At 42.9% G+C, this 72,089-nt stretch overlaps 1 protein-coding gene across 1 annotated transcript; it reads right to left on the bottom strand.

Moving 5' to 3' along the window:
- Nucleotides 1-49,363: 49,363 nt before the first annotated feature.
- Nucleotides 49,364-57,441, bottom strand: mgt5b (Alpha-1,6-mannosylglycoprotein 6-beta-N-acetylglucosaminyltransferase B). The gene is given in 4 exon segments (NM_001146664.1): nucleotides 49,364-49,426; nucleotides 49,493-49,617; nucleotides 55,473-55,585; nucleotides 57,232-57,441. Coding segments are annotated over 3 exon segments (240 nt in total). The 5' UTR covers nucleotides 57,300-57,441; the 3' UTR covers nucleotides 49,364-49,426; nucleotides 49,493-49,558.
- Between the last annotated feature and the right edge of the window lie 14,648 nt (nucleotides 57,442-72,089).

Genomic DNA, 72,089 nt, shown 5'->3' with positions numbered 1-72,089 from the left:
ATAGAACAGAGCATTAGACAGACTGTTGGGTTAGTTAACTAGTGGCCATGGGGATAGAACAGAGCATTAGACAGACTGTTGGGTTAGTTAACTAGTGGTGATGGGGATAGAACAGAGTGTTTGACAGACTGTTGGGTTAGTTAACTAGTGGTCATGGGGATAGAACAGAGTGTTAGACTGTTGGGTTAGTTAACTAGTGGCCATGGGGATAGAACAGAGCATTAGACAGACTGTTGGGTTAGTTAACTAGTGGCCATGGGGATAGAACAGAGTGTTAGACAGACTGTTGGGTTAGTTAACTAGTGGCCATGGGGATAGAACAGAGTGTTAGACAGACTGTTGGGTTAGTTAACTAGTGGCCATGGGGATAGAACAGAATATTAGACAGACTGTTGGGTTAGTTAACTAGTGGTCATGGGGATAGAATCGAGTGTTAGACAGACTATTGGGTTAGTTAACTGGTGGCCATGGGGATAGAACAGAGTGTTAGACAGACGGTTGGGTTAGTTAACTAGTGGTCATGGGGATAGAACAGAGCATTAGACAGACTGTTGGGTTAGTTAACTAGTGGCCATGGGGATAGAACAGAGCATTAGACAGACTGTTGGGTTAGTTAACTAGTGGTGATGGGGATAGAACAGAGTGTTTGACAGACTGTTGGGTTAGTTAACTAGTGGTCATGGGGATAGAACAGAGTGTTAGACTGTTGGGTTAGTTAACTAGTGGTCATGGGGATAGAACAGAGTGTTAGACAGACTGTTGGGTTAGTAAACTAGTGGTCATGGGGATAGAACAGAGTGTTAGACAGACTGTTGGGTTAGTTAACTAGTGGTCATGGGGATAGAACCGAGTGTTGACAGACTGTTGGGTTAGTTAACTAGTGGTTAGTTAACTAGTGGCCATGGGGATAGAACAGAGCATTAGACAGACTGTTGGGTTAGTTAACTAGTGGCCATGGGGATATAACAGAGCATTAGACAGACTGTTGGGTTAGTTAACTAGTGGCCATGGGGATAGAACAGAGTGTTAGACAGACTGTTGGGTTAGTTAACTAGTGGCCATGGGGATAGAACAGAATATTAGACAGACTGTTGGGTTAGTTAACTAGTGGTCATGGGGATAGAATCGAGTGTTAGACAGACTATTGGGTTAGTTAACTGGTGGCCATGGGGATAGAACAGAGTGTTAGACAGACGGTTGGGTTAGTTAACTAGTGGCCATGGGTATAGAACAGAGCATTAGACAGACTGTTGGGTTAGTTAACTAGTGGCCATGGGATAGAACAGAGCGTTAGACAGACTGTTGGGTTAGTTAACTAGTGGCCATGGGGATAGAACAGAGCGTTAGACAGACTGTTGGGTTAGTTAACTAGTGGCCATGGGGATAGAACAGAGCATTAGACAGACTGTTGGGTTAGTTAATTAGTGGCCATGGGGACAGAACAGAGCGTTAGACAGACCGTTGGGTTAGTTAACTAGTGACCATGGGGATAGAACAGAGCATTAGACAGAGTGTTGGGTTAGTTAACTAGTGGCCATGGGGATAGAACAGAGTGTTAGACAGACTGTTGGGTTAGTTAACTAGTGGTCATGGGGATAGAACAGAGTGTTAGACTGTTGGGTTAGTTAACTAGTGGTCATGGGGATAGAACAGAGCATTAGACAGACTGTTGGGTTAGTTAACTAGTGGCCATGGGGATAGAACAGAGCATTAGACAGACTGTTGGGTTAGTTAACTAGTGGTGATGGGGATAGAACAGAGTGTTTGACAGACTGTTGGGTTAGTTAACTAGTGGTCATGGGGATAGAACAGAGCATTAGACAGAGTGTTGGGTTAGTTAACTAGTGGCCATGGGGATAGAACAGAGTGTTAGACAGACTGTTGGGTTAGTTAACTAGTGGTCATGGGGATAGAACAGAGTGTTAGACTGTTGGGTTAGTTAACTAGTGGTCATGGGGATAGAACAGAGCATTAGACAGACTGTTGGGTTAGTTAACTAGTGGCCATGGGGATAGAACAGAGCATTAGACAGACTGTTGGGTTAGTTAACTAGTGGTGATTGGGATAGAACAGAGTGTTTGACAGACTGTTGTGTTAGTTAACTAGTGGTCATGGGGATAGAACAGAGTGTTAGACTGTTGGGTTAGTTAACTAGTGGTCATGGGGATAGAACAGAGTGTTAGACAGACTGTTGGGTTAGTTAACTAGTGGTCATGGGGATAGAACCGAGTGTTAGACAGACTGTTGGGTTAGTTAACTAGTGGCCATGGGGATAGAACAGAGCGTTAGACAGACTGTTGGGTTAGTTGACTAGTGGCCATGGGAATAGAACAGAGCATTAGACAGACTGTTGGGTTAGTTAACTAGTGGTTAGTTAACTAGTGGTCATGGGGATAGAACAGAGCGTTAGACAGACTGTTGGGTTAGTTAACTAGTGGTTAGTTAACTAGTGGCCATGGGGATAGAACAGAGCATTAGACAGACTATTGGGTTAGTTAACTAGTGGTCATGGGGATAGAACAGAGTGTTTGACAGACTGTTGGGTTAGTTAACTAGTGGTCATGGGGATAGAACAGAGTGTTAGACTGTTGGGTTAGTTAACTAGTGGTCATGGGGATAGAACAGAGTGTTAGACTGTTGGGTTAGTTAACTAGTGGTCATGGGGATAGAACAGAGTGTTAGACTGTTGGGTTAGTTAACTAGTGGTTAGTTAACTAGTGGCCATGGGGATAGAACAGAGCATTAGACAGACTGTTGGGTTAGTTAACTAGTGGCAATGGGGATAGAGCAGAGCGTTAGACAGACTGTTGGGTTGGTTAACTAGTGGCCATGGGGATAGAACAGAGCATTAGACAGACTGTTGGGTTAGTTAATTAGTGGTCATGGGGATAGAACAGAGTGTTAGAAAGACTGTTGGGTTAGTTAACTAGTGGTCATGGGGATAGAACAGAGTGTTAGACAGACTGTTGGGTTAGTTAACTAGTGGTCATGGGGATAGAACAGAGCATTAGACAGACTGTTGGGTTAGTTAACTAGTGGTTAGTTAACTAGTGGCCATGGGGATAGAACAGAGCAATAGACAGACTGTTGGGTTAGTTAACTAGTGGCCATGGGGATAGAACAGAGTGTTAGACTGGTGGGTTAGTTAACTAGTGGTCATGGGGATAGAACAGAGCATTAGACAGACTGTTGGGTTAGTTAAATAGTGGTCATGGGGATAGAACAGATTGTTAGACAGACTGTTGGGTTAGTTAACTAGTGGTCATGGGGATAGAACAGAGTGTTAGACTGGTGGGTTAGTTAACTAGTGGTCATGGGGATAGAACAGAGCATTAGACAGACTGTTGGGTTAGTTAACTAGTGGCCATGGGGATAGAACAGAGCATTAGACAGACTGTTGGGTTAGTTAACTAGTGGTGATGGGTATAGAACAGAGTGTTTGACAGACTGTTGGGTTAGTTAACTAGTGGTCATGGGGATAGAACAGAGTGTTAGACTGTTGGGTTAGTTAACTAGTGGTCATGGGGATAGAACAGAGTGTTAGACAGACTGTTGGGTTAGTTAACTAGTGGTCATGGGGATAGAACAGAGTGTTAGACAGACTGTTGGGTTAGTTAACTAGTGGTTATGGGGATAGAACCGAGTGTTAGAAAGACTGTTGGGTTAGTTAACTAGTGGCCATGGGGATAGAACAGAGTGTTAGACTGTTGGGTTAGTTAACTAGTGGTCATGGGGATAGAACAGAGTGTTAGACAGACTGTTGGGTTAGTTAACTAGTGGTCATGGGGATAGAACAGAGTGTTAGACAGACTGTTGGGTTAGTTAACTAGTGGTGATGGGGATAGAACAGAGTGTTTGACAGACTGTTGGGTTAGTTAACTAGTGGTCATGGGGATAGAACAGAGTGTTAGACTGTTGGGTTAGTTAACTAGTGGTCATGGGGATAGAACAGAGTGTTAGACAGACTGTTGGGTTAGTTAACTAGTGGTCATGGGGATAGAACAGAGTGTTAGACAGACTGTTGGGTTAGTTAACTAGTGGCCATGGGGATAGAACAGAGCATTAGACAGACTGTTGGGTTAGTTAATTAGTGGCCATGGGGACAGAACAGAGCGTTAGACAGACCGTTGGGTTAGTTAACTAGTGACCATGGGGATAGAACAGAGCATTAGACAGACTGTTGGGTTAGTTAACTAGTGGCCATGGGGATAGAACAGAGTGTTAGACAGACTGTTGGGTTAGTTAAATAGTGGTCATGGGGATAGAACAGATTGTTAGACAGACTGTTGGGTTAGTTAACTAGTGGTCATGGGGATAGAACAGAGTGTTAGACTGTTGGGTTAGTTAACTAGTGGTCATGGGGATAGAACAGAGCATTAGACAGACTGTTGGGTTAGTTAACTAGTGGCCATGGGGATAGAACAGAGCATTAGACAGACTGTTGGGTTAGTTAACTAGTGGTGATGGGGATAGAACAGAGTGTTTGACAGACTGTTGGGTTAGTTAACTAGTGGTCATGGGGATAGAACAGAGTGTTAGACTGTTGGGTTAGTTAACTAGTGGTCATGGGGATAGAACAGAGTGTTAGACAGACTGTTGGGTTAGTTAACTAGTGGTCATGGGGATAGAACCGAGTGTTAGACAGACTGTTGGGTTAGTTAACTAGTGGTGATGGGGATAGAACAGAGTGTTTGACAGACTGTTGGGTTAGTTAACTAGTGGTCATGGGGATAGAACAGAGTGTTAGACTGTTGGGTTAGTTAACTAGTGGTCATGGGGATAGAACAGAGTGTTAGACAGACTGTTGGGTTAGTTAACTAGTGGTCATGGGGATAGAACAGAGTGTTAGACAGACTGTTGGGTTAGTTAACTAGTGGCCATGGGGATAGAACAGAGTGTTAGACTGTTGGGTTAGTTAACTAGTGGTCATGGGGATGTAACAGAGTGTTAGACAGACTGTTGGGTTAGTTAACTATTGGTCATGGGGATAGAACAGAGTGTTAGACAGACTGTTGGGTTAGTTAACTAGTGGTGATGGGGATAGAACAGAGTGTTTGACAGACTTTTGGGTTAGTTAACTAGTGGTCATGGGGATAGAACAGAGTGTTAGACTGTTGGGTTAGTTAACTAGTGGTCATGGGGATAGAACAGAGTGTTAGACAGACTGTTGGGTTAGTTAACTAGTGGTCATGGGGATAGAACAGAGTGTTAGACAGACTGTTGGGTTAGTTAACTAGTGGTCATGGGGATAGAACCGAGTGTTAGACAGACTGTTGGGTTAGTTAACTAGTGGCCATGGGGATAGAACAGAGCGTTAGACAGACTGTTGGGTTAGTTAACTAGTGGCCATGGGGATAGAACAGAGCGTTAGACAGACTGTTGGGTTAGTTAACTAGTGGCCATGGGGATAGAACAGAATATTAGACAGACTGTTGGGTTAGTTAACTAGTGGTCATGGGGATAGAATCGAGTGTTAGACAGACTATTGGGTTAGTTAACTGGTGGCCATGGGGATAGAACAGAGTGTTAGACAGACTGTTGGGTTAGTTAACTAGTGGCCATGGGGATAGAACAGAGCGTTAGACAGACTGTTGGGTTAGTTAACTAGTGGCCATGGGGATAGAACAGAGCATTAGACAGACTGTTGGGTTAGTTAATTAGTGGCCATGGGGACAGAACAGAGCGTTAGACAGACCGTTGGGTTAGTTAACTAGTGACCATGGGGATAGAACAGAGCATTAGACAGAGTGTTGGGTTAGTTAACTAGTGGCCATGGGGATAGAACAGAGCATTAGACAGACTGTTGGGTTAGTTAACTAGTGGTGATGGGGATAGAACAGAGTGTTTGACAGACTGTTGGGTTAGTTAACTAGTGGTCATGGGGATAGAACAGAGTGTTAGACTGTTGGGTTAGTTAACTAGTGGTCATGGGGATAGAACAGAGTGTTAGACAGACTGTTGGGTTAGTTAACTAGTGGTCATGGGGATAGAACAGAGTGTTAGACTGGTGGGTTAGTTAACTAGTGGTCATGGGGATAGAACAGAGTGTTAGACAGACTGTTGGGTTAGTTAACTAGTGGTCATGGGGATAGAACAGAGCATTAGACAGACTGTTGGGTTAGTTAACTAGTGGTTAGTTAACTAGTGGCCATGGGGATAGAACAGAGCAATAGACAGACTGTTGGGTTAGTTAACTAGTGGCCATGGGGATAGAACAGAGTGTTAGACAGACTGTTGGGTTAGTTAACTAGTGGTCATGGGGATAGAACAGAGTGTTAGACTGGTGGGTTAGTTAACTAGTGGTCATGGGGATAGAACAGAGCATTAGACAGACTGTTGGGTTAGTTAACTAGTGGCCATGGGGATAGTACAGAGCATTAGACAGACTGTTGGGTTAGTTAACTAGTGGTCATGGGGATAGAACAGAGTGTTTGACAGACTGTTGGGTTAGTTAACTAGTGGTCATGGGGATAGAACAGAGTGTTAGACTGTTGGGTTAGTTAACTAGTGGTCATGGGGATAGAACAGAGTGTTAGACAGACTGTTGGGTTAGTTAACTAGTGGCCATGGGGATAGAACAGAGTGTTAGACTGTTGGGTTAGTTAACTAGTGGTCATGGGGATAGAACAGAGTGTTAGACAGACTGTTGGGTTAGTTAACTAGTGGTCATGGGGATAGAACAGAGTGTTAGACAGACTGTTGGGTTAGTTAACTAGTGGTGATGGGGACAGAACAGAGTGTTTGACAGACTGTTGGGTTAGTTAACTAGTGGTCATGGGGATAGAACAGAGTGTTAGACTGTTGGGTTAGTTAACTAGTGGTCATGGGGATAGAACAGAGTGTTAGACAGACTGTTGGGTTAGTTAACTAGTGGTCATGGGGATAGAACAGAGTGTTAGACAGACTGTTGGGTTAGTTAACTAGTGGTCATGGGGATAGAACCGAGTGTTAGACAGACTGTTGGGTTAGTTAACTAGTGGCCATGGGGATAGAACAGAGTGTTAGACAGACTGTTGGGTTAGTTGACTAGTGGCCATGGGAATAGAACAGAGCATTAGACAGACTGTTGGGTTAGTTAACTAGTGGTTAGTTAACTAGTGGCCATGGGGATAGAACAGAGCATTAGACAGACTATTGGGTTAGTTAACTAGTGGTCATGGGGATAGAACAGAGTGTTAGGTTAGTTAACTAGCGGTCATGGGGATAGAACAGAGTGTTAGACAGACTGTTGGGTTAGTTAACTAGTGGTCATGGGGATAGAACAGACTATTAGACAGACTGTTGGGTTAGTTAACTAGTGGTTAGTTAACTAGTGGCAATGGGGATAGAACAGAGCATTAGACAGACTATTGGGTTAGTTAACTAGTGGCCATGGGGATAGAACAGAGCATTAGACAGACTGTTGGGTTAGTTAACTAGTGGTGATGGGGATAGAACAGAGTGTTAGACAGACTGTTGGGTTAGTTAACTTGTGGTCATGGGGATATAACAGAGCATTAGACAGACTGTTGGGTTAGTTAACTAGTGGCCATGGGGATAGAACAGAGTGTTAGACAGACTGTTGGGTTAGTTAACTTGTGGTCATGGGGATAGAACAGAGTGTTAGACAGACTGTTGGGTTAGTTAACTAGTGGCAATGGGGATAGAACAGAATATTAGACAGACTGTTGGGTTAGTTAACTAGTGGTCATGGGGATAGAATCGAGTGTTAGACAGACTATTGGGTTAGTTAACTGGTGGCCATGGGGATAGAACAGAGTGTTAGACAGACGGTTGGGTTAGTTAACTCGTGGTCATGGGGATAGAACAGAGTGTTAGACTGTTGGGTTAGTTAACTAGTGGTTAGTTAACTAGTGGCCATGGGGATAGAACAGAGCATTAGACAGACTGTTGGGTTAGTTAACTAGTGGCCATGGGGATAGAACAGAGTGTTAGACTGTTGGGTTAGTTAACTAGTGGTCATGGGGATAGAACAGAGTGTTAGACAGACTGTTGGGTTAGTTAACTAGTGGTCATGGGGATAGAACAGAGTGTTTGACAGACTGTTGGGTTAGTTAACTAGTGGTCATGGGGATAGAACAGAGTGTTAGACTGTTGGGTTAGTTAACTAGTGGTCATGGGGATAGAACAGAGTGTTAGACAGACTGTTGGGTTAGTTAACTAGTGGTCATGGGGATAGAACCGAGTGTTGACAGACTGTTGGGTTAGTTAACTAGTGGCCATGGGGATAGAACAGAGCGTTAGACAGACTGTTGGGTTAGTTAACTAGTGGCCATGGGGATAGAACAGAGTGTTAGACAGACTGTTGGGTTAGTTAACTAGAGGTCATGGGGATAGAACCGAGTGTTAGACAGACTGTTGGGTTACTTAACTAGTGGCCATGGGGATAGAACAGAGCGTTAGACTGTTGGGTTAGTTAACTAGTGGTTAGTTAACTAGTGGTCATGGGGATAGAACAGAGCATTAGACAGACTATTGGGTTAGTTAACTAGTGGTCATGGGGATAGAACAGAGTGTTAGGTTAGTTAACTAGCGGTCATGGGGATAGAACAGAGTGTTAGACAGACTGTTGGGTTAGTTAACTAGTGGTCATGGGGATAGAACAGACTATTACACAGACTGTTGGGTTAGTTAACTAGTGGTTAGTTAACTAGTGGCAATGGGGATAGAACAGAGCATTAGACAGACTATTGGGTTAGTTAACTAGTGGCCATGGGGATAGAACAGAGCATTAGACAGACTGTTGGGTTAGTTAACTAGTGGTGATGGGGATAGAACAGAGTGTTAGACAGACTGTTGGGTTAGTTAACTAGTGGTCATGGGGATAGAATCGAGTGTTAGACAGACTATTGGGTTAGTTAACTGGTGGCCATGGGGATAGAACAGAGTGTTAGACAGACGGTTGGGTTAGTTAACTCGTGGTCATGGGGATAGAACAGAGTGTTAGACTGTTGGGTTAGTTAACTAGTGGTTAGTTAACTAGTGGCCATGGGGATAGAACAGAGCATTAGACAGACTGTTGGGTTAGTTAACTAGTGGCCATGGGGATAGAAAAGAGTGTTAGACAGACTGTTGGGTTAGTTAACTAGTGGTCATGGGGATAGAACAGAGTGTTAGACTGTTGGGTTAGTTAACTAGTGGTCATGGGGATAGAACAGAGCATTAGACAGACTGTTGGGTTAGTTAACTAGTGGTCATGGGGATAGAACAGAGTGTTAGACAGACTGTTGGGTTAGTTAACAAGTGGTCATGGGGATAGAACCGAGTGTTGACAGACTGTTGGGTTAGTTAACTAGTGGCCATGGGGATAGAACAGAGCGTTAGACAGACTGTTGGGTTAGTTAACTAGTGGCCATGGGGATAGAACAGAGTGTTAGACAGACTGTTGGGTTAGTTAACTAGAGGTCATGGGGATAGAACCGAGTGTTAGACAGACTGTTGGGTTACTTAACTAGTGGCCATGGGGATAGAACAGAGCGTTAGACTGTTGGGTTAGTTAACTAGTGGTTAGTTAACTAGTGGTCATGGGGATAGAACAGAGCATTAGACAGACTATTGGGTTAGTTAACTAGTGGTCATGGGGATAGAACAGAGTGTTAGGTTAGTTAACTAGCGGTCATGGGGATAGAACAGAGTGTTAGACAGACTGTTGGGTTAGTTAACTAGTGGTCATGGGGATAGAACAGACTATTACACAGACTGTTGGGTTAGTTAACTAGTGGTTAGTTAACTAGTGGCAATGGGGATAGAACAGAGCATTAGACAGACTATTGGGTTAGTTAACTAGTGGCCATGGGGATAGAACAGAGCATTAGACAGACTGTTGGGTTAGTTAACTAGTGGTGATGGGGATAGAACAGAGTGTTAGACAGACTGTTGGGTTAGTTAACTTGTGGTCATGGGGATATAACAGAGCATTAGACAGACTGTTGGGTTAGTTAACTAGTGGCCATGGGGATAGAACAGAGTGTTAGACAGACTGTTGGGTTAGTTAACTAGTGGCCATGGGGATAGAACAGAATATTAGACAGACTGTTGGGTTAGTTAACTAGTGGTCATGGGGATAGAATCGAGTGTTAGACAGACTATTGGGTTAGTTAACTGGTGGCCATGGGGATAGAACAGAGTGTTAGACTGTTGGGTTAGTTAACTAGTGGTTAGTTAACTAGTGGCCATGGGGATAGAACAGAGCATTAGACAGACTGTTGGGTTAGTTAACTAGTGGCCATGGGGATAGAACAGAGTGTTAGACAGACTGTTGGGTTAGTTAACTAGTGGTCATGGGGATAGAACAGAGTGTTAGACTGTTGGGTTAGTTAACTAGTGGTCATGGGGATAGAACAGAGCATTAGACAGACTGTTGGGTTAGTTAACTAGTGGCCATGGGGATAGAACAGAGCATTAGACAGACTGTTGGGTTAGTTAACTAGTGGTGATGGGGATAGAACAGAGTGTTTGACAGACTGTTGGCTTAGTTAACTAGTGGTCATGGGGATAGAACAGAGTGTTAGACTGTTGGGTTAGTTAACTAGTGGCCATGGGGATAGAACAGAGCATTAGACAGACTGTTGGGTTAGTTAACTAGTGGCCATGGGGATAGAACAGAGTGTTAGACAGACTGTTGGGTTAGTTAACTAGTGGCCATGGGGATAGAACAGAGTGTTAGACAGACTGTTGGGTTAGTTAACTAGTGGCCATGGGGATAGAACAGAATATTAGACAGACTGTTGGGTTAGTTAACTAGTGGTCATGGGGATAGAATCGAGTGTTAGACAGACTATTGGGTTAGTTAACTGGTGGCCATGGGGATAGAACAGAGTGATAGACAGACGGTTGGGTTAGTTAACTAGTGGTCATGGGGATAGAACAGAGTGTTAGACTGTTGGGTTAGTTAACTAGTGGTCATGGGGATAGAACAGAGCATTAGACAGACTGTTGGGTTAGTTAACTAGTGGCCATGGGGATAGAACAGAGCATTAGACAGACTGTTGGGTTAGTTAACTAGTGGTGATGGGGATAGAACAGAGTGTTTGACAGACTGTTGGGTTAGTTAACTAGTGGTCATGGGGATAGAACAGAGTGTTAGACTGTTGGGTTAGTTAACTAGTGGTCATGGGGATAGAACAGAGTGTTAGACAGACTGTTGGGTTAGTAAACTAGTGGTCATGGGGATAGAACAGAGTGTTAGACAGACTGTTGGGTTAGTTAACTAGTGGTCATGGGGATAGAACCGAGTGTTGACAGACTGTTGGGTTAGTTAACTAGTGGTTAGTTAACTAGTGGCCATGGGGATAGAACAGAGCATTAGACAGACTGTTGGGTTAGTTAACTAGTGGTGATAGAACAGAGTGTTAGACAGACTGTTGGGTTAGTTAACTTGTGGTCATGGGGATATAACAGAGCATTAGACAGACTGTTGGGTTAGTTAACTAGTGGCCATGGGGATAGAACAGAGTGTTAGACAGACTGTTGGGTTAGTTAACTAGTGGCCATGGGGATAGAACAGAATATTAGACAGACTGTTGGGTTAGTTAACTAGTGGTCATGGGGATAGAATCGAGTGTTAGACAGACTATTGGGTTAGTTAACTGGTGGCCATGGGGATAGAACAGAGTGTTAGACAGACGGTTGGGTTAGTTAACTAGTGGCCATGGGTATAGAACAGAGCATTAGACAGACTGTTGGGTTAGTTAACTAGTGGCCATGGGATAGAACAGAGCGTTAGACAGACTGTTGGGTTAGTTAACTAGTGGCCATGGGGATAGAACAGAGCGTTAGACAGACCGTTGGGTTAGTTAACTAGTGACCATGGGGATAGAACAGAGCATTAGACAGAGTGTTGGGTTAGTTAACTAGTGGTGATGGGGATAGAACAGAGTGTTAGACAGACTGTTGGGTTAGTTAACTAGTGGTCATGGGGATAGAACAGAGTGTTAGACTGTTGGGTTAGTTAACTAGTGGTCATGGGGATAGAACAGAGCATTAGACAGACTGTTGGGTTAGTTAACTAGTGGCCATGGGGATAGAACAGAGCATTAGACAGACTGTTGGGTTAGTTAACTAGTGGTGATGGGGATAGAACAGAGTGTTTGACAGACTGTTGGGTTAGTTAACTAGTGGTCATGGGGATAGAACAGAGCATTAGACAGAGTGTTGGGTTAGTTAACTAGTGGCCATGGGGATAGAACAGAGTGTTAGACAGACTGTTGGGTTAGTTAACTAGTGGTCATGGGGATAGAACAGAGTGTTAGACTGTTGGGTTAGTTAACTAGTGGTCATGGGGATAGAACAGAGTGTTAGACAGACTGTTGGGTTAGTTAACTAGTGGTCATGGGGATAGAACCGAGTGTTAGACAGACTGTTGGGTTAGTTAACTAGTGGCCATGGGGATAGAACAGAGCGTTAGACAGACTGTTGGGTTAGTTGACTAGTGGCCATGGGAATAGAACAGAGCATTAGACAGACTGTTGGGTTAGTTAACTAGTGGTCATGGGGATAGAACAGAGTGTTTGACAGACTGTTGGGTTAGTTAACTAGTTGTCATGGGGATAGAACAGAGTGTTAGACTGTTGGGTTAGTTAACTAGTGGTCATGGGGATAGAACAGAGTGTTAGACTGTTGGGTTAGTTAACTAGTGGTCATGGGGATAGAACAGAGTGTTAGACTGTTGGGTTAGTTAACTAGTGGTCATGGGGATAGAACAGAGTGTTAGACTGGTGGGTTAGTTAACTAGTGGTCATGGGGATAGAACAGAGCATTAGACAGACTGTTGGGTTAGTTAACTAGTGGCCATGGGGATAGAACAGAGCATTAGACAGACTGTTGGGTTAGTTAACTAGTGGTGATGGGTATAGAACAGAGTGTTTGACAGACTGTTGGGTTAGTTAACTAGTGGTCATGGGGATAGAACAGAGTGTTAGACTGTTGGGTTAGTTAACTAGTGGTCATGGGGATAGAACAGAGTGTTAGACTGTTGGGTTAGTTAACTAGTGGTCATGGGGATAGAACAGAGTGTTAGACAGACTGTTGGGTTAGTTAACTAGTGGTCATGGGGATAGAACAGAGTGTTAGACAGACTGTTGGGTTAGTTAACTAGTGGTCATGGGGATAGAACAGAGTGTTAGACAGACTGTTGGGTTAGTTAACTAGTGGTGATGGGGATAGAACAGAGTGTTTGACAGACTGTTGGGTTAGTTAACTAGTGGTCATGGGGATAGAACAGAGTGTTAGACTGTTGGGTTAGTTAACTAGTGGTCATGGGGATAGAACAGAGTGTTAGACAGACTGTTGGGTTAGTTAACTAGTGGTCATGGGGATAGAACAGAGTGTTAGACAGACTGTTGGGTTAGTTAACTAGTGGCCATGGGGATAGAACAGAGCATTAGACAGACTGTTGGGTTAGTTAATTAGTGGCCATGGGGACAGAACAGAGCGTTAGACAGACCGTTGGGTTAGTTAACTAGTGACCATGGGGATAGAACAGAGCATTAGACAGACTGTTGGGTTAGTTAACTAGTGGCCATGGAGATAGAACAGAGTGTTAGACAGACTGTTGGGTTAGTTAAATAGTGGTCATGGGGATAGAACAGATTGTTAGACAGACTGTTGGGTTAGTTAACTAGTGGTCATGGGGATAGAACAGAGTGTTAGACTGTTGGGTTAGTTAACTAGTGGTCATGGGGATAGAACAGAGCATTAGACAGACTGTTGGGTTAGTTAACTAGTGGCCATGGGGATAGAACAGAGCATTAGACAGACTGTTGGGTTAGTTAACTAGTGGTGATGGGGATAGAACAGAGTGTTTGACAGACTGTTGGGTTAGTTAACTAGTGGTCATGGGGATAGAACAGAGTGTTAGACTGTTGGGTTAGTTAACTAGTGGTCATGGGGATAGAACAGAGTGTTAGACAGACTGTTGGGTTAGTTAACTAGTGGTCATGGGGATAGAACCGAGTGTTAGACAGACTGTTGGGTTAGTTAACTAGTGGTGATGGGGATAGAACAGAGTGTTTGACAGACTGTTGGGTTAGTTAACTAGTGGTCATGGGGATAGAACAGAGTGTTAGACTGTTGGGTTAGTTAACTAGTGGTCATGGGGATAGAACAGAGTGTTAGACAGACTGTTGGGTTAGTTAACTAGTGGTCATGGGGATAGAACAGAGTGTTAGACAGACTGTTGGGTTAGTTAACTAGTGGCCATGGGGATAGAACAGAGTGTTAGACTGTTGGGTTAGTTAACTAGTGGTCATGGGGATGTAACAGAGTGTTAGACAGACTGTTGGGTTAGTTAACTAGTGGTCATGGGGATAGAACAGAGTGTTAGACAGACTGTTGGGTTAGTTAACTAGTGGTGATGGGGATAGAACAGAGTGTTTGACAGACTTTTGGGTTAGTTAACTAGTGGTCATGGGGATAGAACAGAGTGTTAGACTGTTGGGTTAGTTAACTAGTGGTCATGGGGATAGAACAGAGTGTTAGACAGACTGTTGGGTTAGTTAACTAGTGGTCATGGGGATAGAACAGAGTGTTAGACAGACTGTTGGGTTAGTTAACTAGTGGTCATGGGGATAGAACCGAGTGTTAGACAGACTGTTGGGTTAGTTAACTAGTGGCCATGGGGATAGAACAGAGCGTTAGACAGACTGTTGGGTTAGTTAACTAGTGGCCATGGGGATAGAACAGAGCGTTAGACAGACTGTTGGGTTAGTTAACTAGTGGCCATGGGGATAGAACAGAATATTAGACAGACTGTTGGGTTAGTTAACTAGTGGTCATGGGGATAGAATCGAGTGTTAGACAGACTATTGGGTTAGTTAACTGGTGGCCATGGGGATAGAACAGAGTGTTAGACAGACGGTTGGGTTAGTTAACTAGTGGCCATGGGTATAGAACAAAGCATTAGACAGACTGTTGGGTTAGTTAACTAGTGGCCATGGGATAGAACAGAGCGTTAGACAGACTGTTGGGTTAGTTAACTAGTGGCCATGGGGATAGAACAGAGCATTAGACAGACTGTTGGGTTAGTTAACTAGTGGCCATGGGGATAGAACAGAGCATTAGACAGACTGTTGGGTTAGTTAACTAGTGGTGATGGGGATAGAACAGAGTGTTTGACAGACTGTTGGGTTAGTTAACTAGTGGTCATGGGGATAGAACAGAGTGTTAGACTGTTGGGTTAGTTAACTAGTGGCCATGGGGATAGAACAGAGCATTAGACAGACTGTTGGGTTAGTTAACTAGTGGCCATGGGGATAGAACAGAGTGTTAGACAGACTGTTGGGTTAGTTAACTAGTGGCCATGGGGATAGAACAGAGTGTTAGACAGACTGTTGGGTTAGTTAACTAGTGGCCATGGGGATAGAACAGAATATTAGACAGACTGTTGGGTTAGTTAACTAGTGGTCATGGGGATAGAATCGAGTGTTAGACAGACTATTGGGTTAGTTAACTGGTGGCCATGGGGATAGAACAGAGTGTTAGACAGACGGTTGGGTTAGTTAACTAGTGGTCATGGGGATAGAACAGAGCATTAGACAGACTGTTGGGTTAGTTAACTAGTGGCCATGGGGATAGAACAGAGCATTAGACAGACTGTTGGGTTAGTTAACTAGTGGTGATGGGGATAGAACAGAGTGTTTGACAGACTGTTGGGTTAGTTAACTAGTGGTCATGGGGATAGAACAGAGTGTTAGACTGTTGGGTTAGTTAACTAGTGGTCATGGGGATAGAACAGAGTGTTAGACAGACTGTTGGGTTAGTAAACTAGTGGTCATGGGGATAGAACAGAGTGTTAGACAGACTGTTGGGTTAGTTAACTAGTGGTCATGGGGATAGAACCGAGTGTTGACAGACTGTTGGGTTAGTTAACTAGTGGTTAGTTAACTAGTGGCCATGGGGATAGAACAGAGCATTAGACAGACTGTTGGGTTAGTTAACTAGTGGCCATGGGGATATAACAGAGCATTAGACAGACTGTTGGGTTAGTTAACTAGTGGCCATGGGGATAGAACAGAGTGTTAGACAGACTGTTGGGTTAGTTAACTAGTGGCCATGGGGATAGAACAGAATATTAGACAGACTGTTGGGTTAGTTAACTAGTGGTCATGGGGATAGAATCGAGTGTTAGACAGACTATTGGGTTAGTTAACTGGTGGCCATGGGGATAGAACAGAGTGTTAGACAGACGGTTGGGTTAGTTAACTAGTGGCCATGGGTATAGAACAGAGCATTAGACAGACTGTTGGGTTAGTTAACTAGTGGCCATGGGATAGAACAGAGCGTTAGACAGACTGTTGGGTTAGTTAACTAGTGGCCATGGGGATAGAACAGAGCGTTAGACAGACTGTTGGGTTAGTTAACTAGTGGCCATGGGGATAGAACAGAGCATTAGACAGACTGTTGGGTTAGTTAATTAGTGGCCATGGGGACAGAACAGAGCGTTAGACAGACCGTTGGGTTAGTTAACTAGTGACCATGGGGATAGAACAGAGCATTAGACAGAGTGTTGGGTTAGTTAACTAGTGGCCATGGGGATAGAACAGAGTGTTAGACAGACTGTTGGGTTAGTTAACTAGTGGTCATGGGGATAGAACAGAGTGTTAGACTGTTGGGTTAGTTAACTAGTGGTCATGGGGATAGAACAGAGCATTAGACAGACTGTTGGGTTAGTTAACTAGTGGCCATGGGGATAGAACAGAGCATTAGACAGACTGTTGGGTTAGTTAACTAGTGGTGATGGGGATAGAACAGAGTGTTTGACAGACTGTTGGGTTAGTTAACTAGTGGTCATGGGGATAGAACAGAGCATTAGACAGAGTGTTGGGTTAGTTAACTAGTGGCCATGGGGATAGAACAGAGTGTTAGACAGACTGTTGGGTTAGTTAACTAGTGGTCATGGGGATAGAACAGAGTGTTAGACTGTTGGGTTAGTTAACTAGTGGTCATGGGGATAGAACAGAGCATTAGACAGACTGTTGGGTTAGTTAACTAGTGGCCATGGGGATAGAACAGAGCATTAGACAGACTGTTGGGTTAGTTAACTAGTGGTGATTGGGATAGAACAGAGTGTTTGACAGACTGTTGTGTTAGTTAACTAGTGGTCATGGGGATAGAACAGAGTGTTAGACTGTTGGGTTAGTTAACTAGTGGTCATGGGGATAGAACAGAGTGTTAGACAGACTGTTGGGTTAGTTAACTAGTGGTCATGGGGATAGAACCGAGTGTTAGACAGACTGTTGGGTTAGTTAACTAGTGGCCATGGGGATAGAACAGAGCGTTAGACAGACTGTTGGGTTAGTTGACTAGTGGCCATGGGAATAGAACAGAGCATTAGACAGACTGTTGGGTTAGTTAACTAGTGGTTAGTTAACTAGTGGTCATGGGGATAGAACAGAGCGTTAGACAGACTGTTGGGTTAGTTAACTAGTGGTTAGTTAACTAGTGGCCATGGGGATAGAACAGAGCATTAGACAGACTATTGGGTTAGTTAACTAGTGGTCATGGGGATAGAACAGAGTGTTTGACAGACTGTTGGGTTAGTTAACTAGTGGTCATGGGGATAGAACAGAGTGTTAGACTGTTGGGTTAGTTAACTAGTGGTCATGGGGATAGAACAGAGTGTTAGACTGTTGGGTTAGTTAACTAGTGGTCATGGGGATAGAACAGAGTGTTAGACTGTTGGGTTAGTTAACTAGTGGTTAGTTAACTAGTGGCCATGGGGATAGAACAGAGCATTAGACAGACTGTTGGGTTAGTTAACTAGTGGCAATGGGGATAGAGCAGAGCGTTAGACAGACTGTTGGGTTGGTTAACTAGTGGCCATGGGGATAGAACAGAGCATTAGACAGACTGTTGGGTTAGTTAATTAGTGGTCATGGGGATAGAACAGAGTGTTAGAAAGACTGTTGGGTTAGTTAACTAGTGGTCATGGGGATAGAACAGAGTGTTAGACAGACTGTTGGGTTAGTTAACTAGTGGTCATGGGGATAGAACAGAGCATTAGACAGACTGTTGGGTTAGTTAACTAGTGGTTAGTTAACTAGTGGCCATGGGGATAGAACAGAGCAATAGACAGACTGTTGGGTTAGTTAACTAGTGGCCATGGGGATAGAACAGAGTGTTAGACTGGTGGGTTAGTTAACTAGTGGTCATGGGGATAGAACAGAGCATTAGACAGACTGTTGGGTTAGTTAAATAGTGGTCATGGGGATAGAACAGATTGTTAGACAGACTGTTGGGTTAGTTAACTAGTGGTCATGGGGATAGAACAGAGTGTTAGACTGGTGGGTTAGTTAACTAGTGGTCATGGGGATAGAACAGAGCATTAGACAGACTGTTGGGTTAGTTAACTAGTGGCCATGGGGATAGAACAGAGCATTAGACAGACTGTTGGGTTAGTTAACTAGTGGTGATGGGTATAGAACAGAGTGTTTGACAGACTGTTGGGTTAGTTAACTAGTGGTCATGGGGATAGAACAGAGTGTTAGACTGTTGGGTTAGTTAACTAGTGGTCATGGGGATAGAACAGAGTGTTAGACAGACTGTTGGGTTAGTTAACTAGTGGTCATGGGGATAGAACAGAGTGTTAGACAGACTGTTGGGTTAGTTAACTAGTGGTTATGGGGATAGAACCGAGTGTTAGAAAGACTGTTGGGTTAGTTAACTAGTGGCCATGGGGATAGAACAGAGTGTTAGACTGTTGGGTTAGTTAACTAGTGGTCATGGGGATAGAACAGAGTGTTAGACAGACTGTTGGGTTAGTTAACTAGTGGTCATGGGGATAGAACAGAGTGTTAGACAGACTGTTGGGTTAGTTAACTAGTGGTGATGGGGATAGAACAGAGTGTTTGACAGACTGTTGGGTTAGTTAACTAGTGGTCATGGGGATAGAACAGAGTGTTAGACTGTTGGGTTAGTTAACTAGTGGTCATGGGGATAGAACAGAGTGTTAGACAGACTGTTGGGTTAGTTAACTAGTGGTCATGGGGATAGAACAGAGTGTTAGACAGACTGTTGGGTTAGTTAACTAGTGGCCATGGGGATAGAACAGAGCATTAGACAGACTGTTGGGTTAGTTAATTAGTGGCCATGGGGACAGAACAGAGCGTTAGACAGACCGTTGGGTTAGTTAACTAGTGACCATGGGGATAGAACAGAGCATTAGACAGACTGTTGGGTTAGTTAACTAGTGGCCATGGGGATAGAACAGAGTGTTAGACAGACTGTTGGGTTAGTTAAATAGTGGTCATGGGGATAGAACAGATTGTTAGACAGACTGTTGGGTTAGTTAACTAGTGGTCATGGGGATAGAACAGAGTGTTAGACTGTTGGGTTAGTTAACTAGTGGTCATGGGGATAGAACAGAGCATTAGACAGACTGTTGGGTTAGTTAACTAGTGGCCATGGGGATAGAACAGAGCATTAGACAGACTGTTGGGTTAGTTAACTAGTGGTGATGGGGATAGAACAGAGTGTTTGACAGACTGTTGGGTTAGTTAACTAGTGGTCATGGGGATAGAACAGAGTGTTAGACTGTTGGGTTAGTTAACTAGTGGTCATGGGGATAGAACAGAGTGTTAGACAGACTGTTGGGTTAGTTAACTAGTGGTCATGGGGATAGAACCGAGTGTTAGACAGACTGTTGGGTTAGTTAACTAGTGGTGATGGGGATAGAACAGAGTGTTTGACAGACTGTTGGGTTAGTTAACTAGTGGTCATGGGGATAGAACAGAGTGTTAGACTGTTGGGTTAGTTAACTAGTGGTCATGGGGATAGAACAGAGTGTTAGACAGACTGTTGGGTTAGTTAACTAGTGGTCATGGGGATAGAACAGAGTGTTAGACAGACTGTTGGGTTAGTTAACTAGTGGCCATGGGGATAGAACAGAGTGTTAGACTGTTGGGTTAGTTAACTAGTGGTCATGGGGATGTAACAGAGTGTTAGACAGACTGTTGGGTTAGTTAACTATTGGTCATGGGGATAGAACAGAGTGTTAGACAGACTGTTGGGTTAGTTAACTAGTGGTGATGGGGATAGAACAGAGTGTTTGACAGACTTTTGGGTTAGTTAACTAGTGGTCATGGGGATAGAACAGAGTGTTAGACTGTTGGGTTAGTTAACTAGTGGTCATGGGGATAGAACAGAGTGTTAGACAGACTGTTGGGTTAGTTAACTAGTGGTCATGGGGATAGAACAGAGTGTTAGACAGACTGTTGGGTTAGTTAACTAGTGGTCATGGGGATAGAACCGAGTGTTAGACAGACTGTTGGGTTAGTTAACTAGTGGCCATGGGGATAGAACAGAGCGTTAGACAGACTGTTGGGTTAGTTAACTAGTGGCCATGGGGATAGAACAGAGCGTTAGACAGACTGTTGGGTTAGTTAACTAGTGGCCATGGGGATAGAACAGAATATTAGACAGACTGTTGGGTTAGTTAACTAGTGGTCATGGGGATAGAATCGAGTGTTAGACAGACTATTGGGTTAGTTAACTGGTGGCCATGGGGATAGAACAGAGTGTTAGACAGACTGTTGGGTTAGTTAACTAGTGGCCATGGGGATAGAACAGAGCGTTAGACAGACTGTTGGGTTAGTTAACTAGTGGCCATGGGGATAGAACAGAGCATTAGACAGACTGTTGGGTTAGTTAATTAGTGGCCATGGGGACAGAACAGAGCGTTAGACAGACCGTTGGGTTAGTTAACTAGTGACCATGGGGATAGAACAGAGCATTAGACAGAGTGTTGGGTTAGTTAACTAGTGGCCATGGGGATAGAACAGAGCATTAGACAGACTGTTGGGTTAGTTAACTAGTGGTGATGGGGATAGAACAGAGTGTTTGACAGACTGTTGGGTTAGTTAACTAGTGGTCATGGGGATAGAACAGAGTGTTAGACTGTTGGGTTAGTTAACTAGTGGTCATGGGGATAGAACAGAGTGTTAGACAGACTGTTGGGTTAGTTAACTAGTGGTCATGGGGATAGAACCGAGTGTTAGACAGACTGTTGGGTTAGTTAACTAGTGGCAATGGGGATAGAACAGAGCGTTAGACAGACTGTTGGGTTAGTTGACTAGTGGCCATGGGAATAGAACAGAGCATTAGACAGACTGTTGGGTTAGTTAACTAGTGGTTAGTTAACTAGTGGTCATTGGGATAGAACAGAGCGTTAGACAGACTGTTGGGTTAGTTAACTAGTGGTTAGTTAACTAGTGGCCATGGGGATAGAACAGAGCATTAGACAGACTATTGGGTTAGTTAACTAGTGGTCATGGGGATAGAACAGAGTGTTTGACAGACTGTTGGGTTAGTTAACTAGTGGTCATGGGGATAGAACAGAGTGTTAGACTGTTGGGTTAGTTAACTAGTGGTCATGGGGATAGAACAGAGTGTTAGACTGTTGGGTTAGTTAACTAGTGGTCATGGGGATAGAACAGAGTGTTAGACTGTTGGGTTAGTTAACTAGTGGTTAGTTAACTAGTGGCCATGGGGATAGAACAGAGCATTAGACAGACTGTTGGGTTAGTTAACTAGTGGCAATGGGGATAGAGCAGAGCGTTAGACAGACTGTTGGGTTGGTTAACTAGTGGCCATGGGGATAGAACAGAGCATTAGACAGACTGTTGGGTTAGTTAATTAGTGGTCATGGGGATAGAACAGAGTGTTAGAAAGACTGTTGGGTTAGTTAACTAGTGGTCATGGGGATAGAACAGAGTGTTAGACAGACTGTTGGGTTAGTTAACTAGTGGTCATGGGGATAGAACAGAGCATTAGACAGACTGTTGGGTTAGTTAACTAGTGGTTAGTTAACTAGTGGCCATGGGGATAGAACAGAGCATTAGACAGACTGTTGGGTTAGTTAAATAGTGGTCATGGGGATAGAACAGATTGTTAGACAGACTGTTGGGTTAGTTAACTAGTGGTCATGGGGATAGAACAGAGTGTTAGACTGGTGGGTTAGTTAACTAGTGGTCATGGGGATAGAACAGAGCATTAGACAGACTGTTGGGTTAGTTAACTAGTGGCCATGGGGATAGAACAGAGCATTAGACAGACTGTTGGGTTAGTTAACTAGTGGTGATGGGTATAGAACAGAGTGTTTGACAGACTGTTGGGTTAGTTAACTAGTGGTCATGGGGATAGAACAGAGTGTTAGACTGTTGGGTTAGTTAACTAGTGGTCATGGGGATAGAACAGAGTGTTAGACTGTTGGGTTAGTTAACTAGTGGTCATGGGGATAGAACAGAGTGTTAGACAGACTGTTGGGTTAGTTAACTAGTGGTCATGGGGATAGAACAGAGTGTTAGACAGACTGTTGGGTTAGTTAACTGGTGGTCATGGGGATAGAACCGAGTGTTAGAAAGACTGTTGGGTTAGTTAACTAGTGGCCATGGGGATAGAACAGAGTGTTAGACTGTTGGGTTAGTTAACTAGTGGTCATGGGGATAGAACAGAGTGTTAGACAGACTGTTGGGTTAGTTAACTAGTGGTCATGGGGATAGAACAGAGTGTTAGACAGACTGTTGGGTTAGTTAACTAGTGGTGATGGGGATAGAACAGAGTGTTTGACAGACTGTTGGGTTAGTTAACTAGTGGTCATGGGGATAGAACAGAGTGTTAGACTGTTGGGTTAGTTAACTAGTGGTCATGGGGATAGAACAGAGTGTTAGACAGACTGTTGGGTTAGTTAACTAGTGGTCATGGGGATAGAACAGAGTGTTAGACAGACTGTTGGGTTAGTTAACTAGTGGCCATGGGGATAGAACAGAGCATTAGACAGACTGTTGGGTTAGTTAATTAGTGGCCATGGGGACAGAACAGAGCGTTAGACAGACCGTTGGGTTAGTTAACTAGTGACCATGGGGATAGAACAGAGCATTAGACAGACTGTTGGGTTAGTTAACTAGTGGCCATGGGGATAGAACAGAGTGTTAGACAGACTGTTGGGTTAGTTAAATAGTGGTCATGGGGATAGAACAGATTGTTAGACAGACTGTTGGGTTAGTTAACTAGTGGTCATGGGGATAGAACAGAGTGTTAGACTGTTGGGTTAGTTAACTAGTGGTCATGGGGATAGAACAGAGCATTAGACAGACTGTTGGGTTAGTTAACTAGTGGCCATGGGGATAGAACAGAGCATTAGACAGACTGTTGGGTTAGTTAACTAGTGGTGATGGGGATAGAACAGAGTGTTTGACAGACTGTTGGGTTAGTTAACTAGTGGTCATGGGGATAGAACAGAGTGTTAGACTGTTGGGTTAGTTAACTAGTGGTCATGGGGATAGAACAGAGTGTTAGACAGACTGTTGGGTTAGTTAACTAGTGGTCATGGGGATAGAACCGAGTGTTAGACAGACTGTTGGGTTAGTTAACTAGTGGTGATGGGGATAGAACAGAGTGTTTGACAGACTGTTGGGTTAGTTAACTAGTGGTCATGGGGATAGAACAGAGTGTTAGACAGACTGTTGGGTTAGTTAACTAGTGGTCATGGGGATAGAACCGAGTGTTAGACAGACTGTTGGGTTAGTTAACTAGTGGCCATGGGGATAGAACAGAGCGTTAGACAGACTGTTGGGTTAGTTAACTAGTGGCCATGGGGATAGAACAGAGTGTTAGACAGACTGTTGGGTTAGTTGACTAGTGGCCATGGGAATAGAACAGAGCATTAGACAGACTGTTGGGTTAGTTAACTAGTGGTGATGGGGATAGAACAGAGTGTTTGACAGACTTTTGGGTTAGTTAACTAGTGGTCATGGGGATAGAACAGAGTGTTAGACTGTTGGGTTAGTTAACTAGTGGTCATGGGGATAGAACAGAGTGTTAGACAGACTGTTGGGTTAGTTAACTAGTGGTCATGGGGATAGAACAGAGTGTTAGACAGACTGTTGGGTTAGTTAACTAGTGGTCATGGGGATAGAACCGAGTGTTAGACAGACTGTTGGGTTAGTTAACTAGTGGCCATGGGGATAGAACAGAGCGTTAGACAGACTGTTGGGTTAGTTAACTAGTGGCCATGGGGATAGAACAGAGTGTTAGACAGACTGTTGGGTTAGTTGACTAGTGGCCATGGGAATAGAACAGAGCATTAGACAGACTGTTGGGTTAGTTAACTAGTGGCCATGGGGATAGAGCAGAGCGTTAGACAGACTGTTGGGTTAGTTAACTAGTGGTGATGGGGATAGAACAGAGTGTTTGACAGACTTTTGGGTTAGTTAACTAGTGGTCATGGGGATAGAACAGAGTGTTAGACTGTTGGGTTAGTTAACTAGTGGTCATGGGGATAGAACAGAGTGTTAGACAGACTGTTGGGTTAGTTAACTAGTGGTCATGGGGATAGAACAGAGTGTTAGACAGACTGTTGGGTTAGTTAACTAGTGGTCATGGGGATAGAACCGAGTGTTAGACAGACTGTTGGGTTAGTTAACTAGTGGCCATGGGGATAGAACAGAGCGTTAGACAGACTGTTGGGTTAGTTAACTAGTGGCCATGGGGATAGAACAGAGCGTTAGACAGACTGTTGGGTTAGTTAACTAGTGGCCATGGGGATAGAACAGAATATTAGACAGACTGTTGGGTTAGTTAACTAGTGGTCATGGGGATAGAATCGAGTGTTAGACAGACTATTGGGTTAGTTAACTGGTGGCCATGGGGATAGAACAGAGTGTTAGACAGACTGTTGGGTTAGTTAACTAGTGGCCATGGGGATAGAACAGAGCGTTAGACAGACTGTTGGGTTAGTTAACTAGTGGCCATGGGGATAGAACAGAGCATTAGACAGACTGTTGGGTTAGTTAATTAGTGGCCATGGGGACAGAACAGAGCGTTAGACAGACCGTTGGGTTAGTTAACTAGTGACCATGGGGATAGAACAGAGCATTAGACAGAGTGTTGGGTTAGTTAACTAGTGGCCATGGGGATAGAACAGAGTGTTAGACAGACTGTTGGGTTAGTTAACTAGTGGTCATGGGGATAGAACAGAGTGTTAGACTGTTGGGTTAGTTAACTAGTGGTCATGGGGATAGAACAGAGCATTAGACAGACTGTTGGGTTAGTTAACTAGTGGCCATGGGGATAGAACAGAGCATTAGACAGACTGTTGGGTTAGTTAACTAGTGGTGATGGGGATAGAACAGAGTGTTTGACAGACTGTTGGGTTAGTTAACTAGTGGTCATGGGGATAGAACAGAGTGTTAGACTGTTGGGTTAGTTAACTAGTGGTCATGGGGATAGAACAGAGTGTTAGACAGACTGTTGGGTTAGTTAACTAGTGGTCATGGGGATAGAACCGAGTGTTAGACAGACTGTTGGGTTAGTTAACTAGTGGCCATGGGGATAGAACAGAGCGTTAGACAGACTGTTGGGTTAGTTGACTAGTGGCCATGGGAATAGAACAGAGCATTAGACAGACTGTTGGGTTAGTTAACTAGTGGTTAGTTAACTAGTGGTCATGGGGATAGAACAGAGCGTTAGACAGACTGTTGGGTTAGTTAACTAGTGGTTAGTTAACTAGTGGCCATGGGGATAGAACAGAGCATTAGACAGACTATTGGGTTAGTTAACTAGTGGTCATGGGGATAGAACAGAGTGTTTGACAGACTGTTGGGTTAGTTAACTAGTGGTCATGGGGATAGAACAGAGTGTTAGACTGTTGGGTTAGTTAACTAGTGGTCATGGGGATAGAACAGAGTGTTAGACTGTTGGGTTAGTTAACTAGTGGTCATGGGGATAGAACAGAGTGTTAGACTGTTGGGTTAGTTAACTAGTGGTTAGTTAACTAGTGGCCATGGGGATAGAACAGAGCATTAGACAGACTGTTGGGTTAGTTAACTAGTGGCAATGGGGATAGAGCAGAGCGTTAGACAGACTGTTGGGTTGGTTAACTAGTGGCCATGGGGATAGAACAGAGCATTAGACAGACTGTTGGGTTAGTTAATTAGTGGTCATGGGGATAGAACAGAGTGTTAGAAAGACTGTTGGGTTAGTTAACTAGTGGTCATGGGGATAGAACAGAGTGTTAGACAGACTGTTGGGTTAGTTAACTAGTGGTCATGGGGATAGAACAGAGCATTAGACAGACTGTTGGGTTAGTTAACTAGTGGTTAGTTAACTAGTGGCCATGGGGATAGAACAGAGCATTAGACAGACTGTTGGGTTAGTTAAATAGTGGTCATGGGGATAGAACAGATTGTTAGACAGACTGTTGGGTTAGTTAACTAGTGGTCATGGGGATAGAACAGAGTGTTAGACTGGTGGGTTAGTTAACTAGTGGTCATGGGGATAGAACAGAGCATTAGACAGACTGTTGGGTTAGTTAACTAGTGGCCATGGGGATAGAACAGAGCATTAGACAGACTGTTGGGTTAGTTAACTAGTGGTGATGGGTATAGAACAGAGTGTTTGACAGACTGTTGGGTTAGTTAACTAGTGGTCATGGGGATAGAACAGAGTGTTAGACTGTTGGGTTAGTTAACTAGTGGTCATGGGGATAGAACAGAGTGTTAGACTGTTGGGTTAGTTAACTAGTGGTCATGGGGATAGAACAGAGTGTTAGACAGACTGTTGGGTTAGTTAACTAGTGGTCATGGGGATAGAACAGAGTGTTAGACAGACTGTTGGGTTAGTTAACTAGTGGTCATGGGGATAGAACCGAGTGTTAGAAAGACTGTTGGGTTAGTTAACTAGTGGCCATGGGGATAGAACAGAGTGTTAGACTGTTGGGTTAGTTAACTAGTGGTCATGGGGATAGAACAGAGTGTTAGACAGACTGTTGGGTTAGTTAACTAGTGGTCATGGGGATAGAACAGAGTGTTAGACTGTTGGGTTAGTTAACTAGTGGTCATGGGGATAGAACAGAGTGTTAGACAGACTGTTGGGTTAGTTAACTAGTGGTCATGGGGATAGAACAGAGTGTTAGACAGACTGTTGGGTTAGTTAACTAGTGGCCATGGGGATAGAACAGAGCATTAGACAGACTGTTGGGTTAGTTAATTAGTGGCCATGGGGACAGAACAGAGCGTTAGACAGACCGTTGGGTTAGTTAACTAGTGACCATGGGGATAGAACAGAGCATTAGACAGACTGTTGGGTTAGTTAACTAGTGGCCATGGGGATAGAACAGAGTGTTAGACAGACTGTTGGGTTAGTTAAATAGTGGTCATGGGGATAGAACAGATTGTTAGACAGACTGTTGGGTTAGTTAACTAGTGGTCATGGGGATAGAACAGAGTGTTAGACTGTTGGGTTAGTTAACTAGTGGTCATGGGGATAGAACAGAGCATTAGACAGACTGTTGGGTTAGTTAACTAGTGGCCATGGGGATAGAACAGAGCATTAGACAGACTGTTGGGTTAGTTAACTAGTGGTGATGGGGATAGAACAGAGTGTTTGACAGACTGTTGGGTTAGTTAACTAGTGGTCATGGGGATAGAACAGAGTGTTAGACTGTTGGGTTAGTTAACTAGTGGTCATGGGGATAGAACAGAGTGTTAGACAGACTGTTGGGTTAGTTAACTAGTGGTCATGGGGATAGAACCGAGTGTTAGACAGACTGTTGGGTTAGTTAACTAGTGGTGATGGGGATAGAACAGAGTGTTTGACAGACTGTTGGGTTAGTTAACTAGTGGTCATGGGGATAGAACAGAGTGTTAGACAGACTGTTGGGTTAGTTAACTAGTGGTCATGGGGATAGAACCGAGTGTTAGACAGACTGTTGGGTTAGTTAACTAGTGGCCATGGGGATAGAACAGAGCGTTAGACAGACTGTTGGGTTAGTTAACTAGTGGCCATGGGGATAGAACAGAGTGTTAGACAGACTGTTGGGTTAGTTGACTAGTGGCCATGGGAATAGAACAGAGCATTAGACAGACTGTTGGGTTAGTTAACTAGTGGTGATGGGGATAGAACAGAGTGTTTGACAGACTTTTGGGTTAGTTAACTAGTGGTCATGGGGATAGAACAGAGTGTTAGACTGTTGGGTTAGTTAACTAGTGGTCATGGGGATAGAACAGAGTGTTAGACAGACTGTTGGGTTAGTTAACTAGTGGTCATGGGGATAGAACAGAGTGTTAGACAGACTGTTGGGTTAGTTAACTAGTGGTCATGGGGATAGAACCGAGTGTTAGACAGACTGTTGGGTTAGTTAACTAGTGGCCATGGGGATAGAACAGAGCGTTAGACAGACTGTTGGGTTAGTTAACTAGTGGCCATGGGGATAGAACAGAGTGTTAGACAGACTGTTGGGTTAGTTGACTAGTGGCCATGGGAATAGAACAGAGCATTAGACAGACTGTTGGGTTAGTTAACTAGTGGCCATGGGGATAGAGCAGAGCGTTAGACAGACTGTTGGGTTGGTTAACTAGTGGCCATGGGGATAGAACAGAGCATTAGACCGACTGTTGGGTTAGTTAATTAGTGGTCATGGGGATAGAACAGAGTGTTAGAAAGACTGTTGGGTTAGTTAACTAGTGGTCATGGGGATAGAACAGAGTGTTAGACAGACTGTTGGGTTAGTTAACTAGTGGTCATGGGGATAGAACAGAGCATTAGACAGACTGTTGGGTTAGTTAACTAGTGGTTAGTTAACTAGTGGCCATGGGGATAGAACAGAGCAATAGACAGACTGTTGGGTTAGTTAACTAGTGGCCATGGGGATAGAACAGAGTGTTAGACAGACTGTTGGGTTAGTTAAATAGTGGTCATGGGGATAGAACAGATTGTTAGACAGACTGTTGGGTTAGTTAACTAGTGGTCATGGGGATAGAACAGAGTGTTAGACTGTTGGGTTAGTTAACTAGTGGTCATGGGGATAGAACAGAGCATTAGACAGACTGTTGGGTTAGTTAACTAGTGGCCATGGGGATAGAACAGAGCATTAGACAGACTGTTGGGTTAGTTAACTAGTGGTGATGGGGATAGAACAGAGTGTTTGACAGACTGTTGGGTTAGTTAACTAGTGGTCATGGGGATAGAACAGAGTGTTAGACTGTTGGGTTAGTTAACTAGTGGTCATGGGGATAGAACAGAGTGTTAGACAGACTGTTGGGTTAGTTAACTAGTGGTCATGGGGATAGAACCGAGTGTTGACAGACTGTTGGGTTAGTTAACTAGTGGCCATGGGGATAGAACAGAGCGTTAGACAGACTGTTGGGTTAGTTAACTAGTGGCCATGGGGATAGAACAGAGTGTTAGACAGACTGTTGGGTTAGTTAACTAGTGGTCATGGGGATAGAACAGACTATTAGACAGACTGTTGGGTTAGTTAACTAGTGGTTAGTTAACTAGTGGCAATGGGGATAGAACAGAGCATTAGACAGACTGTTGGGTTAGTTAATTAGTGGCCATGGGGACAGAACAGAGCGTTAGACAGACTGTTGGGTTAGTTAACTAGTGGTCATGGGGATAGAACAGAGTGTTAGACAGACTGTTGGGTTAGTTAGCTAGAGGTCATGGGGATAGAACCGAGTGTTAGACAGACTGTTGGGTTACTTAACTAGTGGCCATGGGGATAGAACAGAGCGTTAGACTGTTGGGTTAGTTAACTAGTGGTTAGTTAACTAGTGGCCATGGGAATAGAACAGAGCATTAGACAGACTGTTGGGTTAGTTAACTAGTGGCCATGGGGATAGAACAGAGCGTTAGACAGACTGTTGGGTTAGTTAACTAGTGGCCATGGGGATAGAACAGAGTGTTAGACAGACTGTTGGGTTAGTTGACTAGTGGCCATGGGAATAGAACAGAGCATTAGACAGACTATTGGGTTAGTTAACTAGTGGTCATGGGGATAGAACAGAGTGTTAATCAGACTGTTGGGTTAGTTAACTAGTGGTGATGGGGATAGAACAGAGTGTTAGACTGTTGGGTTAGTTAACTAGTGGTCATGGGGATAGAACAGAGTGTTAGACAGACTGTTGGGTTAGTTAACTAGTGGTCATGGGGATAGAACCGAGTGTTGACAGACTGTTGGGTTAGTTAACTAGTGGCCATGGGGATAGAACAGAGCGTTAGACAGACTGTTGGGTTAGTTAACTAGTGGCCATGGGGATAGAACAGAGTGTTAGACAGACTGTTGGGTTAGTTAACTAGTGGTTAGTTAACTAGTGGCAATGGGGATAGAACAGAGCATTAGACAGACTGTTGGGTTAGTTAATTAGTGGCCATGGGGACAGAACAGAGCGTTAGACAGACTGTTGGGTTAGTTAACTAGTGGTCATGGGGATAGAACAGAGTGTTAGACAGACTGTTGGGTTAGTTAGCTAGAGGTCATGGGGATAGAACCGAGTGTTAGACAGACTGTTGGGTTACTTAACTAGTGGCCATGGGGATAGAACAGAGCGTTAGACTGTTGGGTTAGTTAACTAGTGGTTAGTTAACTAGTGGTCATGGGGATAGAACAGAGCATTAGACAGACTATTGGGTTAGTTAACTAGTGGTCATGGGGATAGAACAGAGTGTTAATCAGACTGTTGGGTTAGTTAACTAGTGGTCATGGGGAGAGAACAGACTATTAGACAGACTGTTGGGTTAGTTAACTAGTGGTTAGTTAACTAGTGGCAATGGGGATAGAACAGAGCATTAGACAGACTATTGGGTTAGTTAACTAGTGGCCATGGGGATAGAACAGAGCATTAGACAGACTGTTGGGTTAGTTAACTAGTGGTGATGGGGATAGAACAAAGTGTTAGACAGACTGTTGGGTTAGTTAACTTGTGGTCATGGGGATATAACAGAGCATTAGACAGACTGTTGGGTTAGTTAACTAGTGGCCATGGGGATAGAACAGAGTGTTAGACAGACTGTTGGGTTAGTTAACTTGTGGTCATGGGGATATAACAGAGCATTAGACAGACTGTTGGGTTAGTTAACTAGTGGCCATGGGGATAGAACAGAGTGTTAGACAGACTGTTGGGTTAGTTAACTCGTGGTCATGGGGATAGAACAGATTGTGTTAGACTGTTGGGTTAGTTAACTAGTGGTTAGTTAACTAGTGGCCATGGGGATAGAACAGAGCATTAGACAGACTGTTGGGTTAGTTAACTAGTGGCCATGGGGATAGAACAGAGTGTTAGACAGACTGTTGGGTTAGTTAACTAGTGGTCATGGGATAGAACAGAGTGTTAGACTGTTGGGTTAGTTAACTAGTGGTCATGGGGATAGAACAGAGCATTAGACAGACTGTTGGGTTAGTTAACTAGTGGCCATGGGGATAGAACAGAGCATTAGACAGACTGTTGGGTTAGTTAACTAGTGGTGATGGGGATAGAACAGAGTGTTTGACAGACTGTTGGGTTAGTTAACTAGTGGTCATGGGGATAGAACAGAGTGTTAGACTGTTGGGTTAGTTAACTAGTGGTCATGGGGATAGAACAGAGTGTTAGACAGACTGTTGGGTTAGTTAACTAGTGGTCATGGGGATAGAACCGAGTGTTAGACAGACTGTTGGGTTAGTTAACTAGAGGCCATGGGGATAGAACAGAGTGTTAGACAGACTGTTGGGTTAGTTAACTAGTGGCCATGGGAATAGAACAGAGCATTAGACAGACTGTTGGGTTAGTTAACTAGTGGCCATGGGGATAGAACAGAGCGTTAGACAGACTGTTGGGTTAGTTAACTAGTGGCCATGGGGATAGAACAGAGTGTTAGACAGACTGTTGGGTTAGTTGACTAGTGGCCATGGGAATAGAACAGAGCATTAGACAGACTGTTGGGTTAGTTAACTAGTGGTTAGTTAACTAGTGGCCATGGGGATAGAACAGAGCATTAGACAGACTGTTGGGTTAGTTAACTAGTGGCCATGGGGATAGAACAGAGTGTTAGACAGACCGTTGGGTTAGTTAACTAGTGGTCATGGGGATAGAACAGAGTGTTAGACTGTTGGGTTAGTTAACTAGTGGTCATGGGGATAGAACAGAGTGTTAGACTGTTGGGTTAGTTAACTAGTGGTCATGGGGATAGAACAGAGTGTTAAACTGTTGGGTTAGTTAACTAGTGGTTAGTTACCTAGTGGCCATGGGGATAGAACAGAGCATTAGACAGACTGTTGGGTTAGTTAACTAGTGGCCATGGGGATAGAGCAGAGCGTTAGACAGACTGTTGGGTTGGTTAACTAGTGGCCATGGGGATAGAACAGAGCATTAGACAGACTGTTGGGTTAGTTAATTAGTGGTCATGGGGATAGAACAGAGTGTTAGAAAGACTGTTGGGTTAGTTAACTAGTGGTCATGGGGATAGAACAGAGTGTTAGACAGACTGTTGGGTTAGTTAACTAGTGGTCATGGGGATAGAACAGAGCATTAGACAGACTGTTGGGTTAGTTAACTAGTGGTTAGTTAACTAGTGGCCATGGGGATAGAACAGAGCAATAGACAGACTGTTGGGTTAGTTAACTAGTGGCCATGGGGATAGAACAGAGTGTTAGACAGACTGTTGGGTTAGTTAAATAGTGGTCATGGGGATAGAACAGATTGTTAGACAGACTGTTGGGTTAGTTAACTAGTGGTCATGGGGATAGAACAGAGTGTTAGACTGTTGGGTTAGTTAACTAGTGGTCATGGGGATAGAACAGAGCATTAGACAGACTGTTGGGTTAGTTAACTAGTGGCCATGGGGATAGAACAGAGCATTAGACAGACTGTTGGGTTAGTTAACTAGTGGTGATGGGGATAGAGCAGAGTGTTAGACAGACTGTTGGGTTAGTTAACTAGTGGCCATGGGGATAGAACAGAGTGTTAGACAGACTGTTGGGTTAGTTAACTAGTGGTCATGGGGATAGAACAGAGTGTTAGACTGTTGGGTTAGTTAACTAGTGGTCATGGGGATAGAACAGAGTGTTAGACAGACTGTTGGGTTAGTTAACTAGTGGTCATGGGGATAGAACCGAGTGTTAGACAGACTGTTGGGTTAGTTAACTAGTAACCATGGGGATAGAACAGAGCGTTAGACAGACTGTTGGGTTAGTTAACTAGTGGCCATGGGGATAGAACAGAGTGTTAGACAGACTGTTGGGTTAGTTAACTAGTGGCCATGGGGATAGAACAGAGTGTTAGACAGACTGTTGGGTTAGTTAACTAGTGGCCATGGGGATAGAACAGAGTGTTAGACAGACTGTTGGGTTAGTTAACTAGTGGTCATGGGGATAGAACAGAGTGTTAGACAGACTGTTGGGTTAGTTAACTAGTGGTCATGGGGATAGAATCGAGTGTTAGACAGACTGTTGGGTTAGTTAACTAGTGGTTAGTTAACTAGTGGTCATGGGGATAGAACAGAGCATTAGACAGACTATTGGGTTAGTTAACTAGTGGTCATGGGGATAGAATAGAGTGTTAATCAGACTGTTGGGTAAGTGAACTAATGGTCATGGGGATAGAACAGAGTGTTAGACTGTTGGGTTAGTTAACTAGTGGTCATGGGGATAGAACAGAGTGTTAGACTGTTGGGTTAGTTAACTAGTGGTCATGGGGATAGAACAGACTATTAGACAGACTGTTGGGTTAGTTCACTAGTGGTCATGGGGATAGAACAGAGCGTTAGACAGACTGTTGGGTTAGTTAACTAGTGGTCATGGGGATAGAACAGAGCATTAGACAGACTGTTGGGTTAGTTAACTAGTGGTTAGTTAACTAGTGGCCATTGGGATAGAACACAATATTAGACAGACTGTTGGGTTAGTTAACTAGTGGTCATGGGGATAGAATCGAGTGTTAGACAGACTATTGGGTTAGTTAACTGGTGGCCATGGGGATAGAACAGAGTGTTAGACAGACGGTTGTGTTAGTTAACTAGTGGCCATGGGTATAGAACAGAGCATTAGACAGACTGTTGGGTTAGTTAACTCTACTGGCCATGGGGATAGAACAGAGCGTTAGACAGACTGTTGGGTTAGTTAACTCTACTGGCCATGGGGATAGAACAGAGTGTTAGACAGACTGTTGGGTTAGTTAACTAGTGGTCATGGGGATAGAACAGAGCATTAGACAGACTGTTGGGTTAGTTAACTAGTGGCCATGGGGATAGAACAGAGTGTTAGACAGACTGTTGGGTTAGTTAACTAGTGGTCATGGGGATAGAACAGAGTGTTAGACAGACTGTTGGGTTAGTTAACTAGTGGTCATGGGGATAGAACAGAGTGTTAGACAGACTGTTGGGTTAGTTAACTAGTGGTTAGTTAACTAGTGGCCATGGGGATAGAACAGAGCATTAGACATACTGTTGGGTTAGTTAACTAGTGGCCATGGGGATAGAACAGAGTGTTAGACAGACTGTTGGGTTAGTTAACTAGTGGCCATGGGGATAGAACAGAGCATTAGACAGACTGTTGGGTTAGTGCACTAGTGGTCATGGGGATAGAACAGAGTGTTAGACAGACTGTTGGGTTAGTTAACTAGTGGTCATGGGGATAGAACAGAGTGTTAGACAGACTGTTGGGTTAGTTAACTAGTGGTTAGTTAACTAGTGGCCATGGGGATAGAACAGAGCATTAGACATACTGTTGGGTTAGTTAACTAGTGGCCATGGGGATAGAACAGAGTGTTAGACAGACTGTTGGGTTAGTTAACTAGTGGCCATGGGGATAGAACAGAGCATTAGACAGACTGTTGGGTTAGTTAGCTAGTGGTCATGGGGATAGAACAGAGTCTTAGACAGACTGTTGGGTTAGTTATTAACTAGTGGTCATGGGGATAGAACAGAGTGTTAGACAGACTGTTGGGTTAGTTATTAACTAGTGGTCATGGGGATAGAACAGAGTGTTAGACAGACTGTTGGGTTAGTTAACTAGTGGTTAGTTAACTAGTGGCCATGGGGATAGAACAGAGCATTAGACAGACTGTTGGGTTAGTTAATAGCCACTTCTGAAAGCCTGGCTTCCCTTGCTGATCTCTGATGCCTAGTGAGAACAGTGGATAGACAACACTGTGTGGGCTTGATTAATAAAATCCCCTCTCTCCCCCACGTTCCCTCTCTCCCCAGTCTCACTCCTTCATTCCCTCTTTCCCTGGCCTCCCTCCTTGTCGGCAGCCAGCTCCAATTAGCCTAATTAAAGAGAGCGGAAGCTGTTCCTCTACCAGCGTGCTGCCAAGCCTGGGTGAGCGCAATCACAGACAAAGGATTAGCAGCCATTCTGTTTGATTATCATTATAACTACAGCAGTCACAGTGTGGAGCGCTAACACTAGCAGTGTCACTAAATTAGCCAGGGGATTAGGTTCTGGTAGCAAAAACAGTCTCTACAGAATAGGATGTCTGCTTTACTCAATGACAAGGCAAATAATGACAATATGCAAAGTCTATAATTGGCTTTCTAATGTGTCGGCTAGTGGAGTTCGTCTCGCTTTGCATGTAAGTAGCCTACTGTATCTCTTGCTCAAACAGAACAGGAGCACAATGAACTGAGCAGAGGACAACTAATAGAAGAAAGCTGACAGTCTCAGATCTTCTTAACTAGAGGGGAATTCATCAGCATACACTGAACATCATATAGCGTTATTTATAATAATGCTGAGACAGCGCAGCTCTCTTTACAAAGACATGAATGGAGACTCATCATTTGAAGTACTGTCATAAATGCTGCCGGTCATGTTCAATAGGGTCTTACAGTGTGGCAGACATATACAAGTCCCTTTCAAATGCGAAGAGTGGTCAGATGTGTGTGTGTCTCTCGTACCTCTGTTGGTGGCCATGCTGCGCTGTAGGATCTGCTCCACCCTCACAGCCATGTCAGACATGTTCTGGGCGATAGCCTGGATCCTCTCCACCAGACCAATCGGCTGGATCCTGCCAACACACACACACACACACACACACACACACACACACACACACACTGGGAATGACCATCAATAGGGCACATGCAGGCACAGGTGAATTAAGTGTTAGGCATGTCTTCTCTTTCTTATTGATCTGATCATTTCTGCCATGTCTTTCCCCATGACAACCCACCGAGCACACACTGGTTGAATGAATCGTTTGTTTCTAGTCATTTCAATGAAATTACGTTGAACCAACATGGAATAGATGTTGAATTGATGTCTGTGCCCAGTGGGAATGCAAATTCAATCTTTATCCTTTATCTCAATCCTTAATCTCCCTGGAAACATCTAGAAAAAGAAACATAAGGCTACGTCTTTCATCTAAGTCCACCCTCCTACAGTATATGCTTACTTTTTCCTCCCAAAAGAGAAGCGCTTCAACAAGTAGAGGAAATGATAATTGTGTGGAACTTGGTTGGAGCGTGAAATAAACAAAAGCTTTAAAACTGACACAATTTATTTGTTGAGGTGAAAGAGTGACTCAGCACATTAAAGCAGGTCCCTGGGAAACTGAGAACAGAACGCAATTAGGTTGTTAGCAAATGCATTTTATGGCAGCTGACTGCCATGGCTTGTTGTTGCCATGTTAGTGTTGGCAAAACAATCAGAAAAAAAGAGAGTGAGAAAGAAAGAAAGAGAAAAGGAGACAGCAATAGAAAGAGGGAGATAGCTGTGAGTTCAGGGCTATCTCAGGCACTAGCAGTGAAAACTGGAAGGTGCCCAGGGAACTCCAAGCTGAAGCATTATGGCAGTGTGAACATTTTGAACTTGCTTTGGCTCCCTTCCGGTAAAAACAGAAATCTCAGCCCTAGCTGATGTAACAAAGGTCCAAAGAGGCACAGAGATTTCCAGCTGTCTTTATGGAGCCATGATGATTATGTATAATCTCAATGCAGTTAGTCAGCCGCCTGGGCCCCACAGTATAAAAGAACAGTGCTCCTGTGTGTGCTGTAGAGAACTGAGGACTAAATGTTCTCACGGGCATAGCCATGGCTAAGCAAGGCCTCCGAGACAGAATTATCACCAGTCCATTCAGCCTCTATCTGTTACTTCTATACTGGGTCTTCCCAAGGCTGCTGTGACCTGATCAGGGAAGCTGAGGACCCTCTAATAGGATTGATGCTGGCCTTAAGGAGTACTACTGTACTATAGATGGACTCTGCAGAGCTGAAGACACTGTTTATCAGGGAGTATCAACCAGAGCCAAATCAATACCTGGGGTCTAACAGCCTGTCATATCAATGAGAGGCTTACTGTACAGTGTTCAACACTGGCCTTTTGCTTTTGTTGAAACTGTACAGCTGCATTACTTTGCGTAAAATCCCCCTCTAATATCACTTGACCATGTACTGCCCTACGGGCAAGTGTTAGCCATCACTTCCTATTCCCTCCTATGAGGCAGCATGTCAGAACAGATGAGAGCCAGACAGACAGAGCTGTCCTCTACATAGCACCAGACTGCAGCACAGACAGATCAGTATAGGAAACATTCCTGTGGCCAGACAGATAATCCTGTCCTCCCTCTATAGAACACCACTAATACATTTACAATGGGTGTCTGGCCCTGGAGAACCATATACAGCATTAAAGAGAGAGCGAGACGGCTGATTCCTTTTTAAAGACCTAACAGCGAACTCTGAATGGCTCTGGGTTCTTTGTTTGTATCTGTTAAACTGCACCTTGGCTGAATTCTGAGCAGGTCACCAAGCAGACTAGACTTTATTACCAGAGGTAAACTGCTGAAGCCTAGAGATGCTCCCCCTTTTTCATAATCGCTTACAGTTAGGCTGACTTAAACAGCAATGAATGGCCTCTTTCCGGCAACATTTAGGAAGAAAATCCTCATCATTTCTTCAGTACCTCCCAAAGAAGCCAATTAGATGCCTGTACATGATAGAATGTGAAAAGTGGGAGTTATTTATGTTCTAACAATACTGTCTACTCTGGTGGTTAGAATCCATATCAAACATCAACAACTCTGCATCCTGACAGTTAGCTCAACTCTCAGGCATAGTTTGAGCCGGGATTACTTTCCTGGTGTGAGACAGTGAGTGTAGGAGCAGGGATGTCCAGAAGGGAAGGCCAGAGTGTCAGACATGGGCAAACCTCGGCAGGAGGGAGCCTCTCAACCCACTGTATGAGAGAGGTCCGTTGCCATGGAGACGGAAGAGCAAACTCCAGGTTGTTAGCCTCTGCATGTCTGGCAGCGCAGCATCCCTGTCTGACTGTCCATGTCCACCCAATAACAGGGCAAATAGATAGGAAAATGTTGAGACTAACGAGACAACTTCTAGTTTAAATATCCTCCAATTATTTGTTTATATGCAGACAAATACATGCATACACCATACATTATGTAATGGCAGGCCTGCTACCAAACCTGAGAACCCTACCTGTCCAGTGCTGAGCTGAGCTCATCCAGTCTGTGGGAGTCTGTGGTGGTGTTGCCTAGTTTGGACAAAGTGTCCATCCTCTTCATGATGACCTCCAGCATATCACTGATCTTCCTCAGCACCCCACGAGACTCTGGACCTCCCAGCACTGCCAACACACAGACACATACAGTAGATCAGATTATAAGAGCACCAGGGCTGGGGTCAATTCATTTTGAAGGCTGTCAATTCAGGAAGTAACCTTAAATAACAATTTAAAATGTGGAAAAACTGCATCTATTTTTAATGACTTCTCAAACTGAGGACTAGTTCAATAAAAACTGAGGACTAGAAGCTACTTTTTTCAAAAATGTTTCAAAGTTTTTTTGTTAAATTTTTTTTTTTAAACCACTTCCTGAATTGACTGCCTTCAATTCAGCCCTGAGGACCAAATACAGTTAAATCGAGAACAGGCGTAACTGAATGACAGAGACAGAATACAATATGGAATTTTATTGAATATTTTTGGATAGTTTGGGGTAGGCCTCATCTCAGAGGAATGTTCCTCAGAGCCAGATGCTGATGACAGGTTGCCCTATGCTGGGCAGCTGGTATCAAACCCCCCCACCCACTGGGAGAACGGGGATCCAATGACGGGCCTTCAGTTGGTGGTGGTGGGGAGGTCGTTGGAAGACTGTTGCTGCAAAACAGCAAGTGGGAGACGCAAGGTTTGAGATTCATGCCCATAGACCCTTTTCCAGTACACGACACACTGACTTCATGTACAGATGCACGCGTCTCTTGGCTGCAGTAAGAAAGCCATCGCCATCTGCCCCTATTCAACATAGCCTAGATATTTTTTTATTACTTCTGAAAAAAATATATATACATTTTGGGGTTCTCATATGCTTACAATGATGTTTTGATTCTTGCTTGAACAGTCGCTAAGATTATATTTGGTTGTGATCTTTGCAAAATATCTATTTTCGATGCAGCACTTGTTAGCTAGAATGCTAACGCTCATTGATATAGTCTGTAGCAAAAGCTAACCAATTGTACTGCTTAAGGTTGAAGTGTTTTTTAAGTATAATGCAGTTGATTTGCAATGATGACACAAACATTATATTAAACAGGACATTCATACAAGCCTTAAAATCCAATTATAATCCAAAAGTAGTGTGAAATGCACTCATAAGCAACATGTAAATAGAGGCTTTTTTTTGCTGGCATTCCATAAGAACCCCGTGTTCTGCAACCAACTTGCGCACATCGCCCTCGTGCGGCAACGTTTGCAAACACAGAAAGGGGTCTACTGGTTGAAAGAGATGAAAGTAATTATTGCACAAGTGAGTCCATAGGTTAATCAGCAACCGTGGTGGAATTTACATTTACATTTTAGTCATTTAGCAGACGCTCTTATCCAGAGCGACTTACAGTAGTGAATGCATACATTTTTTTGTACTGGCCCCCCGTAGGAATTGAACCCACAACCCTGGCGTTGCACACACCATGCTGGCGTTGCAAACACCATCATAGGGTGAAGTTAATAGGTGAATGACATTCCACATGCTTGGTAATAGTAAAGGAGGAGGAGAGACCTGACGCTATGCTGATGAGGTAAAATTATGACACTACCCTATAAATACCGGCTATACTGATGAGGTAACATTATGACACTACCCTAAAAATACCGGTTATACTGATGAGGTAACATTATGACACTACCCTATAAATACCGGTTATACTGATGAGGTAACATTATGACACTACCCTATAAATACCGGTTATACTGATGAGGTAACATTATGACACTACCCTATAAATACCGGTTATACTGGTGAGGTAACATTATGACGCTACCCTATAAATACCGGTTATACTGATAAGGTAATGTTATAGGCACTACCCTATAAATACCGGCTATCCAGTCCTCGGGGCCTGATTGGTGTCACAGTTCCCCCCCCAGCAAACACAACTGATTTAAACTAATTGCATTTTTAACTGAAGATCATGATTAGTTGATTATTGGAGTCAGGTGTGTTAGCTGGGACTGGGGCAAAAGTGTGACACCAATCAGGCCCCTGAGGACTGGATTTGCCCTGGGCTATGCTGATGAGTGAGATAGTGATGTGAATTATGAGTTTACTAGATGAATGAAAAGTGACAATCCATTCAGTCTTGCCTTACTGATTGAGTGTTCGTAAACTACATTACTTCACACACACAGAGACAGAGAGACAGAGAGATAAGTGATAGATAGTGATAGAGATCTGTTGTGTGGTTAACTGCTATATTGACAAAGAAAACTGACAGTTAAATCAGACATGTTGGAAGTACAAGCACCATTGCCTCTCTGATCCATACTGTCAGCATATCAGCATCATCCAAAATGAGTTAATATAACTAAACAATCAATCCCTGGGCTAAGTACAACACAGAACCTAGGGGACAATCCTCCTGCTTCCCCACTCCCACGGCCTATCCATTATCCAATATGAAAATTAAATTACATCTAGAATCTGCTTCCTATTTCGCAAAACAAAGCATCCTTCACTCATGCTGCCAAACATACCCTCGTAAAACTGACCATCCTACCGATCCTTGACTTCGGCAATGTCATTTACAAAATAGCCTCCAACACTCTACTCAACAAATTGGATGCAGTCTATCACAATGCCATCCGTTTTGTCACCAAAGCCCCATATACCCACCACTGCGACCTGTGCGCTCTCGTTGGCTGGCCCTCGCTTCATACTCGTAGCCAAACCCACTGGCTCCAGGTCATCTACAAGTCTTTGCTAGGTGAAGCCCCGCCTTATCTCAGCTCACTGGTCACCATAGCAGCACCCACCCGTAGCACACGCTCCAGCAGGTATATTTCACTGGTCACCCCCAAAGCCAATTCCTCCTTTGGCCGCCTTTCCTTCCAGTTCTCTGCTGCCAATGACTGGAACGAACTGCAAAAATCACTGAAGCTGGAGACTCATATCTCCCTCACTAACTTTAAGCACCAGCTGTCAGAGCAGCTCACAGATCACGGCACCTGTACATAGCCCATCTGTAAATAGCCCATCCATCTACCTCATCCCCATACTGTATTTATTTTGCTCCTTTGCACCCCAGTATCTCTACTTGCACATTCATCTTCTGCACATCTATCACTCCAGTGTTTAATTGCTATATTGTAATTACTTCGCAAGTATGGCCTATTTATTGCCTTACCTCCCTTATCTTACCTCATTTGCACACACTGTATATAGACTTTTTCTACTGTATTATTGACTGTATGTTTGTTTATTCCATGTGTAACTCTGTGTTGTTGTATGTGTCAAACTGCTTTGCTTTATCTTGGCCAGGTCGCAGTTGTAAATGAGAAATTGTTCTCAACTAGCCTACCTGGTTAAATAAGGTGACATAAAAAAAAAAGAAAAAAAAAAAAGAAGCTGAACGCCTTTTCAAAGGCTGCGTCACAATACAGATTCACTCAAGATTGCATTATGAGTGCAATGCATTGCAGACAGATGTTCCATGAATATCTCAGCCAGGCCCTGTGGTATTTTCGGTGCACCTTGACAAAACAACACAACATCCAGGAGTTTCTCTATTTTATTTATTTAACCTTTACTTAACTAGGCAAGTCAGTTAAGAACAAATCCTTATTTGCGATGACGGCCTACCAAAAGGCCTCCTGCGGGGACGGGGGCTGGGATTAAACATTTTTTTAAAACACCTTCATTTGACCTTCATTACTGAGGCAGAGAACACAGGGACAAACAGGAAGGGAACAAATTAGGCTGACATTTTTGTTTTTCCCCTTCTCTCTCGGCTCCAATTACCCATGACCCAAAGAGAGCAAGGGAACCAGAATGATGCTGTTAGCCCTCACCTGGTCAATGAATGAGCCCGTAGCTATTATACCAGGGTCAACTCAGTTCTCCACCACACCACACTCACGTCACGGCCATGCTCTCCCTTATGTTTACCTAATTACTCTGCTCTAACTCCACAATGGAGATTTTATTAACTAAAGAGCACACCCAAGTCAAACAGAATGTTGAATCAATATAACCAGCTCTGCAGTTAAATGAGAATAGTACAGCTTCTGGTTAACAAGTTGTTAAAAAGAGGAGTGTTCCTTTTAGGTCATTGTACCAAAAGTCTAGATACAAAACTAAATAATAGCCTTATCCTTACCCATGTCTGACAGTCTGAGTTGTTGAGAACAGTGACACTGACCGACAACAGCCCCAAAATGTTGTGATTGTGGTGTGAATGAAATAGAGCTTAACCTTTATGTGGTCATTCATCAAGCGTATTAGGCTTTTAACCTGTTAGGGCTAGGGGGCAGTATTGACACGGCTGGATAAAAAAACATACCCGATTTAATCTGGTTACCACTCCTACCCAGTAACTAGAATATGCATATACTTATTACATATGGATAGAAAACACCCTAAAGTTTCTAAAACTGTTTGAATGGTGTCTGAGTATAACAGAACTCAAATGGCAGGTCAAAACCTGAGAGATTACTTTACAGGAAGTGGCCTGTCTGACCATTTCTTGAACTTCTTTTCCATCTCTATCTTTTACTAAGGATCTCTGCTCTAACGTGACACTTCCCACGTCGTCCATAGGCGCTCAGAGCCCGGGAAAAAACAGAATGTCGTCATTCCAGCCCCAGGCTGAAACACATTATCGCCTTTCTCAAGTGGCCGATCAAGGGACTCTGGGCTTATGCGCATGACCCGACCGCCCCCGCCTTTGTGATTTTTTTCCTCTGTTTGCCGAAAAGGAGATTCCCTGTCGGAATATTATCGCTTTTCTACGAGAAAAATGGCGTAAAAATTGATTTTAAACAGCGGTTGACATGCTTCGAAGTACGGTAATGGAATATTTAGAATTTTATTGTCACGAATTGCGCCATGCGCGCGACACTTCTTTACCATTTCGGATAGTGTCTGGAACGCACGAACAAAACGCCGCTATTCGGATATAACGATGGATTATTTTGGACCAAACCAACATTTGTTATTGAAGTAGCAGTCCTGGGTGTGCATTCTGACAAAGACAACAAAAGGTAATGAAACTTTTATAATAGTAAATATGATTATGGTGAGTGCTAAACTTGCCGGGTGTCTAAATAGCGAGCCCGTGATGCCTGGGCTATGTACTTAGAATATTGCAAAATGTGCTTTCACCAAAAAGCTATTTTAAAATCGGACATATCGAGTGCATAGAGGAGGTCTGTATCTATAATTCTTAAAATAATTGTTATGCTTTTTGTGAACGTTTATCGTGAGTAATTTAGTAAAATGTTAGCGAATTCCCCGGAAGTTTGCGGGGGGTATGCTAGTTCTGAACGTCACATGCTAATGTAAAAGGCTGGTTTTTTATATAAATATGAACTTGATTGAACAAAACATGCATGTATTGTATAACATAATGTCCTAGGGTTGTCATCTGATGAAGATCATCAAAGGTGAGTGCTGCATTTAGCTGTCTTCTGGGTTTTGGTGACATTATATGCTGGCTTGAAAAATGGGTGTCTGATTATTTCTGGCTTGGTACTCTGCTGACATAATCTAATGTTTTGCTTTCGTTGTAAAGCCTTTTTGAAATCGGACAGTGTGGTTAGATTAACGAGAGTCTTGTCTTTAAATAGCTGTAAAATAGTCATATGTTTGAGAAATTGAAGTAATAGGATTTTTAAGGTTTTGAAAATCGCGCCACAGGCTGCAAGTGGCTGTTACGTAGGTGTGACGCAAGCGTTCACTGTCAGACTTCCTTTGTCACCGTCTAAGAGAAAGTCACCTTTGTCATAAAAAACTAAACTGACCATAAATTAAACCACACAACAAAACAAACTCAGGAGTAAGTACTTAATCAGGGGGAAAAAACTGATTAGAATGGAATTGATGTGGTGTGTGCACAAGTGTGCCCGTGTGACGTGTGTAAATAGACACGCTTTTGTCTAAAATGTCTTCCTTCATCCTGTCATGGTTACATCTTCCATACCTCTCTAGAGATAATAAATAAAACAGGCTAGATAGGCTTCTCTTCATTCACTAAGGCCGGCAGCAAGGGCTGTTCATACAGTTGAAGTCGGACGTTTACATACACATTAGCCAAATACATTTAAACTCAGTTTTTCACAATTCCTGACATTTAATCCTAGTAACAATTCCCTGTCTTAGGTCAGTTAGGATCACCACTTTATTTTAAGAATGTGAAATGTCAGAATAATGGTAGAGAGAATGATTTATTTCAGCTTTTATTTCTTTCATCACATTCCCAGTGGGTCAGACGTTTACATACACTCAATTAGTATTTGGTAGCATTGCCTTTAAATTGTTTAACTTGGGTCAAACGTTTTGGGTAGCCTTCCACAAGCTTCCCACAATAAGTTGGATGAATTTTGGCCCATTCCTCCTGATAGAGCTGGTGTAACTGAGTCAGGTTTGTAGGCCTCCTTGCCACACACTTTTTGAATTCTGCCCACACATTTTCTATAGGATTGAGGTCAGGGCTTTGTGATGGCCACTCCAATACCTTGACTTTGTTGTCCTTAAGCCATTTTGCCACAACTTTGGAAGCATGCTTGGGGTCATTGTCTATTTGGAAGACCCATTTGCGACCAAGCTTTGACTTCCTGACTGACGTCTTGAAATGTTGCCTCAATATATCCACATAATTTTCCTTCCACATGATGCCATCTATTTTGTGAAGTGCACCAGTCCCTCCTACAGCAAAGCACCCCCACAACATGATGCTGCCACTCCCGTGCTTCACGATTGGGATGGTGTTCTTTGGCTTGCAAGCCTCCCCCTTTTTCCTCCAAACATAACGATGGTCTTTATGACCATATCGTTATATTTTTGTTTCATCAGACCAGGGGACATTTCTCCATAAAGTACGATCTTTGTCCCCATGTGCAGTTGCAAACCATAGTCTGGCTTTTAATGGCGGTTTTGGAGCAGTGGCTTCTTCCTTGCTGAGCGGCCTTTCAGGTTATGTCGATATAGGACTCGTTTTTACTGTGGATATAGATACTTTTGTACCTGTTTCCTCCAGCACCTTCACAAGGTCCTTTGCTGTTGTTCTGGGATTGATTTGCACTTTTCGCACCAAAGTACGTTCATCTCTAGGAGACAGAACGCATCTCCTTCCTGAGCGGTATGACGGCTGCGTGGTCCCATGGTGTTTATACTTGCGTACTATTGTTTGTACAGATGAATGTGGTACCTTCAGGCGTTTGGAAATTGCTCCCAAGGATGAACCAGACTTGTGGAGGTCTACAATTGTTTGAGGTCTTGGCTGATTTCTTTTGATTTTCCCTTGATGTCAAGTAAAAAGGCACTGAGTTTGAAGGTAGGCCTTGAAATACATCCACACCTCCAATTGACTCAAATGATGTCAATTGGCTTTAGAAGCTTCTGATAGGCTATGACATCATTTTCTGGAATTTTCCAAGCTGTTTAAAAGGCACAGTCAACTTAGTGTATGTAAACTTCTGACCCACTGGAATTGTGATAGAGTGAATTATTAGTGAAATAATCTGTCTGTAAACAATTGTTTGTTAAAATTACTTGTCATGCACAAAGTAGATGTCCTAAACGACTTGCCAAAACTATAGTTTGTTAACAAGAAATGTGTGGAGTGGTTGAAAAACGAGTATTCATGACTCCAACCTAAGTGTATGTAAACTTCCGACTTCAACTGTACATACGTAGAAAGCACATCAATTTAAATGAAATCCCCAGACTGGACCAATTTGGCAACAGCATGACTCAAAGGAGAGGGAGGGAGATCTGTAATGTACAGAAACACTTCAAAGAACATCTCCCTTATTTTCCTGGTAATAACTGTTTTAGAATGCTGAAAGACAGCATATGCTCACCCTACAGTAATGCTAGGGATTGAAATAATTCAACAATACAAAAATGATCTATGTAGAAGTCATTCATAATTTTCAATATCAAGAGTAATTCTATTGATGCATTTGTTCAACAGTGGAGAATGAGGCTTACAGAGACGGTATCTCAACCAGAGTAGAGGCTATAAAGCAGGTGCCAAGTTCCAGGGAGGCTCTCCCTGCCGCATTGAGTCTAAACACTGCCCCTGGGCTTTGAGTCTAGGTGGAACTGGAACGTAGCTTCACAATAACGACGTTTCTCACACGTTTCGCCCATAAATCATCATTATGGAAACTAACACCCCTCCCACACAGTACATTTTTGAATTATTTTATACATGTTCGCAATCTATTGTTCATCAGCTACCTCTATTTATTGCGCCAGCGACTAGTCTATCCCCTGGAGGTGAACGGGCTAATGTGTTTTCACCAAGTCCTGCGCTGCTTGTGGTTTCAGCAGCCGGTTTGTCGATAGTATCTATGTGCTAATGTGGGCCGTTGCCATGTCATTCCTCATCTACTGGTTAATAAAGGGCCCATTTAACAAGAACTAATCTCCTTTAACGACTCTATTTCGTAAGTGCCACAACACAATCGATTTTATGAACAAATTCTAATTAGATATCCATACCGTAGCAAGCTGAGAGCGGAGCACTGGTCGGCCAGTCTCATTTCACAGTCACTGTGCCTCCACCACTGGTTTGAAATAGCTCGCCCCAAATGGGACTGGTCACATAGATGGACAGCAAACAGACTTTCACTCTATTTGATTTTTTTATGGTTCGCTGTACTGTGGGTTGTTAGAAACGGAAAAAAGAATTAGCTTACATTCACCACTTTTTTTCATAACACTGTGTTATGTTTCTTGCCAGCTAGGATGAGAAACATCTGTTCATAGGAAGAATTAATTAGATGAGTGTAGTACTTTTCCGAGCAGCTTTACATGAACAGTTACTAATTGTCTGCTCTCTCATTGACTTTTAGTAGGGACACATATTAACGTTATAGGTCCTGAGAGTCTGGCGTCTGAACCACAACGGTTTCCTGCAGCCCGTCATCAGAGCCTCTGAGGTGAGGACAGATAATAAGTTCAGGAACCAGGGGGGCTCCTAGTGGGTTAATAAGGCATGTATGACTCAATGGTGTGAAGTGAATATTGCCCTGGTTGGCAATATAATGTCATAGTACTAATCAAATTCCAACTTGGTTTATTGATCACTCCAGCTAAGATTCATTTAGCTGAGAGCTCTTACTGCCTGGAGACTGTTAGTTCTGAATCTGAGCCGCATGTAATTTAGATTGAAATACAAGTGTTCAGATAGATGAAAGCCTTGCCAAAGGGCACTCCCAGATAAGTTATTATTTTGCGTTTCATCCAGACCTTTTCAGAAAAGAACATGTCCCTCTCTGCGAAGCACTGTAAGAGCCTGTATACTTCTTCTTTCTGAAAATAATATTAACCTTTTACTGCAGTGGGCTAAATCAGGGTCACACAGAGTGTTTCTTGGTAGTCTTAAACAAATCTACTTTGAAACAAAAGTATACACCTCACACAGATGGTTATGGGCTTTAAAAAAAAGAAGACACCAGTACAATTTCAGATAGAGTTGAAATGTATAACATTTTGACTTTGCATCCCAATATTACACTGTATATACACATCACAGAAGACTGAAATACAGCAACACATTTTTTTTTTTTAAATACTGTTTATTAATTATGGAATTATGACAAATATGAATAACATTCCACTTATGAAGCCACTAGAGGGCGATTTGGTCATTTGACTGCAGGAAACTACAAGAGCATGAGATGCTATGCGTCATTGCGAGCTAACATAACAATCGTGAGCAGTCATCCTAGTTTTTGGGCAGTAATGCTCATCAAAATGTTTGTGGCATGGATCATGAAATCTGGTCAACTTAAACAAATCTATCAATAGAAAATTGGCAAAAGATAGAAAAACATGGCCACCATTGTGGAGCAGACAGTAAAGCAGCATCCATGCCCTGTGTGTGCATACAGTACGCTGTAATCCAGTAAGGTTTCAGACACACAAACATGATACAGTTTAATGCTTGTGTTTGCCAAGCCATGCTTTGCCTAATGTACCTCTGTGTTGCCTTTGCTACTGTGGCTGTCTGTGGGCATCATTTCCTCAGCCTCCTGTGGTGGGTGTGGATTTGGGCTGACACTCCAGCAGCATCACAGAGGGATGGCTCTGTATTGTGTCTCATCACACTGCGCTAATCCTGCAGACACACTCGCTCCAACATCCAGATGATGTATTTATTAGCCTTGTGAAAATCCCTCATTTGTTATTTAAACAGCGGGTATATGTTTGGACTGATTAAGTCAATTTATGACTTAATCGTGAGACAAAATCAATACCTGCCAAGTATGTGTACGAGATGGCTAACTGTGTGTGTGTAAGATGAGATGCCAGGTGAGGGGGGAGTAGAGGAACAAGGACTGCTGCTGAGGAGAGAGAGAGTAGGATAAGAAAAAGAAGTGCTATAGTTTAGGGTTGGGAATTGCCAGGGACTTCATGGTATGATATTATCACCATACTTAGGTGCCGATACTATATGTATTGCAATTCTCACGATTCTACAGTTTATGTACTGTGTGAGAGCAAAATTACAAGATTATGTTATAATACTGTTATTGCATCAAATGGTTGTTTTATGCAACAGAATAGAATCTTAGAACTCTATTGTGTCTGTGTAAACTGAAAGGGGGCCTCTGGGGCTTAGTGCTGACAGTAGATTTACGATGCCTTAGGTGATAAACCTAACAAGCCACATTCCATTCATGTGAGGGAGATTGCTCTGGTCTGATGAAGGTACGAGGGAGAGATGGCTCCGGTATGGATAATGATGAGGGGAACCTTGTTTTGGGGGCAAGACCCTGGTTTCCACACAATGAGAACAGTCTTTACAGCAGATACTGTCTGCTGTGAATTATCAATTTATTTCATACGAATCCTAACCTTGTGACCCATTCCACACATCTTTTGTCATGTAGACTAAGGGGGAGTATCTTTACTATAAAAATAAAAAAAAAATAGTTGAATCCTGTCTCATGGCTCTCAACAAATCATCTAAGTGTGGTTCGTCGACCAGCCATCGTTACTGCAGAACACTCACATCATTCACTTGTGTGTGTGTGTGTGACCTGCTTTCCTTATTAATAAGTGAATAAAGACTAAGTATAACTCTGACTTGTGTGATATGTTTGTCTCTCCTCATTTGATAATAAAGAAATGACCACCACAATTGTTATCTGATACTTGCGATTTTATTGCGATTTGATGTTCCAAACATAATGGCCATTATATGTCTGCTGCAGAGGAGGCTGGTGGGAGTAGCTTTAGGAGGACGGGCTCATTGTAATGGCTGGGATGGAACAAAGGGAACAGAGTCCAACATGTGGTTTCCATATGTTTTATGTGTTTGATATTATTCCAATAATTCCATCCTAGTCTTTACAATGAGCCTGTCCTCCTATAGCTCCTCCCACCAGCCTCCTCTGGTCTGCTGCAGAGAGACAAGAGAGAGCATGAGAAAATTCATTTTGATCAGTCAGGGAAATAAAAGTGCTGAAGGCATGTTGGCTCACTATTTAAAAAGAAGATGGAGAACAAGCTATAAGATGAAAAATACAGGTTTTAGCACAGGTACAGCCGACTAATGCTACCTACAGTAGCAAAAAAGAGACAAATATTGCTAAAAATCTATTCAATGTCTTGGCTATAACATGCACAGACAGACACACATACCTGACCCTGCACATACCATACTGTATTGTTGGTGGTTTCTGCATAAAACATTACATTTATGCTTGCTTATCCCTATTGACAATTAGCCTTCAGTTTTTCATAGGGTTTTGTACAAGATTGTGTACAACAGAAATGTTGGTACATATAACTCGAGAGTACTGTGTGTGTATGTGTGTGTGTTGTTTTCCTGGTTGAGGACCCTTGGGGTGTCAGTCCCTCCCCCCTCTCACCTGCTAGATTGGTAGATTCACACTCCCCCTAGCCCTGCTGCTCTCACTCCTCATAGGAATATTCATTAACAGGAAGACTGATTGAGATTGAGTTGCTCTAGTGTACCCGGCAGCCATGGGGGAGCTGACAGAACCAGAACCTATTAGAGCCGACAAACTCTGTCACTTATCCTCTCTCTCCTCATTGCACCTGACAGCCCAGAAAGAGGAAACTATCTGCACTAATGTATCTGTCTATGCTTCTCCACGGCTTCAATTAAAAACCTGCCTCTTCCTCCTATTAACCCTACAGCTAATATACACAGACACAAACAAACCCAAAACACATTTTAGGAGAACCACAAGCAAGTTGGAGGCCAGTCTTCTTCATTGGTATGAATGGCAGACATAAGGTAGAACTAGATGGGGAGCTTTTATGTAGATACTAACAATGTTGACATTCAGCATTCAGTTCACATTTGACCTCCCACCACCACCATTCTTATGTTCTGATAGAACGTGTGGCCTGGTATTTTCAGGGTAAATAAGAAATCGGATCCCACCAACAACACAAAGAGGGGAACCGCTGAGTCAGGGACTCTGCACAAAGACCGCTGATAGGCTTCTGACTCAATGTAATGTACACACATCCAGTTCTCTCTCACCACACACACACACACACACACACACACACACACACACACACACACACACACACACACACACACACACACACACACACACACACACACACACACACACACACAATATATACGGACTACCATGTTCAGCATTAGGCATTCATGTTTGCCATTCAGAGGGTTGGCAAAACAAAAGATTTAAGTGCCTTTGAACGGGGTATGGTAGTAGGTGCCAGGCGCACTGGTTTGAGTGTGTCAAGAACTGCAACCCTGCTGGGTTTTCACACTTAACAGTTGTTTCCCCTGTGTAGCAAGAATAGTCCACCACCAAAGGACATCCAGCCAACTTGACACAACTGTGGGAAGCATTGGAGTCAACATGGACCAGCATCCCTGTGGAATGATTTCAACACCTTGTAGAGTCCATGTCCTAACAAATTAAGGCTGTTCAGAGGGCAAAAGGGATGCAACTCAATATTAGGAAGGTGTTCCTAATGTTTGTACACTCATTGTATACTTGAACACTCCAGAGAAGTAATTCATAACATTTCACTTGGACATTTTAGTCATTTAGCAGGCGCTCTTATCCAGATTGACTTCTAGTTAGTTATACAACTTTAAAAGGTTTGCACTGTAATTTTACATATTAGTTTCTCTTCTAGAAATAATGTTTGTGAGAACGCAAGTAAAATCCCCTAATGATTGTGACAGTGTTTTCACTGGATGAAGGTTTGATCAATCAACACAGAATCGAGATGACTGTAAATCTTTTCAGCTGCTCAAGATGAGGAATCTTTGAGGTTTCTTCCCTCTTCGCTGCAGAACCCCATGCCTTCTTACCCTGGTGGATGCCATCAGATTTGCTAAGAATCAAAAACATTTGTGCAGCCGCCCGACCCGTAGAAACATGGGATTTTTCTGCAGCCAAATGTCACTGCCTATCATGGAAAACAGAGTGAGAAAGATCTGTACAACATGGCTGTCGTGAGCTTTTCAAAATCCAACAGAAAAGCATCTGTCTCTTTGTCTGGCGACCCTGATGGAAGCTCATGTCTTCTTTAGTCACAGCAGCTCACCTCAGTCCAGCCTGCTGGACCTCCTGCAGTGTCTCTCTGTCCATGGGGACTATACCTGCATGCTGCAACAAAGACCAATTCTTCCTTTTTCAAAACCACTTCTGAGAAGACCACCCTCTGTTTCAAGCGTGCCATTTTTCTTTCACTGAGGCAATTTGTTTTTTTTAGAGACCTGTACAGTAAAAAGCCATGTCTTCACTTTGAGAATTCAGTTAATTGCTCTACTTTAGGTAGTGATGACTGCTGAGCTACACAATACATGGTCTATCGTTGTCATGAACATAGCTGCAGTGGAAGTCTTAACACGATGATGGATTTAACTGCATTATTAGCATTTCAATGAACATGTGAACACATTGTGACAAGATAGCCATGACATTGAATGGAGGTCAAATTAGATGTAATTTTCACTCTTGTACATCATGCAAAATAGTTCATCAGCTCTCTCTGTTTCATCCTCACCTTAGTGGCTCCTGCCCAACCACTATGTTGTCTGACGTAATACGTGACCTACTATGGGTTACAAGATGTAGGGGAAAATAACATGTGCGGTGAGAGTTCATGAGTTATTACCCCTCACTTGGCCTCCGGGCCAAATACGTGTGTGAGCCAGTCTACTTCCCTGGCCCCATATTAGCACCAGACTCCTCCTGTTAATTACATGTGTACCAACATCCATCAGTGGCATTTTGCTGAGAGAGCACCTTAGGCCGAGTACACAAACACACTGTGTGCACTGTTACAGTGCATTAACTGAGTGACTGAGTGAATAGACACACAGAAGCGTCATGATGGGTGGTTCCTTAAAGGATGCTACAGTACTGTACCTAGCACTGATTGAATGTGTATAGCTAGTCTGATAGAATAGCTACTCGGATTGAGTCTCTAGAACAGCACAATGGAACTTCTGCCTCTCATCTCTCAGCAGTACAGGGGGGATAGGCAAAATATGTTTACATCCAAACTACTGTATATCAACCATTTAAACAGCATCAGCCTGCCAAGGACAAATCTTGGAGCTCATGAACTTTACCCTTTCTCCATCTACCCAACAGCCCCTATGGAAAAAGGGGTCTCCGTGAGGGAGGGCTTCAAAGACCTTATTAGAAGCCCCAGGAACACCTCTGCAGCCTTTAAGATAAAGAGGATCAAACGTTTCCCTCTTTCATGCCTTCGTCCTTTCCAGGAAATAGTCCCCCACCACATCATTAGTTTCACGTTCCATGAAAGACCACCTGCATAATGCAGGTTAGCATTTATTGGGATGACTCATGTGCTGGAGGCAGCTCTGCTCAGTGGTCACTAGCTGGCCCAGCCACAAAGTCATACAACCCCAACCACACCGCTAACCCTAACGCCTAACACTAACCTAAATGTTGTTTTCATTCATTTTTACAATATAGCTCATTTTGACTTTGCAGCTGGCACATCTAGTGGATATCACTCAGTTCTGCATCACGGACAAGACTCATCCCCAAAAATGTTAACCTGCACCAATAATGGGGTAAACGTTTGTACAGACACATTATTTCAGTGGCCTACTGGGTGTAGCCAGGTAAAGCAACGGGACAGAAAAAGCAAATAGTACAATATTGCTCTATCAATAAGAATTGAGCACAGCAGTCACTGAGAATAGGCTACACTATATTGATTGGTATTGATGTTGACTCAGACAAGTCTGAATTGATACATATCAATAAGAAGAAGTAACTGAAATGCAAGATTCAAACACTGTATGAAACCTTAGGAATCTATTCTATTTCATTGTTGGGTATCAATTCTGTATAACATTGTGTATATCCCCAGTGTGGTCACTAAATCCGACCAGGGAGAATCCTACAACAGAGCCTGTATGCCTGCTAATTCTCTCCCTGTCCACACAACAAGCCAATAAAGCCCTAGACAAACAGATCATCCAATGTAAATAGCATCAAAGCTTGCATAGCTGGATACTATAACAGACAGGATCTGGGCAGAATCTACAAACGATTCATTGATTTGTAGTCCTCCCACTAGCCTACAGCAGAATCATTTATTGTATAGTAGTATACCGTATCTACTCAAATTTTATTTAGACTTCTCTGAAAGATCATTAAGGACAACATGTTATGATAGGCTCAGGCTGCCTCTAATGACTGTATTGTCTATAATGAACAGAAAACAGTAGACTGTCCTAACAGTTTTGTTGAGGCTTTATCCTGTGGTTGCATTGTGAGTTCCATTATAAAAACAAACTGCTGAGGGAGAGAACTGTTCACTGGGGAACACCTTCCATCAAGCAACCTTCTCTTCCCTACATTAAAAACCAGTCTGTTGGGTTTCCTCATTTTTATACTTCCTCTCCCTTCCATCTAAACTCCTCTATCAACTACGGGTCCGTTCATGAGCTCTACTGAAAGGCTTATTACCATCACAGTCAATCTGGGACATATTTCTATGCTCAGTTGGTCTAATGCGTAAACATATTCCCCATTTATTTACTTGGCCCCTATCCTTTTTCCTCCCTCTTGCAAAACACAAATTGTGCGTGTGCACTAAAAGATCCTCCTCACTAAAGCAGATTACACAGTCAACAGGCTCTCTGTGTCACTCCTGGGGCCAGAAGTAGCTGACTTGGTGTCTACTATCCTGGTGCTGCTCCAATGAACACTGACCTCCACCCTTCCCATTCAATACACACACACACACACGACACACACACACACGACACACACACACACACAAGCTCAGAGTTTACTTAGCAAGGCTTTCCCTGGTTGGGTAGCAGGCAGTGTTTAATGAGCTGAGGGCCAAATGCCTTCCCTAGACTGCAGCCTGTGAGTGGTTAATTTATCAGGCAGCGTTCCAGCCTTCCTCTGCCTGCCTGCCCACATCTCTCTCCCCATCTCTCTGCCGGGGTTGGCGTGCAGCACGGCGGATTACATTATATGAAGATTATCCATCACTTATGGATTTTATCCACAGTTTGGAGGACAGAGAGGGATTCTGCTTTAGATCAGGCTTTCACACAGACAAACAAGTTGTCACTAGAGATTCCTACTGTACTGTGTATTATCACTGCACTGCAGCAGCATTTAGGTCTACAAGCATACATCACTGCTGAACAAACCATAAAGCAAATAATCTGTAAAACAACAAGGCACAGGAATAATTCTGAGTTCTCTTGACTTTCTATTGTTCTGTTGGGTGGTTATGTCACCTGATAATGCCCACATTGCCCTATGAGGATGAGACAGTGTCAGAGTACCAGGCTGTGATAAAGCTGAGAGGCAACAGTGCCCAAGCTAACATTGACTCTTCTAAATGATCTGTGCACTGTGATATAAATGCAGGGGCACATAGAACAAACACAGATAATGTGCTCTGAAATGTAAGAGCCTGCTTTCCCAGAGCATGGAACACTGACCAGGGTGAATACTAAAGACCTGGAGGGGGTGACATCTTAGCAAGACTACAGGGAGGTGAGGGGAGGATAACAAGACCCACATCACCATCTCCCCAGCCCCCCTAACCCCCACCTGGTGAGCAGCAGACTGATGAGGTCTGTCAGCCGGCTGCAATCAAGGGCTTCTGCTGCACTGAGCGTGTTCATCCGTGTTTATTGTGTGCAGAGAACGTATGTAGTCAGAGGCTGCCAGGCTTTACCGAGAGAGAGATACGCTGTAATGTCTGTATTCTGGAGCTTACCTTCGGCCCGCATGGTGAAGGGAGTGTCTCCGGGTCGCTTGGCCGAGAACTGCCCCCCCAGGGAGGTCATTAGGAAGCACAGGCTGAAGAAGCCGATCCCCGCCACAAAGATCCTGCAGGGACAGGGACCAGGGCAGCCAGGAGACAGAGAGCAAGACTCAGGGTTAGAACTCAGGGGGAACAATAACAGAAAAATGAGGGAGAAGGGGAGAAGAGTTAACTGTCAGAATGAAAGCAAAAGAGCTGTACAGTACAAAAGGAATAGGGCACAAGAAGATGACGCAAAATAAAAAAAGTCACTTAAAGATGATAAGTTTGAATTCGATGGCCATTAGTTTAACGCGTTGTAATTCTTTTCATGGGGGTAGTCAGGTGCACTTCACATAGCTCGGCAAACGGGAGCTGACAGCATCATGAAAACAAATGCTTTCCCTTAGTGTTTTCATCCTATCACTGCATTTCTTGCCATTTAACAGAGTGCAAAGAATCCAATTGTCGAGACTAGAGATGGATGAATTATCACTCAATCATTCATCATTCTTAACTAATCTACCTACGGCAATGCTGGGGATCTGGTTGTGGACAAAGGTAAATGGCATGTTACATTCAGTACATGGGTCTTGTGTACTACACAATGCATGAAAAGTCAACTGAAAAATTATAACATTAAGGATTACAGTTGCATATTTGTGACTGCAACCATAATCACTGTAGACATTTTCAAATGTTCAGAATGGTGGGTGGAAATTAATGCTCATAACAGATGCCTTTCAAACTGTAGATGACATCCTTGCGTGAGAAAAGTGTTCCACTGAGAAATGCTCATGCAAATGTTGAAATATTTGAAACCATTCTCGTCCATTCCTCCAGAGGAGAGCTGCTGGATGGAGAGCTAGATTTACATATTACACACCACAGCTCACGTCACTTGCTGCTCATTTAACACGGGTTATGATATTGCTTTCTTTCTTCTCATCCTATGCTGTATGGGTAGCCCTTTAAAAGAGACCTTCATTTAATTCAGAGGAAATATTATACTCTTACTGCCTAAGAGCAATGTCACACTTCATCACTGTCCAATATTTGGGCTAATGGTGAAGAGCTGAGTTTTGTGCTCATGAAAGCTAATACCAGTGTGAGCAGAAATACACATAACTAGTTGATATCACCTACTGTAAGCTGATGATCTGTTCCTTTGTGTGTTTGCATGCCACTGAACACATTCTACACACCAATGAATTCATTCACAGTAGGCACAAGCCTAACTGCTTTTACAGTGCTGGCAGAGTTCAGGTTTACCATAGTGATCAGAGTATGCCCAAGAGCTCAAACAATGCAGTGCTCCATATTGACTCAAGTGTCAAGTGCATATGCCTACTGTATAGGTACATGCATGTCATTCTGTGCACAGGGGAAAACACAGGCAAACTACTGTAGAAATATGTAGTTCATATTCAGTCTTGTTGTGCACTATCTGCAATGCACCTTGATCCGCTATGCCATTAGCCTACTCCTTGCTTTTATGAGGTTGTCATAACATGTTTCTGACATGACAGATCCATTTTCACACCTCTATGACATCACAGGTGTGTAGTCCTGTCAAGGCAACCTGACCACTGTGAGCTTGTTGTAGCCTACTCATGACGTTCCCATTTTCATAAGGTTAACTCATTTTTTTGTTCAACTCAATATGAGACTTAGGCTACACAGAGAGAAAACACTGCCTGTACATCGAGACCACGAGAACAGAAATGCTTACCTGAATGGTTTGAACGTCAGAAGACATCTTCTCACCATAGTTGAATAGTCTGTGTTCACAGGACTCATTTTCCGGAGAAGGAGAAAACGCAAAGAGCCCCCAACATTGTGTATATTTCACAAAGTGTCCTAAGCGCAAACATAAACATAGTAATTATGAATGAATAGGGCTTTAAAAATATCGATACATCGACTTCGGAATCGGATAACCAATACTGCACGTGCTTGATTTAGTAAAGTTCGGCAGGAATACACTCCGCTTGCCCAGCTGCATACAATAGTTTGCTTCCGCTGAGTTTAAATTAGTCCGTAAATTAACCCTGACTCCGGAGTCCTAGCCGTTCTGTTGGAAAAACACAAGTAATATTGTTCACTCCTCTCCTTGTTAACATGGTAAACGTGTATGTGTTTCAAGTTGGGAAAAGGGTAGCAGAGTTATCGAACGTAAAAGTCCAAGTCCATTGCTCACCAGTGAGCACACAATGTGTGCTAGGCTCCATTCGCTTTCTCGCGGTGTATTTCCAGATTGTGCAAGTAGCCTAGAATTGTTTTCAGTGCAGCGCCATCTAACGAGTGATATATACAATCAAAAGTTTCAGTATTGCAGGACAAATGACTCATGTTTTCATAAAAATGTCCCAGTCAGCCCTGCACAGAATAGCAGTGAATTAGTCTCTAGAATAGAAAGCCAGCATCATAGATAACTGTAGGAACTAGGCTTTGGACAGTATAATTTACTTTAACCTTACATACAAGCTTTTTTCACATCCGTTGACGCTGTGGACTACTTTTTTACTTTCAGCACCATGGCCAGTTAGTTCTCTTTTACGTCAGCAGCTGAGCAGACATAAACTCAGCAAAAAAAGAAACGTCCCTTTTTCAGGACCCTGTCTTTCAAAGATAATTCGTAAAAATCCAAATAACTTCACAGATCTTCATTGTAATAAACGCAGTTGACAGTGAGAGGACTTTTTTTTCTGAGTTTATCAACAGCAGCACTCAATGGTCTGAATGGGGGACATTCAAACTAAGTCTCTTTTCGACAGCTGCAGTGTGACTGGTAGGACTTGGACCTGACGCGTTTGTATCAGTGAAGAGTTTGCGCCCGTCAGACTAGCCTGCTTTGGCCCATTCTATGAATCCAATTGCTAAGAATCTACTCTACTTTTCTAATATATAGCTAGGTAACTATGGGCAGAAGTTACTCACAAAGTTGACCGATCTCACCTTTCCACAATGTATCCTCTATCCTCCTTCTGGCTTTTTGTAACCTAGTAAAAATGTTGTATATAAAATACGATAACTGATGATATAAGACCTGGAAACTGGAGGAGAGATAGATGAAACCGATTGTCACAATCCCTAGATTTCATTGACACCCATGAAAATCAACATGTCTGTGACCAGCCTGACCACTTGTGCTCCTGCACCTGCAGGACTAGTCAGAGAGGAGAGAGAGAGAGGAGTATGTCACTGGGTTAAGGCAATAAATCACAGAGAAGAGACAGAAAGACAGAGAGGAGGCGGCCATTCTTAAGGTCACCCAGGGCCATCCCTACTATGACAGAGAGCAATCTACATCCCTGCTGCTATGGCAACCATTTTCATGCAGCCCTATGAGCCCTGAATCAGACTGACACGACAGGGCTCTCTGGCAGGCCCGGTACGGTCATGGTGTGGAGAATGGCATTATACCCAAGCTCTGGCTTCAAAGGCATTGACAGTCAGCTCACATTCATTTAAAATGACAAGTTCAACCCTCCACATTATTTTGTAGATAAAAGGAGGAAGGGAAGCGCTGCTAAACACAATAGTAGGTTTTGATAGACAGAAGCTGCTAAGGTACACAATAGTAGGTTTTGGTAGACAGAAGGATAACATTCATTTTCTCGACCTTGACATCAGTAAAAATGACAAAGTTTGTTTGCACACATCAATCTTAAGGAAGCCTACCAATGGGAATAACATTCTGAGGGGAGACAGCTACCACCCCGAAAGACTAAAAGAGAACATTCCATATGGCCAATTCCAAAGAGTCCGCAGAATCAGGAAAAAGACTACAGCTGAATTGGAGAATCGCTTCTTGAACCAGGTTTACAGCGCTCAGGTCCTGAAAGATCCAGGTTTAATGGCCGGACGACTGGATAGAGAGAACTTGTTGCAAAGGGGAGCGCCTCGTGATGCACCAGAGAGTGTACTTTGGTACAAAATATAGCACTGAAGCAGAGAACATTAAAAGAAACATAAAAAATAATTGGGGAATCATCCAAAGTGATACGCTACTATGCAAGGTCTTCCCAGAGCCACCAGTCATAAGCTTTAAGAGATGTCCTACCCTAAATGACAAATTAGTCCACAGCTATCTTCCTGGTAACTCTGAAAAGACTTGGCTAGACCACAAACCCAGCAGCTCAGTGCAACCATCGCAGAAATATTGCACAGAAAATGTATTTATTTTGTTGACACAGCTTCTAAAATAGAGTATCAAGTCAAGCATTTCATGAACTGCAATACTACTCATGTCATCAACAGATTCGAATGTCCATTACAAGGTGTTCTACATTGGATGAACAAAGAGACGCCTTCAAAACCGCTTAGCGGAACACAAGTGCGCCATACGGGTAGGCAATGAAGACTACCCCATGGCAAGGCACTACAAGTCCTTACACCATGGCAACCCTGCCTCCCTACAAGCTATGGGTATTGATCATGTTCCGGCCTCAATTAGAAAATGGGACCGTCTTAAACAGCTAAACCAAAGGGAAAGTCTTTGGATTTACAACTACAGGCCATTAAGTACCCTGATTTAAATTAAAATATGGATTTCTCACCTTTCCTGTAGGGTCGTAGGAGGTCCCTTTGCTGTCATCTAGTGGACATATTGCTCTATTGCCCTCGGCTATGTTTAGACTGCGGTGGTCCATGTTTGCTGTGATCTAGTGTACTTTAAAATAGATGTCTCTCCTATTCTTACCACTTTGCCCAGTCATATTCAAGGTTAGAACTACTTTTCTAGAGGTTCTGATGCCTCTAGCTTTGATTTGCATTTTGATAACATATCTACAGTACTTCACTTTTTAAATGTGTATGGTATTGCTTACTAGGTGTTGTCCCATGAATTCTGTAATCACTCCCTCTTCAAATCAGGGTTTATTGGAAAAAGCTGTTCAAAAGAGGACATTGCATTATCATATTTTTGTACTCCCTGGTGAAGGCCATGCAGCTCAAACTTGTCAGAGTTTTTCATCTTTGTTTTCATTGAACGTGCCATACAAATAAAGGCATTTTAATTAATTACATGAGCAGTGCCTTGGTCCTCCTTTCTTTTTGATGACCTTCACATTATTTGTTTGGACAGGAAGGAAACTCATTGCGGAGCAGACTGACATTTGTAGCAAGATATGTCAGGACGAGATACTGTGTGTGTGTGTGTGTGTGTGTGTGTGTGTGTGTGTGTGTGTGTGTGTGTGTGTGTGTGTGTGTGTGTGTGTGTGTGTGTGTGTGTGTGTGTGTGTGTGTGTGTGTGTGGTGTGTGTGTGTGTGTGTGTGTGTGTGTGTGTGTGTGTGTGTGTGTGTGTGTGTGTGTGTGTGTGGTGTGTTTGCGTGTGCATGTGTCCATGCATCAAAATTGGCTTTAAGGCATAACATGTTAGTACTGCACAACCTTCAGGACCTGGTGTGCTCAGTCACAGCGCTCAGCACAAACCATATAGTAGAAACAATAGAGCCCTAGCTAACTCTCTTTGTTCTATCTGCTGCTGTCGCTCACTTCTCTGTAGTTTTTTCTCAGTCTGCTTTTCATGCGAGTTCAAAACCCCTCTGGGAGGGCAATAGAACTCTTATAAGTGATTACTTTATATTGAGTTTTGACTATGTTTGTGTTGTTTCACAGTCCCCGATCACGTATCATGAAACTCCTTAGTTTCACTTTAATTAACAAAGATGAAACATCAATAGCTCTCTTCCACTGAGACGTTCTAGCTCTGATCAGAATGGAATAAATCACAGTCTAGTGGTGAGTGGCCTAGATACAGACTGTAGCTCTGATCAGAATGGAATAAAACACAGTCTAGTGGTGAGTGGCCTAGATACAGACTGTAGCTCTGATCAGAATGGAATAAAACACAGTTTAGTGGTGAGTGGCCTAGATACAGACTGTAGCTCTGATCAGAATGGAATAAAACACAGTCTAGTGGTGAGTGGCCTAGATACAGACTGTAGCTCTGATCAGAATGGAATAAAACACAGTCTAGTGGTGAGTGGCCTAGATACAGACTGTAGCTCTGATCAGAATGGAATAAAACACAGTCTAGTGGTGAGTGGCCTAGATACAGACTGTAGCTCTGATCAGAATGGAATAAATCACAGTTTAGTGGTGAGTGGCCTAGATACAGACTGTAGCTCTGATCAGAATGGAATAAAACACAGTCTAGTGGTGAGTGGCCTAGATACAGACTGTAGCTCTGATCAGAATGGAATAAAACACAGTTTAGTGGTGAGTGGCCTAGATACAGACTGTAGCTCTGATCAGAATGGAATAAAACACAGTCTAGTGGTGAGTGGCCTAGATACAGACTGTAGCTCTGATCAGAATGGAATAAAACACAGTTTAGTAGTGAGTGGCCTAGATACAGACTGTAGCTCTGATCAGAATGGAATAAAACACAGTTTAGTGGTGAGTGGCCTAGATACAGACTGTAGCTCTGATCAGAATGGAATAAAACACAGTTTAGTGGTGAGTGACCTACAAACGGACTGTAGCTCTGATCAGAATGGAATAAAACACAGTTTAGTGGTGAGTGACCTACAAACAGACTGTAGCTCTGATCAGAATGGAATAAAACACAGTTTAGTGGTGAGTGGCCTAGATACAGACTGTAGCTCTGATCAGGATGGAATAAAACACAGTTTAGTGGTGAGTGACCTACAAACAGACTGTAGCTCTGATCAGAATGGAATAAAACACAGTTTAGTGGTGAGTGACCTACAAACAGACTGTAGCTCTGATCAGAATGGAATAAATCACAGTTTAGTGGTGAGTGGCCTAGATACAGACTGTAGCTCTGATCAGAATGGAATAAAACACAGTCTAGTGGTGAGTGGCCTAGATACAGACTGTAGCTCTGATCAGAATGGAATAAAACACCGTTTAGTGGTGAGTGGCCTAGATACAGACTGTAGCTCTGATCAGAATGGAATAAAACACCGTTTAGTGGTGAGTGACCTACATACACATTATCTGGCCTCCGTCCAGCATTTTCCCCCACAGCTCTTCTGCCAGACATCTGGGAGAAGAGGGGAGCAAGAATGGAGAGCTGCAGGGCATCCCGTCCTATAGGGAAACAAAAGCTGTGACTAACCACTGTGACACTAGAGGGAACCAAACCTCAACAGACTCAGCCTTATTATGAGTAGAATTTTAAATTGAGAAAGGCTGGGTCTTTTTGACAAGGTTTGTTGTTTCACTGTAGTGTAGTTCCTTTCACCCCTCCGCTGTGAATAATTCTCGCATAAATGTTTGGTATAGTATGAGACATCGTTCAATATTCATTTTCCAAACACTTACATATTTCCACTTGTCTCAAAAGCTATTCAAGTTAACTTTCTTTGTGACCTACACTAAAACCAATTGATTGAAATGACAAAACTGCTAAAGCACTTCTGAAATGGGCCGGCAAATCATCTCTCTGGTTCTCAAGTGCCATCCTCAGGGTTTTTCCATTTCCTGGTGATTCTATACTTTTAAAGTCAAATTACACCCCCTGACTTGCTATCTCAGACAATTAAATTTCCTCAGTGGGAGAGTTGAGGGTAACAGAGAGTGTTACAAGGAACTATGATGTTCTAGGTGCAATGACAACAGAAGTGGCAGTCAGACATTTGCATATGGTATAAACACCCTGGGACAGGCTGAAGCTAATTCAACTGACAGACAGATTGGAAGAAAAATACCTCTGATGTCCTAATGGCATTATAATGATGACTAACCTAGCTGGTGAGGGCATATGATGAAAATTACATCTCCTGTCAACAAATAGTCAACACCAAATATATAATTTCACCAATAACAATTAGGCTATAGAAAGACCATCACAGCTAATGGTTGTGACGTACTTCCATTAAAGTGGGAAAATAAGTAGTAATGATGAGATGAAATGAAGAGTCAACACATTGACCTACTGTAATTCATTCTGGGGTTGATTGCTTATTAGGTGAACTTACTAATACAGGCTAATGACACTGATAGACAGCCAACACAGTGATGTGCTGCCAGTGGCATGATGACTCATGCTGACAGTCAGAGGGAGGCCTTCATTCTCAGGGGCTCTATCGCCTCCATCACCTCTATGGGCTAATTCATCATGTACACAGTGATCAATATGGCCACACGCAACTGGACAGACAGCACTCTGTCTGCAGTGGCTCATGAAGACAATATGTTTCAGTGTAACATCCCACTGAGCACACTACGTCATTTCAACGTGGATAATTAATTGGCTCATATTTGGTTGAGACGTTGATAAATGAGATTACAAACTATTTTCACCCACTAAAAAAAAGAGAGAAAAGTTAGTTGAATTTCCAATGTGTTATCACTATGCTTTCAACCATCTTAAAGCACAGCAAAGTTCAAATGGGAATACAATGTCAGATATTTTGTTTATTTATCTAATAGCAGAACCAAATGACCTGGGCCCAGTTTCCCAAAAGCATCTTAAGGCTAAGTTCGTAGTTAGAACCTTCATAGGAGCATCGTCCCAATACCATCGTTACTAAAGTTGCAATTGAAAACGCTATTTATTTACCAACTGCCTCAGACCACTCATAGAACAGCTAAGTCTGTCGTTAGATGCGTTTTTTTCCCTACCTTGTCACTTTGTACACAGAAGATCTCCGTTAAACATATAACCAAGATGTTTATCTGAAGCTCTGTGACCACTGATAACTTCACAACGAAGTTGACCACAAGTATAAAGTTGCCAATGTTTTTGCAATTGTTACAAACAAGCAAAGGATAAAAATCAGCTTAAAATGAAAACCGAGATGACTGCATTAAAATATAAACAGCCAGGCTGTAGGCTACAGGCTACTGTAGGCTACATAGACCTAGTGATGTGTATTCATGGATGCCAAGGAAAGCCAGGCTTCCCCCAAACATTTACAACAAAAAAACATACAAAATCATTTATCTTTTGTCTATCTGTGATTCAAAACAGCACCCCTCTGTCTCAATATGTGTAGGGTATCTATCTGATGCTGTCTGGTCAAAAAGGGTATGACATTGTTGCCGCCAGTAGCATTGAATGCAAGGGAAGCCAGCGAGCATTTGGCATCCCTTGATAAAAAAACGAATAAAATAATAACCAATCAGCATTGAGCTAAACTGAGTGAGCTCAGCTGTGTATGGTGCTGGTGCACAAAAAAAACGTGTCAAGGGAAGCCAGTTTGGATTTGCCCAATCCAAACTTCATTATTGAAGCCCAACTTCATTATTGACAGAAAAAAAACATATGGTTGTGTTGTTTTCCTCTGGTGGCGCTAAAATCGTCCCTTTCCTAAATTAGCCATCGATGGAGATATGGATTTGGACTTGTGGTTTTACTTAATTCTCCGTACTGGCCAATGATTAGAACGACGATTCTGATCTAACCTTAAATTTAAACCTTGTGCCCCTGGCCTGAGAGGATGGAAGTTCAATATGTAGCTAGATGTAAATTTCTAGTGTTAACAAGCAGGCCTGGCGTATCGTTGCCCATGAAAGGAAGTTAGGCTAGCAAGCAAGTAGAGTTGCATACAAAAGTATGTGGATACCCTTCAAATTTGTGGATTCGGCTATTTCAGCCACACATGTTGCTGACAGGTGTATAAAATCGAGTACACAGCCATGCAATCTCCATACACTAACATTGGAGGTAGAATGGCCTTACTTGTTACATCTGCTCCTGCCACGCCCTCTACTGCTCATCCTGTGTCTCCTTGACCTGCCACCACTGCCCCAGTGCCCTCTCCCTCTCCCTCTCTGTGTGTGTGTGTGAGATTGTGTGGGGGAGACAGGTGTGCTGGAGTCAGAGCAGATCCCCACCAGCTGCAACCTGTTCCATAATCAAGACCTCTACAAATACTCAGTCCTGCCACTTCCACACTGACAGATTGTAATCTCTGCTCAGTCAGTGTACGGTTCTAGCCGTTTGTTACTATTTAGATCATGTTGTGCATGGTTTCCTTGCCTGACAGTTTTCCTCTCCGCTACAGTTCTGCCCGCTCTGACTCTGGTCCCTGTCTCCTCATCCTGCTACTCTGTCCTGGATTCCCCACTCTACTGTTCCCTTGGATTCCCCTCCGGACCTGCTTACCCTGTCCCAACCCCTCTCGCTCCAGCCTCAGCCTCCGCACCTGGTTTCCTGCAACCCGCCCAAGCTTCCCCTGGCCTGCACTCCATCTTCCCCATGTTTCAATAAATACCTTGGTTACTTCATCCCAGTCTCCTCGTCTGAGTCTGCTCTTGAATTTCCCTGTTCCACTCCGCGTAACATTACTGAAGAGCTCAGTGACTTTCAACGTGGCACCGTCATAGGATGCCACCTTTCCAACAAGTCAGTTCATAACATGTCTGCCCTGCTAGAGCTGCCCCGGTCAGCTGTAAGTGCTGTTATTATGAAGTGGAAAAGTCTAGGAGCTACAACGGCTCAGCTGGGAAGTGGTAGGACACACAAGCACACAGAATGGGACCGCTGAAACATGTAGCTCGTAAAAAATCATATCTTCTCAGATGCAACACTCACTAACGAGTTCCAAACTGCCTCTGGAAGCAACATCAGCACAAGAACTGTGCGTCAGGAGCTTCATGAAATGGGTTTCTATGACCGAGCAGCCGCACACAAGCCTAAGATCACCATGCGCAAAGCCAAGCGTGGGCTGGAGTGGTGTAAAGCTCGCTGCCAGTGGACTCTGGAACAGTGGAAACAGGTTCTCTGGAGTGATGAATCACACTTCACCATCTGGCAGTCCGACGAACAAATCTGGGAACCCTACCTGCCCCGTTGCATAGTGCCAAATGTAAAGTTTGGTGGAGGAGAAATAATGGTCTGGGGCCGTTAATGGTTCGGGCTAGGCCCCTTAGTGCCAGTGAAGGGAAATCTCAACTCAACAGGATACAGTGACATTCTAGACGATTCTGTGCTTCCAACTTTGTGGCAACAGTTCAGGGAAGGCCCTTTCCTGTTTCAGCGTGACAATGCCCCCGTGCACAAAGCGTGGTCCATACAGAAATGGTTTGTCGAGATCGTTGTGGCAGAACTTGACTGGCCTGCACAGAGCCCTGACCTCAACCCCATATTTTGTTCAGTGTACATCTTCGGCCATTGTAAGAAATATATATAGTTAAAACACTCGTAAGCCTAAATTCCATCGCTATTGGGAAACCAGGCCCTGGATTGCAGTTGAGATTACATTAAAAGTACATGGTGCCGGTTGAGATTCTGCACAGATTATTACAGCAATTGTGAAGATCTCCACAGACCTGTAATGACCTATGCATGCTATCTTGAACATGCACGCTTTATATGATTACATAAGTAATGTATAGTTACAGTAAATTCAAAATGTGGCCATGGATGTGTTACTAATTTTAAGGTTGAAAGTTACATTAAGATAATTTTAGGCCTAGGCTATTTACTGTAATACGAAGGTAATATTGAATTGTATTTGGTTGACAATTCACCCATAATATGAACATTTACAGTAGATTTACCTACTGCTTGGATAGTTCCATCTGAGCCACTGGCTTAATCCCATTCTTGTCACTTTTTTATTTTTGGTTGAGTTGGAGACATGAATCCAACATATAATTTGTTAACCCCCTAGAGTTTATTGACGTACCAGTGCGTCCATCTAAGTAACATGATTAAAAAATCCCCATCAAAATCCGTAAATTTAAGGTAGAGATACCTGCATCTTAAAACCTGTTTGGGATAGGGGGCAGTATTTTCACAGCCGGATAAAAAACGTACCCGATTTAATCTGGTTACTACTCCTGCCCAGAAACTAGAATATGCATAAAATTAGTAGATTTGGATAGAAAACACTCTAAAGTTTCTAAAACGGTTTGAATGGAGTCTGTGAGTATAACAGAACTCATATGGCAGGCCAAAACCTGAGAAGATTCCATACAGGAAGTGCCCTGTCTGACAATTTGTTCTCCTTCTAGGGCATCTCTATCAAAAATACAGCATCTCTGCTGTAACGTGACATTTTCTAAGGCTTCCATTGGCTCTCAGAAGGCGCCAGAATGTGGAATGAGAGCTCTCCAGTCTCTGGGCGAAAAACAGCAGGAGTTTTTGTGAGTGGTCAGGCTGAGAACAATGACACTGGAGTGCACGTGCACGAGACGACTCCATGTTTTTCTTTCAGTCTATGAATGAATATAATGTCGCCCGGTTGGAATATTAACGCTATTTTACGAGAAAAATTGCATAAAAATTGATTTTAAACAGCGTTTGACATACTTCGAAGTACGGTAATGGAATATTTAGAATTTTTTTGTCACGAAATGCGCCCGCGCATCACCCTTCGGATAGTGACCTCAACACACGAACAAAACGGAGCTATTTCAATATAACTATGGATTATTTTGAACCAAAACAACATTTGTTATTGAAGTAGAAGTCCTGGGAGTGCATTCTGACGAAGAACAGGAAAGGTAATCCAATTTTTCTTATACTAATTCTGAGTTTAGTGAGCACCAAACTTGGTGGGTGTCAAATTAGCTAGCCTGTGATGGCCGAGCTATCTACTCAGAATATTGCAAAATGTGCTTTCGCCAAAAAGCTATTTTAAAATCTGACACCGCGATTGCATAAAGGAGTTCTGTATCTATAATTCTTTAAATAATTGTTATGTTTTTTGTAAATGTTTATCGTGAGTAATTTAGTAAATTCACCGGAAGTTTGCGGTGGGTATGCTAGTTCTGAACATCACATGCTAATGTAAAAAGCTGTTTTTTGATATAAATATGAACTTGATTGAACAAAACATGCATGTATTGTATAACATAATGTCCTAGGAGTGTCATCTGATGAAGATCATCAAAGGTTAGTGCTGCATTTAGCTATGGTTTTGGTTTTTGTGACATATATGCTTGCTTTGAAAATGGCTGTGTGATTATTTTTGACAGGGTACTCTCCTGACATAATCTAATGTTTTGCTTTCGCTGTAAAGCCTTTTTGAAATCGGATAATGTGGTTAGATTAACGAGAGTCTTGTCTTTAAAATGGTGTAAAATAGTCATATGTTTGAGAAATTGAAGTTATAGCATTTTTAAGGTATTTGTATTTCGCGCCACGCTCTACCATTGGATATTGGTGAGGCGTTCCGCAAGCGGAACGTCTGTCCCTAACAGGTGATTAATCCATCGCATCTGCCTATGGCGGCCTTCTATGTTGGAAGGTGGTTTGTCAGACCATGAAACATTCCAAAAATTGGTCTTCTCGCGAAAACGTCTGTCGCGTCCGAACGGTTTGGTCAAACTAATATGGAAAGATGTGACTCTCACGATGGTAGTCTTCGTTTTTCTCTACAAAGTCGATACCGTCGATGTGCCAACTTCTGTTTGTAGCGTCCGAACCATTTGGGCTACAGACTAATGTGACCCCCATTGTGGAAAAGGGAGATTCCCACGAACAGGATGGTGTTCTCGGTTTTGCTCTATGACCTCCACAAGTGTCACAGGACTCATCTGAAGGAATCCGGTAGCGGTTAAAAACATTAATGGAAGTATGGAGATAGTTTTGTGCCTACCACAAAAAGGGGTTAAATATGTGTAAAAATGTATATATTTCCTGAGCTTTCTTATATCACCTAGATATACACGTAGGACAGACACTTCAAAACCTTATTCTTTATGATTTACTTTTTGACTGTCATTTCTGCCATTTATTCAATGCGTTTCTATGGGCTGTAGTAGTGAAGGCCAAATTCATATATTTTTTTTAACCTAATTGGGTCTTAAAATTCTAAATTAAATAGCAAAAATGATCCATGGTATGACCATCTTAAAACAATTCCATATGTCAGCTTAGACCCCCAAGGTTTTAACTTGTCAACTAGTTAATATGCATTTCATTGTATTTCTAAAGTTATTTAATTCCCCTTTGTCTATAAAATAATCATGGATATGTTGTATTCACGTCTCCATCTCAACCAACAATAAAAGTTATAGAATAGGACTAAATTAAATGTAACTTTAAATGTATTTTATGTCAAGATTAATTTGATTTAGTCATATTCTTTAACTCTGACTTTTGGTTGAAAATATACAATTTTTATTTGTAGACAAACTGGAATTAAAGCCAGTGGCAGAGATGGAACTATCCAAGCAGAAGATACATCTCCTTCAAATGTTGATATTTGGTTGCATTGACAACAAAACACAATTCAATATCACTATCATTACATTTCTAATCAACCAGAGCTTGAAACCCTAGGCCTATTGTATTGTCTGTTTTTAGTTGAATTCTGGGTTTAATTCAAACAATTGTTGTTGATGACTTTGCAAATCTATATAGGCGTAAATAACATCCTTGATGATTGATTAAGTATGGTCACATTTCATTTTCTCTGTTAAACCTTCCCTGTGGAATAACTTCAATAGCAACAGTGAATCTATTTAGTTTTTAAGTAGAGATCTCTCAACAATCATTCTCACGATAGCACATTGGTAATAGTCTGTGAAACATATCATAGCTGGGCTTGGGTATAACCTTGGATGGTAGACCAAAGGGTAGCTGTAGATACATTCATTCTCCAGCAGGAGGTGCTGCCCAGCCTACCTGCTCAGGTACAAATTCAACATATTTTATACATGGTATGTTTGTTTAAATTTGGTTACCATGATAACAGAATCCTGTGGTTCAAATTTCACCCTCAAAACAGTTTACGTAGATGTTTTTTTAATCCAACGTATTTTCCACATAGATTCCACATCATACATGATTGACAAATTATGTTGAAATAATCAAATCAAATTGTATTAGTCACATGCGCCGAATACAACAGGTGTAGACCTTACAGTGAAATGCTTACTTACAAGCTGTCACGCCCTGACCTTAGAGATCTTATTTATTCTCTATGTTTGGTTAGGTCAGGGTGTGACTCGGGTGGGAATATCTATGTTTTCTATTTCTTTGTTTTTGAGCTGAGTGTGGTTCCCAATCAGAGGCAGCTGTCTATCGTTGTCTCTGATTGGGAATCATACTTAGGCAGCCTGTTTTCCACCTGAGTTTTGTGGGAGGTTATTTTCTGTTTAGCGTATGTGCCAAACGTCAGCCTCGAAACCTTAATGACTTGGAGAAGATCTGTAAAGAGGAGTGGGACAAAATCCCTCCTGAGATGTGTGCAAACCTGGTGGCCAACTACAAGGAACGTCTGACCTCTGTGATTGCCAACAAGGGTTTTGCCACCAAGTACTAAGTCATGTTTTGCAGAGGGGTCAAATACTTATTTCCTTCATTAAAATGCAAATCATTTTATAACATTTTTGACATGCGTTTTTCAGGATTTTTGTTGTTATTCTGTCTCTCACTGTTCAAATAAACCTTCCATTAAAATTATAGACTGATCATTTCTTTGTCAGTGGGCAAACGTACAAAATCAGCAGGGGATCAAATCCTTTGCTTCATCTGACCACTTTTTTATTTATCTAGTCACTGGTGCTTCCTGCTTGAATTTTTGCTTGTAAGCAGGAATCAGGAGGATAGAGTTATGGTCAGATTTGCCAAATGAAGGGCGAGGGAGAGCTTTGTATGCATCTCTGTGTGTGGAGTAAAGGTGGTCCAGAGTTTTTTTCCTCTGGTTGCACATTTAACATGCTGATAGAAATTTGGTAAAACGGATATAAGTTTCCCTGCATTAAAGTCCTTGGCCTCTAGGAGCGCCGCCTCTGGGTGAGCGTTTTCTTGTTTGCTTATGGTGGAATACAGCTCATTCAATGCTGTCTTAGTGCTAGCCTCTGACTGTGGTGGTATTTAAACAGCTACGAAAAATACAGATAAACTCTCTAGGTAGGTAGTGTGGTCTACAGTTTATCATGAGATACTCTACCTCAGGCGAGCAATAGCTCGAGACTGTCTTAGATATTGTGCACCAGCTGTTATTTACAAAAATACATTGTCTGCCACCCCTTGTCTTACCAGACGTCGCTGTTCTATCCTGCCGGTACAGCGTATAACCAGCCAGCTGTATGTTGATAGTTTCGTCATTCAGCTACGTCTCCATGAAGCATAAGATATTACAGTTTTGAATGTCCCGTTGGTAGTTGACGTAGTAAGAACGTTGATTCAGCCAGTTTGTGCCCAGTGGAATGCTGCTTATCCCAGTTGATGTAGGATGTTCACAATGTCTAAAGCAATAAATACCAAATGTGCTTGATGGAGCTTTTAGCTGCTTCTTTATTTAACCTAATTATCTTCAAACTAACAGGCCACTTGCTAGTTAGTTGCATAGGGTAAGCCTACACTTAAATAATGGGATTCAATTTAGTATTTCATCTAATTACCATACCAGATAGGTCATTTTATGCTCTGAATGGGAAATCAATATCAGGGTAATACCCCTGCTATTCAAAGAGAGGTTAATCAAAAAGTAAATATTAATTGTCTCCATCTCCCTAACAGCTCAATGAACATCATGGTCTGTGTAGACAGCAGCACAGTAACCTTGACTCCCCTTTTGTATCAGTCATCTACTATTAATAAAACATGTTGTCAGGGAGAAAACCTGCTTGTACTCTGCTTTCATCGTTGTAATTAACTGCCAATCCCATGCCATATAGATTTTTGATATTGACTCTGACTCCAATCCCAG

Source organism: Salmo salar, chromosome 03 (assembly GCF_965601325.2).
Source record: "Salmo salar chromosome 03, fSalSal1, whole genome shotgun sequence".
NCBI lineage: Eukaryota > Metazoa > Chordata > Actinopteri > Salmoniformes > Salmonidae > Salmo > Salmo salar.
This window is presented reverse-complemented; position numbering and strand designations above follow the sequence as displayed.